The sequence below is a fragment of the Lutjanus erythropterus genome, chromosome 10 (assembly GCF_056507025.1).
Source record: "Lutjanus erythropterus isolate fLutEry1 chromosome 10, fLutEry1.hap2, whole genome shotgun sequence".
NCBI classification, from domain to species: domain Eukaryota; kingdom Metazoa; phylum Chordata; class Actinopteri; order Lutjaniformes; family Lutjanidae; genus Lutjanus; species Lutjanus erythropterus.
In genome coordinates, this window is record NC_139326.1 from 1,021,964 (window position 1) to 1,082,911 (window position 60,948).

Sequence of the window (60,948 nt, forward strand, 5' to 3'; positions counted from 1 at the left end):
GTTGGAGCTTATGTGTGTTTTTTAGAGGAAATAATCAAATCATTTTTGTCCAATTCTGACAGCCCTGATGTCCACCGTTTGATTATTCAGGCCTTTAATCCACACAGGAAGCTGTGGGTTGATAAAAATCTGGGTCACTGTGAAGAACCTCGACCTCCTCTGAATGATTTTTATTGATGTATTTGATTCTATCTTTGACTCACTTTTACTGTCTGCTGTTGGTTTTGGGGCTTCATCTGATTTCACAATAAAATGCTGCAAAATCTAAATATGATCAATCAAATATTGGCATTATCCACTTAGAATTAAACAGCACAAAACCGTCCAGCTGATCAAACTGTGCGCGAGCGTGTCTCATGTTCAATAGATGGAGCGTATTTAAATGAAAGGTTAATCTAAATCAGTGTGATGATGTCAGAGAGTGAAGACACACAAACATCAGATCATCTCAGAGGTCAGACATGTTTGAAAGTCAACTCTGAACCTGCTGCAGGATCCACATCAGGTGTCTTTATAGACGGCTTCAATGAGACTGTCTGAACTGATCTGTCACTAACACCCCCCCCCCCCCCCCGCTTTTACTGTCACTACACGCCGTTTGATCCGCAGTCTTTGTTGGAGCTCTGCAGTCTGACACCGACACATTTGGGTCTTTAAAAGGAAAAAAGAAACGAGTGTTTAAAAAATTATTCTCATCATCGTCATCATCAGAGACACGGCAGGTGGTCTCAGCCGCCTGTTGGTTCACACTCTCAGCACAGATTTCATGAATCCACTGCAGTCTTCTAAAAACCTTAGTCTCACTCAGAAAGCCCCCGAGCTCCACTCCAAAACCAGTGGGAACCCCTAAAAGACCAGTGACCTGAAAACCTTTGAGACTCCTGAAACAGATGTGGACTCCAGGAACCCTTTAAAAGACCCCTGGAAACATATCTAAGACACCGCAAATAACCTGGAAATCTCCAAATACAACACTGGTATACACTGAGGGACAATTCAAACCCCTACAAAGACCCCTTGAACCCAATTAAGACCCACTGAATCCCCTCAAACATACCTGGAAACCAACCAAAGACCCGGAAGACTTTTTAAACCAACTCAAAAGCTCTTTCAACACCCTAAAAGATTTTCAGCTCCCTGAAAGATCAATGTGTCCCACTCAAATGCCCTTTGGACGCCGCAAAATATCCTTGGATCCCTCTGAAAGACCCCAGAAGCCATATGCTCAATTAAAGGAACCCTGAAATCCCTTTAAAGATCCATGGAACCCTGCTCACAGTCTCTTGGAGTTCACTGAAAATATTGTGACACCCTGGAACTTCCAAATACACCACTGGTACACCATGAAGAACAACTGGAAGCCCCACAAAGACCCCCAAAGCCCCCTCAATTACCCGTAGAACACCCTGTAAGAGCCACTGAATCCGCTCAAAGACTTATGAGGCTCTGAAAGACCCTTTAAACTGAAAGCTCTGAGAACACTCAAATGTCCTTTGAGCACCCAAAAATATCACTGGATCCCTTTGAAAGACTCCTGAAACCAACTCAAAGGCCCTGGAAGCCACTTAGCCCACAAGCAGGAACCCTAGAACCCCACTCAAAGTCTCCTAGAGTTCAATTAAAATACTAAACCCACCAAAAGATGCAAAGCACCTCTTTAGAGACTGAGATTCCCATGAAGAACCACGGAAACCATATCAAAGGACCCTTAAAACACCTCAACCATCCCTGAAATCCTAAACAACTAATATTCCCTCAAAGGCACCTGGAACATCCAAATACACCACTGGGATACTCTGAAGGACCCTTGGAACCCCAGCAAAGACAGAAAAACTCTTCAGACACCCTGAAATCCAGTAAAAGACCAACTCCTGATACCATTTACACCATACAACAATAAGTAAATGTTCCTTAAATGTGGAACCTTGAGTGCCTCACAGACCATTGGAACCCCATCAAAACCCCTGAAACCCTCAGGAGTCTGGGAAAGACACAGGAATACCAACAAAAACTCTGGAAATCCTTGAAGTTGCCTGGAACCACCTGAAAGACCTCTGCAGACACCTCAGAACCTGGAGGCGCTCTGAGGATAAAAGGGTCTTACCTTGCTGTGGTATTTGCCCCGCCCCTTGTATGTGTCATCCATCATCAGACTGGACAGGATATCCTGCAGCTTCATCTCTGATAGGCTGAAACACAACAAGACCCGCCCCCACAGTCAAAACCAGGATGGTGACCAACAGAAAGGCTGGAACAGCAGCACCATCAGCGTGACGGTACTGAGACGGTACAACATGTGGTGGTAACTGTCAGAAAGTGATTGGCTGTGATGGCTGTCAGTCAACAGACCTGATGTTGTGATTGGCCAGCTCGTTGATGAAGGCGGTCTCAGCAGGAGTGAGGAAGATGAGACTGCTTCCTGTTGCTCCGATACGGGCCGTCCGGCCGACACGGTGAACGTATTCTGCTGCCGCTGTGGGAGGAGTGTACTGAAAACACACGCCGAGGTTACTGAGAGATTTTCAAACCACACCCACAGAGAATCGTACACTGTGATTGGCTGGTTACTGAGCAGGATTACTGGGCAAAAGGACCAGACTACAATCACCGGTCTTTATCACCAACATGGGACCAGTTCTGTTCTGGTTCATGCACCTAACTTTGACCCGTTTGGAGCTTTGGTTTGGAACCGAAAAGTAGTTTCTAAGGAAGAACTAAAAACAAAAACAACTTTTCTTTGAGAACCAAAGTGGGCGTGTCATGTTCTGCAGCTCATTGTGCAGCGCCCTCTAATGATGGTAATCCTTCATTGCAATGGTTCTGCTCAGAACTGATGGAAACGTGAGCTGGTTCTCTAGAGAACACATCGATTAACACACACAAATCGATTAAGTGATATTGGTATCAATAAATCCCTGGTTCTAGGTTGTGTTTGTCCATGTTTACGCTGCTGAGACGAGCTGTCAAATTGAAAGAGTTCAGGACGTCTGCTGCCGTCGTCAATAATTACCTGAACGATCCAGGTGACCTGAGGGAGGTCCAGACCTCTGGCTGCTACATCCTGAAACACACAGGTTTATTAGTTTTACTGCAGATACAATGTAACATACAGTGTAACGTGTTATGTTTGCTTTATTGATTGATAATAATATTTATTTATTGTGCATTTATTTAATGTATTCATTACTTTTATGTATATTTGATATTATTATATTTTACAGAGACATAGATACTGACTGTACAGAGCAGGACTCCACTCTGAGACACTGAGAACTGCTGGAAGACCTCTGAGCGCTCCTGGTGGAGAAAACAAACACACCCACAGCGACCGTCAGCTGATCACAGAAAAACACTCCAGCACTGATGAGCACGAGACGCGCTGATGATGATGGTCTCACCTCCTGCTTCATGTTACCATGGAGACGCAGGAAGCTGATCCGGGGCTTCTGATTGGCCGAGGGCCCGGAGAGGACGGAGGTGAGGATTGAGTTGAGGAACTCGACGACCTCGCAGCTCGAGACGAAGACGATGAGTTTGTTGTTCTGAGAAAACTGAAGGACAACGATGTTCTGTTCTGTCAGTGTTTTCACACAGGTTTTTTTTTCATTTTATTTTATTATATTTTTTAATTTTGATTTTATTGTGCAGCAGAGTTTGTTTCTGATGTACATTTATTCACATTATAGAAATCTTTATATTTCACCTTGCACTTGTCCAGTATGAACGCAGCCAGACACACCAGTCTGATCTTACTGGGAACCACCACCACAAACTGCTTCAGAGCCTCCGGCACAGCAAAGTTCTCTGATTGGTCGGTGGTGCCGGCATCAGAAGTCACGGTCGAGCTGGTGGTGAGGTCAGAGGAGGCGGAGCCGGACACGTGGATACTGACTGGATCGTTGAGACAAACGTCTGCTAACCGCGTCACACCTGAAACACAGCAGGTTGATTATTTTCTGGTTTCTTTCCTCTGAATATCTTTGAGTTGTGGACAAAACAAGACATTTGAGGACGACATCTTGGACTGTGATCAACATTTTATGGACCATTTTATGAACAACTAATTGATTATTGGAAAAATTATTGCGAGATTGATCACTAGTTGACAAACAGTTTGGACCTATTTTTACGTCCCGGGAACTTAATTTTCAACCTGCAGTGGAAACGTGGGTGTTTACCGTGTGTGAGTGTCGCAGACAGCAGAACGTTCTGTCTGCTCGGTCCTGTGGAGTTCAGGCTGTTTAATATGACGGTCAGATCCTTCTCAAAACCCAGATCCAACGTCCTGAAAACACACATCATCATCAAAGTTAATACATCGACAGTGAGCAGAAATATTAGGAGAAATTGTTAGCAGACGTTCAAATCTTTTAAAAGTTGCCTGTAATGTTTTGCAGGGAGAGGAGGAACGCTGACTGCTGCTGAAACCACAGTGACTCATCTATATATTTATAGATTTATAGATTTATAGATTTATATAGGACTGTGGATTGTTTTCTCCTTTGATTGTCAGAATCAGAAAATAGTTTGTGTTTTTGTAAAATGAACAGAACTGAGGTGGAGTTCCTCAGGGCTCAACTCCTGGTTCTCCTCTGTTTTATCTCAACGTGTTCCAACCAGCTCAGACCATAAAAAACAACCGGTTCTCTTTCTATAATGATACAGACGAGAGCTGCAAACTGAAAACTCTTCATTTAATCTATCATCGATAAAATTAACAGCCAATTAATCGATTCGTCACACTTACAGAATCTTAAACATGTTTCATTTACCAAACAGCCCCTCAATCAAAGTTTTATTTCCACGGCAACATGTTCCACATTCTCTGACAGCGTTACACACACCTTTAGAAGTAAAGCTGCTAACTAGAACCAAACAGACAGGAACATGCGACCCACCTGTCGGCCTCGTCCAGAACCAGCCAGCGAACGGCGCTGAAGGCGATGCTCAGGGTGTTTTTGATGTGATCCACCAGACGACCGGGAGTAGAAACCAGGATGTTGATGCCTTTACGGAGCCTGAGGACAGAGACAGAGAGGGGACGGTCTGAACAGCGTGTTCCACAGTGAGACAAACTGTCCTGATGTCTGTCCAGGTCTGCAGAGAGTCGCAACAAAAAAGATGACACCGTCCAGACTCACGAAAGGCCGAGTATCGCTCTCTAACTTCTAAACTAGATTCATTCTTGAGTTCTATGGAGGACGGAGGAGTGTGAGCAGCTGCAGACAGATACAATCCAACCGGCAACCCCGGAAGACAGAGGAGGAGGAGGAGGAGGAGGAGGAGGAGGAGGAGGAGGAGGAGGAGGAGGAGGAGGAGGAGGAGAGTACCTGGCCTTCTCTGCTTTCCTCTTCTCTCCTCCCATCAGGACACCTGGGACAATCCAGGTAAATGGCTACAGAGAGAGAGAAAGAGAGATGAGTCATTAACACTTCCTGCAGTTCCTTCACAGTAAAAGTCTTCTGTAAAACTTCACAGCTGACAGAACAGAACGTAAATGAAGTTCCTCAGGGCTCGAGTCTTGGTCCTCCTCTGTTTAATGTCAACATGTTATTATAAACTACAAAGACACCTTGTAGTTTATGATTAAAAAAAGGTTCAAAACTTTAAAAAAAATGATCAGTTAATTAATCCTGTCGCAATCTTGTCAAATGATAAACAAGTCCAAACAGGCGGAGTGAACAGACACACATCAATTAGTGATCAATCTAGCATAATAAGTTGAGCTCTTATTTTGTAAAGGTGTTACCTTCAGAAGCTTCTGGAAGGTCTGAAACGTCTGCTGGGCAAGCTGAAGGACAGAAGGGAAGTTAGCGTAGCTTAGCATAAAGACTGGTAGAGGCAGCTAGCCTGACTCTACTAACAAACACTTCTTAAGTTCACTGATTCAACACTTTAGATCTGGTTTGTTTAGTCAGAACTGGTTTGCAGAGGAGTTACATGATGCCAAATTGATTTGCTGTAGTCCATTAACTGATCAATAGATAATTCATTGAAACAGTTTTATTAATCAGTTGTTTTTCTTTGGGTATTGGACCGGTCAGACAAAACAAGACATTTGAAGACTTTTTCCAGACTATTGTCTGGCATTTTAAAGGTCAGCTTGATCAATACGGTGATCTGGTTATTAGATGAAACTGTACCTCTCTTGTGGGGACGATGACGACAGCCAGAGGACCGTCCGACCTGCTGACCTTTGGCTGGACCGCTTGAAGACTCTGGACCACGGGGACGGCGTAGGACAAAGTCTTTCCTGCAGAGACACCAGAATCAGTCTGGTTTCTTCTCATCTTGAACTCTGATCAACGTTTTCAGATATTTTATGAACCGAGCAACTAATCGATTAATGGAGAAAACGATCAATAGATTGATCTTTACAGGAAAGACTTGAAAAATAGTAGGTCAAAGGTCATAAAGTAGATCCAAACATTTGAACACAGATGCTCGTCACCCTTTTTTCCTTCCAAAAAAAAAAAAAAAAAAAAAAGGCAAGTTGACGATTAATTTCAGAATCAATTAATAATCAATTATCCATTAATTGATGCACTAATTTAGGCCCTTTTATCAATGATCTGTGCACTTCTAAACTTTATAATTTTGTAAAAAAAAAGCATATTTTGTCTGAAGTTTTGTAGCTCTAACCCTTTTTTTCACATCAGGGTCCAGATCCAAGTACACTCGACCCCAAAGTCCAGTTTGTTTGATTGGTGTGAAAACACAAATTGGCTTTGATGTTTGATGAAATATAAGAAAAGTTTCACTTGGTCCTACAATTTAATAACAAAAAATACCTAAAAACATTACAACATTAATTTTTAGAAAAGCTGCCATGAAATCAGGCATTTTAGCAACAATCCCAAAAAAACTTCCTGGAGGGACTGAATCAGAAACCAGCAGCATTTGTTCCATCATGTGAAGAGCTCAGAAATATAGTCTCAATAAACACAAATTAAAACGCAAGTCTGTATCCAGAACAACCCGAATCATACTGCAGGAACCAACTGCCAAACCGTTATCATAGAACTTTAATTCTCCTGTATTTCTCCCTATTTGTGAAAAACTTGCACCCCTTTTTTCTTGTTTGTTATCGCAGCCTGTTTCTGGCTCTGTAAATGGATGTATAAAACCTACGACTGTTTCCACGACGACAACAACGGCTCTTAGAAAAGAAGAATTCCTGTTTCTTCAGGAAAGTTTTAAAGGAAAGGGTTGTGTGTTTTGTAAAATCTGCCACGTCAATTTTCTTTTTAAGGCAGGACAAAAAATAACTGAATGAGAGAAAACTGATGAACATTAGTTGATGCCAGAGGAGAATTTTAAAGACATTTACAGACAGATTTTGACTTTAACAAATATTGAACCTCCTGAGATTTGAAATTTGCAGAAAAACATGTTGGGATTTCAATAAAAATGTGGTTGAGTGCGCAGAGTTATGAACTTTGTGATCCTCACCTGATCCAGTCTGAGATCGAACGACAGCGTCTCGTCCTGACAGAAGAACTGGAATAGTCTGTTTCTGAACACTGAACACACACACACACACACACACACACACACACACACACACACACACACACACACACATTAATTTGCTGAAAAAGCTGAAAAGAAGGTGTGTGTGTGTGTGTGTGTGTGTGTGTGTGTGTGTGTGTGTGTGTGTGTCTTTGATTGATGGAAACATGATCTCACCTGGTCACTGTGGAAACATTCAGGACTTTGTTCAGTGTCGCCACCTGGTGGACAGAAACCAGCCAATCAGAACACAGCGCAGCAGCCAAAACAAACAGTGGATGAACTGACTGACAGGTGACATCATCATCCAGCAGCTTCCTCTGCCTGCTTCAGTCATCCTGTAAACCTGCTCTGTATGAAGCACCTGACTGACGACACAACTACAAAACGGAAAAACGTCGAGGTCAACTCAGCTTCCGTTTGTAGCACGTCACGCCAAACGCACAAAGACGTCCGTCAGTTTCTGCCTTCATGTCGCCAGCTTCTATTCAAAATGAAGTGTAGCTGATAGTCTGAACATCACAGACAGATATCAGTGTTAGCTCGCACGCTAACTGCTAACATCAGAGCAACTGATGCAAAACGAAGACACACGTGTTTTGGAGTCAGCTGGCGAGCTTCGGTTCCACTAGTTTGTCTGATTTTAGATGGTTTACATTGATAATGAGGCTGCAAACTGTTTTGTCTTTCCTTAATTGATCAATGATAAAATTAACAATCAATTAATCAATTAATCAGACTTACAAAATCTTTAAATGTTGCATTTACCAGAGAACCCCTCAATCCAAGTTTTATTTCCACAGCAACAAGTTCCACACCTTTAAGAATAAAGCTGCTAACTAGAACCATATAGGGTTCATCAGCTTGCCCGCATAGAGAACCGTTTTTGGTTCCTTTTTACAAAAATTCACTTGGAACCCTTTCAAACAGTTTTACATAGAACCCAACATAAAGGGTTATATCTCGAGCCATCTGTGAAAGGTTTCACCTAGAACCCCCTATGACAGGTTCTGCAGAGAACCTTTTAATGATGCAAAAGTTCCACTTGGAGGGTCTATCTAGAACTACCTTTCTAAGGCTGCTACCAAGAATCTTATCTGGAACCAAACCAAACCCACCGAGAACTGTTTTATATTACAGTACGAATTCAATAAATTATATTAAGAGTGTGTGTGTGTGTGTGTGTGTGTGTGTGTGTGTTACCAGGTGTGGGTGCAGGTTCAGGTCTGAGAACGAGTCACTGGTGAAAATCTGCTCCTTTAACTGAGAGACAGCAGGTCTGAAGGAGAGGAGAAGAAGAAGAAGAAGAAGATGATGATGATGAGGATGATGTCAGCAGGTTAGGAGCCAATCAGAATGAACCAATCAGAGGCGAGCATTGCACCTGTTGATCTCTGGGATCTCTGGGTTGTGTTTGAACAGAGACGAGGTCTTGATGCTGCTCCTTCCTGTTTCCTTTGCTCTGTCCTTCTCCTTCTTCTTCTGTGGTTTCCTCCTGTCCACCTGCTCACAAACAACACGTCATAATGATCTATATTATTTTTATAATAACTAATACAATCATTGATAATCAGCAGGTCGTGACTCCTCCTCCTTGTTTTTATTGTGAATTGGACCCTTTGACCACCTGACCCTCACCTGGAGGGCCAAGAAGAAACCTGATTGGTCCACAGGTGAGAGTTTACCTGAGTGTCTGCAGGGGGAGGAGCTTCAGTCTGCTCCTCCTCCTCCTCTTCCTCTTCTGCTGTGTCAGTGAGCTGCAGTCGTCTCTGTTTGAAGGAGTTCTTCTTCTTCTCGTCCCCTGAGGAGCTGAGCCTCCTCTTCTCTGCTCGCTGCTGCTTCTTCTGCAGGTCGAACACAGAACAGGAACGTCTCTGTCTCACCACAATCATTCAGTTAAATGTTTTGTGAACCCAAATAAGTTAACAATACTTTCAAAAATGAGGCAATCGGTCGCCACAATAGATTTGAGTTGATAAACTTAAACGTTGGAGGTTATCAGAGCTTTAATATAGTCAGTGTTACATGTCCTCTCTTGTTACAATTAAATAAAATAGAATAAATATTTGATAAAGTCAACTCATATATCAATAATATAACTCAGAATTTTCATTCATAACTTTTTCTCTCATTGCAACAAGTTAACACACTATAAAAACAAAAAAGTTGAGAAAACTTAAACTTCAAGGCAACTAAATCCAATAGATTTGACTCAAAAGTTTTGAAAAAGTTTTACCAATAATGTTCTGTTGAGATCATTTTTAATCTAATTTTCAAGTATCCAAATAAAAACAAATCGGGTTCATAGTTCACTTTTTTGCACTTTTTTTGTGCAGAAAAACCCAGTTTGCTGCTCAGTTTTTTGGGTTTTAAAAATGATTACAACCACAGCTGTGTGTGTGTTTTGTGTTTATGTCCATTCAGGGCTCGCAGTGAGATGAAATCAAAGTGAATCTGTATATGTTGTTCTAATGATAATAACACTGTAATGAAGTGATAATAACCTCTCTGTGATGTCTAATACTCACTGTGATCCATCTCTGCTGACCGGTCAGATGTTCCCTCCTGGGTGATGAAGAGGAGGAGAAACTGCTGCTGATGTTCAGACACAGCTGGTCCTCTTCTGATGACATCGTCAACACACCTGACTCCCACACAGACAGGTTAGAGAACAGTCAGAGCAGCTCTTAAAGATCTTTAATGACTTCAGACTCACACCAAACTTCATTCAAAAAACAACGCAGCCACTTGTCACCAGGATATAAAGCAAACAGCTGCATGTGTGATCATTTGCAACAGTTTCACTGTAACAGTTCATAAACATTATGCTGCCTTTGTTTGTATGTATAATGTATTTTGCAGTAATGTCTCCAGTTTTTACCTGAAAAACGTGAGACAAGCTTTGACAGCCACCTAAAACTGCTCTTAAAAGCTGTAGTTAGAAGAATGTATTAAAGAACAACGATTATATAAAAAATCTATACATTTATCAAAACCTCGGACGTTAGATTTATTTAATTCATGCCGAACTGAAGAGTGACTCCTGCTGATCTGTTCAGGGTTGATATTTAACTTTATTACCTGTGTTTCACTGTCTGACAGGTGAGGAAACTTCAAATCGACCGATTTCTGAATGGAGTCCGGCGTGACGTTCACAAGGCTCAGTGTCTGCTATAGATAGCCTGTTTAGCATCGTTAGCTCTTATTTTAACACAGCGACGAAACACAAACGAGCGAAATGTGTCATTAGAAGAGTGATACTGTTACACACAGTGACAGGATCACTTCCACACAGTGAGACACACACAAACACGTGTGTGTGTTTATGTGTGTACGTGAGGCTCAGTTGTAACTCAACTGCTAGCCTGATGCTAACCTGCTAATGCTAACAGCAGCTGCTCCGGTGAACAGACGTCAGTTTGAACATGTGAAGAAGCGAACAGAGAACATCAGGAGAATCAAATCAAATCAAACTCACCTAAATCTCTCAGAGATCACCGACCACCCCGCGTGGGGAACTCTTCCTGGTACGTCACTGAAGCCCCGCCTCCTTCACAGCTGATGCAGTGGACATGCGCACTAACTTCTTATTTTGCATTTTTACAGATTCAGAATCAGATCCAGCTGCTAATAATAACCAGTTATAGAACAAATATGAGGACTTTTTCATGGCTGACACAGGAACAGACAGAACAACTGAGAAAATCCAATATAAAACATTAATATAACCTTCATATATAACCTGTATAAAACCTGTATAGATTGTTTTTATATTTGTTTGCTTTTGTTTTTGTCTTTTAAATGCAACTATTTATTGACTCGCTCTTAATGTTTTCTAAATCTCAAATGCTATTTTAATGTTCTTTTAACGTTTTATTTTAATGTATTTCTATGTTCCTGTGAAGCTTTATAAAGTGCCTCAATATAACCTAAAAATAATATATGTAAAACTTCTGTATAACCTATATAAAATCTTAATATAACCTATACTGACCCCTCACTTCTCATGACGGGTCACGAGTCATCAACAACTGCTATAAACAACACGTAACTACTCGGACTGTTGGGGAGTAACGAGTTACAAGTAACTAGAGTTCAAAATAAAATGTAAATGTAATCTGCTACAGTCACTGAGGAAGAAAATGTGTAATTAAATTATAGTTACTGATGAAATGTTGGTGATTACAGAGAGTTTAGACCTGAAGACTGGTTGTGGTTCTCCAGGTGGAGATCTGAACTCTGCTGAGTGACGTCATGAGGACTGGAGAACCCTCTGTAGAACTGACGAGGATCCAAATAAAGAATAAAGAACAGGTTCATCATTACAACCTCTGAGTGGTGCCCTCTAGTGGACGTACTGATGAACATCCGGGTTAATGTAAAGGCCTCCAGCTGTCAGGACACCAGCAGAGTCCCTGTTGGGTTCCTGTTGGGTTCCTGTTGGGCTCTGGTGCCTGGCTCAGAGGCTCTGGTCCAACAGGATGAACAGAGGGTTTGAGTCTCTGCAGGAGACGAGGACAATCTGTCCATCATCACATCAGCAGCTGTCACGTCCCATTTCCCTCCTGCTCCGCTTCCTGTAGTCGACAGGAAGACTTAAAATAGAGCCGTCAATCACCGAGCGAGTCCGGCACCGCTGGGACTCAGACCGGCGCTCAGGAGGATTAATTATAGTCATTTACCAAAAATCAGCACTTTGAAACGTCTGTGGAGCGTCTGTGTGACAGAGAAGGAGTTTTCAATCAGCAGCACGACGGAGAGTTCTGAAGTAAACCAGATATTTTAACATGAAGGCTGAAATAAACGTCCTAAACTGAGATAAACTGCTTTTAGATCACAGAGGCTGCTGACAGAGAGACATCAGCTGCTGTCACTCACACACACACACACACACACACACACACACACACACACACACACACACACACACACAGAGCATTCATTAATAGTATTCATAAAACAGTGAACATACTGCAGTCTGTCTCTCTGTCTGTCTGTCTGCCTGCCTGTCTGTGTGTCTCTCTGTCTGTCTGTCTGTCTGTCTCTCTGTGTGTCTGCCTGTCTGTGTGTCTCTCTGTCTGTCTGTCTGTCTGTCTCTCTGTGTGTCTGTCTGTCTGTGTGTCTCTCTGTCTGTCTGTGTTCTGTGTACTTGAACAGCAGTGACTCGTGACCTGACCTGTACTTGAACAGCAGTGACTCGTGACCTGACCTGTACCTGAACAGCAGTGACTCGTGACCTGACCTGTACTTGAACAGCAGTGACTCGTGACCTGACCTGTACTTGAATCTTTTGACTCGAGCTGCATGATTTGGTAAAAAAGTCATACTGTGATTACTTCGACTGAAACTGCGATATGTGATACGACTAGTGGGAATGATAATTTTTGCATTACAATAAAGCTGCTCTTAAACCGTAAATCTCAGTTTATATTGTGCTATTGTATAAAATATCAGTTTTTTATTTTATCTTTACTTTCAGCAGATAAACACAACCATTTACTGCTGCTACAAACCTTCAAGTAATCAATACCATTAATCAAACCAATCATTTCAGACAAACTGATCATCTTTTAGCAGTCAGTGTTTCTGCAGTTGTGACAAAATATTAAAAAATAAACACATTAACAGCTTGAATTAAACTAAACCTGTCTGCGCTCTCCAGGGGAAATATTACACCAAACTCCCTTTAAAAAAAATAAAATATTAACTAAATAATTCATCACGTCCATAAAAACACAACTGTAGAAACACGATGTAAAATGCAGTCTTCTTATCAATTTTGGATCAATATAATCCAGCAACACAGACTCATAATACCGTTAACAATCGATCACCTTCTATCATGTGTGTGTGTGTGCAGATGATTGATTGCAGAGTGTTTTTTTGGTGGGACACAAATCTTCAAAATTAGTTGTGTGACCAAAAAGCGGATCAGTGTTTCCAGATAAAAATTGTATTTCTGTAATATCTTTTCCCCTCTTTGTACAACACAGTATCAACACGTCAAAAGTCTATCATCATTTTGTGACGCTGAGTTCAGGTCAACCTGCACGTGTTACATCCCACATGTTGCACAACTGATGCCTTCCAGTGCTGTGGGAAATTTGAAACTCACACTCAACAGCTCAGTGATTTTGTAAATCAATGAGGCTGAAACTTAAACCTCCTCAGATAAACTGGAGTTTTTGCGTTTTAGAAACCTGCAAAAATTCTATTTCAAAAGTTCTTGAGTAAAATCAAACAGAAAGTGCCGACAGCTGAAAGATTCAAGTTTATCAAAAAAAGAAAAAAGATTAAAAAAAAAAAGACAATTGGTCAGCAAAACTTTATTTAAAAACTTAAGAGTCTGAGATGGGCTCAAAACTGAAAAATCTATTAATGTGAGTTTTTTTTTTTTTGAAAAAAAAAAATTATGATGAAAAAATTATTTGCAGTGGTTGTCATTTTTTTAAAGTTTGAGAAACTCTGTTCTACAGTATCTAGTCCCTGTCTGAAAATGTTGGACATTAAAAAATAATAAAAGTGACTTCATGTTTGACATCTGTCATAAATGTTTCTGAATGATTTTAAAATATTTTCTGTTTTTTTTCAGATGTGTGAAAAGTCTGAAAACATTTGAACTCTGAGACGAGAACATGTTCTAAAGAGGAAGTCTGCCCGAGGCGACGTTTCCTCACACACACACACACACGCACACACACACACACACACACACACACACACACACACACACACAGATGAACAGGAGATGACTCTGTGTGTGTGTGTGTGTGTGTGTGTGAGGGTCAGACTGTGGCTGCAGGTTTCTGACTGTCAGATCTGATAAACTGAACACAGAGTTGAGCACTTCATTACCCATAAGCCCTCTGTGGTGAGGATGTATGTAACATGGAAACAAAGGCAGTGCTGCAAAGTAACCAAGTACATTTACTCAAGTACTTTATTGCACAGATCTGTTAAAGTCTTGATTCTGAGTCAGACTGTTGCCATGGTAACAGCTCTGATCATAGACGCTGGAGAAGAAATAAAATCATTGTTAAATCATTTTAAAATGAATATTACTGATTTTTGGTGCTTAATTTTGGCGTCCTGCATCTTTTCAGGGTTTATTTTACAATAATGACCCGCTCACTGTACATTATTATCTTATTAACTTTTTGATTAGTTAGTTAACTTTTTGGGTAAAGAAATAAAATAAATCTTACATTTGCTGAGCCAGATTCTAGACAAAGTCAATGATTAATGATTAATCAATTTAATTGCCAAATAAGGATTAAACAGATTAAACATGTAGTAGTGTAGAAGTGGCATTAATTGTGCTTCTGTGTCTTGACATTATTTTGTCTGGTGGATTCACTCACTGGATAAGAAAACTTAAATTAGTTTGTTGGCATTTTCAACTACTGGTGAAGGAAAATGCACAAAATTCGCAACCCAATAGGATTTAATTTGGCACGTGTCTGTAGAATTTTATCACAAAACATCATTTTGGTTGATAACATCATAACAACACCTGATTTAAGGTGATGAAGAGGTGAAATAATCATTTTGTGTTGTAACATTTTGATATGTTCAAATCTGATGTTGAGGACCTCAGAACAGACAAAGTCTCCACAGGCTGGGAACCAGTACTCAATATGACCCACATAGATTCATGACACCATCAGAGAGAAGACGTCATATTGGTTCCTTGTAGTAGCTTTCAGTACAGTTTGAGGTACTTGTACTTCTTTTCAATATTCCCTTTTTTCCCACCTCTGCTCCACTAAAAATCTTGAGCTTTTGCTTTACTTATCTGACAGTTTTTATCTGCAAAGCCACACATAAGTAAATAATATATAATAATAACATACGATATAACTACTGATACTTAAAAAAAAACCTAAATACTTGTTGTACTTCTGTATAAAAGTGTGTGAGGAATCAAACACACATTTGTGCTGCATCCTTTTTGTTTGAAACTGTCTCACAGAGTTATAAATATAAATGATCAATGTTAAAGTGGTGAAATGATAAATGACTCTTTCAAAGGAAAGGACTGAAAATATGATGAAACAAACATTTAATCTCTTTTCAGACAAACCAAGAACATGTTTTAAAAACTGATGAAGGAAAGTTTAAAGTTAAGTACTGCAGTTCCTCCTGCTCCTGTCTCCTACACCTGTGTCCAGATGTGTCCAGGTGTGTCCAGGTGTGTCCAGGTGTGTCCTCCTGTCTGTTAGTTAGCTGTCAGTTTGCTCTCCAAAGCCACAAACACTGAGTGAGGATCCTGATCAGCATCAATATGAACTGCATCTGGATACACACACTGTGCACACACACACACACACACACACACACACACACACACACACACACACACACACACAGTGAGGGTGATGTCAGCAAATGTCACTCAAACAGGAGGAAATAGTTAATTTGTTGGGGACTATTTTCAGCAGTGTGTGTGTGTGTGTGTGTGTGTGTGTGTGTGTGTGTGTGTGTGTGTGTGTGTGTACCTGCAGGGCTTCAGCATGTCTCCTGTACTGACTCAGTGTGTATCTCACAGCATCTGGGTTGTCCTCAGGTCTGGTCTGAAGTCTGTTCTGAACCTCAGAGCTCGGAGCCGGTCGAGTCACAGCATGGAACCTGCAGGAGGAAGTGACATCACAGGAGGAAATGTATGATGAGCGTGTAGCAGTGGAGCATTCTGGTGGTGCTGGACCTGGTCAAAATGGTTGCACTGACCGCTCCCCACTGACTGGGTCTGTAGCCCTGAGAGTGATTCTCTCCAGACAAACATCATCAGTCAACTCCAGGATGAAGACTCTGTGAGGAGACAGAGCACCGGTTATTACAGTGTTATTAAGACGTTATTCAGAGGTTATTAAGACGTTATTACATCATTATTAAGATGTTATTCAGAGGTTATTAAGACGTTATTACAACATTATTAAGACGTTATTCAGAGGTTATTACGACATCATTCAGAGGTTATTACGACATCATTCAGGGGTTATTAAGATGTTATTCAGAGGTTATTCAGAGGTTATTACGACGTTATTCAGACCAGACCAAACAAGTACGTTTAGTATGTAAATAAATAAGTATGTCTGTGAGTGAGTATGTGTGAGAGGGGTTACAGTGTAGGTAGTAGTAATAGTATGAGTAGTACTTGTTGGGTATGTACTGGGCCTCCTGCAGACTCTTGGCTTGTTGAAGGTCACGGGGGAAGCCGTGGAGGATCCAGCCTCTGCTGCTGCAGTCCAGTCGGCTCAGACGTTCCTCCACAACCCGCAGCACCAGGGAGTCTGGAACTAAACCAGGAGGTTCACCAATAATCAGTAATCGATCAGTTATAAGAAGCTTTTGGCAAATCAGAAAATGTCTGCTAGTGCAACCCAGCAGGGACTGAAAGCACTGGTAAACATCTGTACAGACCTGAGCATCAAGTGAGCTGATTGGTTGGTTAAACCGTGTGTGTGTGTGTGTGTGTGTGTGTGTGGTTACTTGGCCTCCCAGCATCCAGGTACGGTTGGATCTCTTTTCCCAGGGCTGAATCACCGGCTGCTACAGACCTCAGCAGCTGACCACAGCACACTGACAGATAGATATTTTTGTGTGAAATCCACAGTTTTGGTGTGACACTAGTCTGTAACCCTCACCTGCATTGTCTGCTAGCTTTATAATTGTCTCTTCCTTAGTCCCGCCCCTTTTCACTCTGTCCTCCACTGACTGTTGAGTGACCTTAGATCCTCAACCAACTTTATCTTTTTCTGTTTCCTGTAATTAAATCTACTCTGTGCTGAAGTTGTCTGTGTTAAAATGTAGAACACAGTTTGAAGATGGTTCAATGTTACTGGAGAACCTAGAAAAGACACATCTTTTAGTAAGTGAAAGTTAGCAAAACGCTGGGCAACTAGCTAACTTGTTTACATCAACTGTTAACTCCCTTGTTACATCTAACAGCTAATGTTAGCAAAAGGCTAGATGACTATCTAACTATTCTACATCAATTGTTAGCTAGCTCATCACATCTGATAGCTAATGTTTGTTTGTTTGTGTGTGTGTGTGTGTGTGTGTGTGTGTGTGTGTGTGTGTGTGTGTGTGTGTGTGTGTGTGTGTGTGTGTGTGTACCATCCACCATCTTGTATTTCCCTGACAGCATTCGGGCCTGGTGACTCTTTCCCGACCCCGGTGGACCCAACAGGATAATTCTGGGAGTCATGCGGCGATAACGTGTCTGAACGAAGGCCAGCGCTGACACACAAACATACACACACAGTGTGGGAACTTTCAAGTGAGAAGTGAAGTTGTGAACATAAATCAGGAGATCTTCATATTAGAGAAGTATAAAGAATAAACTAAAGGATCTCAAACTGAACCTTGAAGGACTCGTAAATATTAAACTACAGTATTCTGTATGTACGTGTAGTGATGTGTCATCATGAACTACTCCAACTACTAACACTTTGGTCAGATACTGTAACGTTTGTTTAAACAAATAAAAACTGAAAAATAAATGTTTGACACCAGTGGACTCATGTCTGTCCACGTAAATTAAGTCTCATGTAAAAATACATACATGACCAATGACTGATCATTTATGTGATTAGGGTGTGTGTGTGTGTGTGTGTGTGTGTGTGTGTGTGTGTGTGTGTGTGTGTGTGTGTGTGTGTGTGTACCTTGTTGGATGATGTCAGTGAGTGGCTGGTCAGCGTTGATGACCCTCAGGACGTGCTGATAACCTAAGGTCAGTCCTGTGACCTCACAGCGGTAACGATGAAGATCAGCCAATGGTTGCTTCTCTGACAGGCTCTGCGGCTTCACCAGACGCTGAGCGACGGCGGGGTCGTCCGGCCAGATGAAGGTCTCGTGGTACACATCTACAGACAGCAAGTGATGTCATGAGTAATCACCCTTTAGCAGGTACTGTGTGTCTCTTTGCGGACTCCTCTGATTGGACGGGTTGAACTGGACTCATTTACTGCACCAGTGTTGGACCAGTTACAATCCTGTTATTAGATTATAATTATTACAGCTCGTGTTGAGCCTCAGCTGCCTGTACTGGTGTTTTTTTGTCTTTGTTTTTGTTCCTTGTCTTTTTAGAGCTCTTGAGCTGCTAAAACACAATAGAACCAGTGTTAAGTTTGTCCATTCTGGGCTTTTGTAGAAACATAGCAGTTCAATATGGAGACCTCCATGAAGCGGAGCTGCTCCCTCTGTAAATATAAAGGGCTCATTCTAAGATGAATAACACAAAACGAAAACAATGATTCTTATTTTCAAATAACTGTACACTCATGAAAACATACTGACAAATATTATATTACTTTCTTGACATATTCTGACAATAAATTCTCCCCAAAACAAAAAAAGACATAACAAGACAAAAAAAAAAAAAGATCTAACAAAAAGAAAGACACACTGGACCTTTAACTTGACAGTTAAATGGGTCCAACAGTCTCTGATGTTAGAAGACAAAGCTTGTCTTGAACTACATGTAGAGAGAAACGTCTTCATGTGAACTCACTTCCTGTCAGCGGGTCCACCAGTTTCCCCTGAATCCTCTTCAACAGCACATCATGAGGAGCCTCCAACATCACTGCGCACACACACACACACACACACACACACACACACACACACACACACACACACACACACACACACATATAGATATATATAAATACATATATATGTAGTATATACATGAATTGTGGGTTGATATTTTGTTTTCTCACCAACGTGGTCAGGAAGGACTCCAGCCTCTGCGAGGCTCCGGGCCTGAAGACGAGTCTGAGGGAATCCCTCCAACACCCAGCCCTGTAACACACACACACACACACACACACACACACACACACACACACACAGAGCACACACACACACACACACACACACACACACACACACACACACACACACACACACACACACACACAGAGCTCACATAGCTGCCATTACACTGGTAGCTCAGTTAGCTGTGAAGCTGACTCTGCTCAGACTTGGAGTTTGTAGCATCAGGGTAATATTAGCATAAAAAGTTTGGCTGGGAGGAGCTTTTCAAGCCTGAGAGTCTGCTGACAGGAACGCTAATTAAATAATCAGACAGGCTAATGGCAGTGGGGGGTGGAGGGGAGAGAAAAGAGAGAGAGAAAAGATGATGTCTGTTCTTGCCAGGTAACATTTTTGTGATCCAGTAGCCAATAATGCCCTGACCAGCACCAGATAAAAATCAATGGTTAGCTTAAAACATTAGCTTCAGAACCACAATTCTGTACTGAATATGAAGTCCCTCAGCAACTGTTCACATCCCCTGAATTTGCATGTTTATTTTGATGACCTTTTGAGAGAACAGACTTCTTCAAACATCTTGGACTTTGTATTGAATGAATGAATGTTGATTTTATTTTAAAATGTGTGTTTGACTGTTTGAGTTCACTTTACTGTTCAATTCTTTTACGTCAGGTCATTAAAAGACGAATTTCACAGTTAACTATCATCATCATCATCATTATTATTATTATTAAGTTGAGGTAAGAGAGAATTTCAGACTGATGAATTTGAATAATGAGGCTGCATGTGTTATAAACTGCATTTTATTGTGTTAACAGTTTAAAAGCTGTTATAGTGAGACATAACTCAGTGTTCATGAACTTAAAGCTGCTCATTAAACTCCATTTCCTGACTGAACTCATTATTACATCTGTGTGTGTGTGTGTGCGTGTGTGTGTGTGTGAGGGTGACAGCAGCTGTCTGACAGTCACATCAAGTCTAAATAAAACCAGCATGTTTAATGCACAGAGCTGCTTCAGTCTCACTCTCACTGTTCTGCAGCATTAATCCCTCTGTGCTGCCTGCCAGGCTGAATAAAGACAACTGACAGCAGCACTGACAAACACACACACACACACACACTAACACACACACACACACACACACACACACTCACAGGCTGTGTGTGTGTGTGTGTGTGTGTGTGTGTGTGTGTGTGTGTGTGTGTGTGTGTGTGTGTGTTAGTGTGTGTGTGTGTGTGTGCAGGATGAAGTGCTGTCTGATTTTGTCTTCACTGGCTGTTAACAGATGATCAGACTGGGTGATCAGTTGTTGTGCTAAAGATATTGATTATCCTGTCAACAGTTTCCCAGCCATCTCGTCAGTATCACATCTATCAATACATCTATAGACATGCTAACATCGATACAAGCTTATCCAATGGGTGAACATCAATGCTGGCTTCTTCAGCAGGCTAACGTATTAGCTTCTCAAGTAGAGATGCACCAGTTCCAGTTTTCTTGGCTGATTCCAATTTCCCATTTTTAAGGGTCTGACCTGCCGATACCAATTTTGGCCAACTCTGATTTTTAGTCTTTCTAAGAACCATAATTGGCAGCATTCACAAATATTGTTGCAACTTTTCTTGTAAAAATATAAAATTGGATGTTCATAATAAAACACTAAGTATTAACAATTACAGCCAGACCTTATATTATGTTAACATTATGTACTAGAGGGAACATGATCTTGTGAGATCTCATGGAATCTTGTGGGATTTCGCGGGATGCAGTTTCATGTGATGTCATGTGGAAGCAGACGTAAACAAACGCGGTGCAGCTGATTGCTGTAGTAAATCTTTACTGTAGGAAAAACAGAATGAAAAGTTAAACAAGTCTGAATGAGAAAATGTTCGAGGAGACGCATCAACAGGTTGTTTATTCTTCAGCCAGAACAGGAAGTGAGATTTTAACTGTCTGCTGTTGGCTAACATTAGCATGAAGGACTAGAAAGTTTAGCGCTGTTCTGCGACATCGTTGGCTGCTCAGCTGTTGCATCTCCTTGTAGACTGTCTGTCTTCTCTTTATCCTGTTCTTGAAATGACTGACACTGACTTCATGCAGGCGTGTCTGAGTGTGTGTGGCTGTGATCAGTGCTTTTGTGGGTGTTATGTTAGGTCGGTGTGTGCGACATGAATGACGTGACCATAGTGCAGAACATGTGTGTGAATATGACAGGCACAGAATTGGATATATGATGCTGATCGGCCGGTCACCGATCAGGGCCGGTCATGCTGAAAACCATCTGGTTCTCTGACCAGTCAAGCGGTGCATCTCTATTCTCGAGATTAACGCTCGCTTCTCCAACAGGCTAACATCAGGTAGCTTCTCCAATCAGCTAGCATCAATGTTGACTCTAAAACAGACTAACATCAAAGTTAGTGTCTCCAACAGGCCAATATCAACATTAGCTTCTCTAACATCACCTGTACTATTGAAGAACCAGTATGTTTTAGCTAGAAACAATCTTTTGCAACTCAATCATCGCCATGACAACTGAATCAGAGAGGAAGACCCGCGGATGTGGCTGGAAACTTTGGAAACAAAGTAAGTGGAGCTGGTTTTGAGAATCTTTTGTCTCACAGTCGTGATGATGAAGATAACTGAGATGATAAATTAAACTGTCAGACAGACAGGTAGAGAGAGAGAGAGACAGGTCAAGTATTTAATGTGACAGGAGGAGGCGGGGTCCTGATGGGAGCTGTCAATCACCCTCCTCTCCTCCATTTACACTGACAGACAGAAGATAAACACATCTCTCTCTCTCTGTCACACACACACACACACACACACACACACACACACACACACACACACAAAGTTACAGAGTCCCTGGTGTGTGTGTGTGATGAGTTTAGCCTGCGGCCAAAAACAGCCATTAGCAGATGAAAGTAGCTGCTGATCTCCCACACACACACACACACACACACACACACACACACACACACACACACACTAAACACTGATGCTAAATGCTAAACGTTGAAGCTAAATGCTGGAAGCTGAAAAAAGCAGCTGTTTGTAGAGTTTAGAGAAAAAAACTAAATCTGAACGCTGAGTTACTGCTGATCACACACACTGAACACACACTGTAACACACTGAATACACACTATAACACACTGAACACACACTATAACACACTGAACACACTGAACACACACTATAACACACTGAACACACTGAACACACACTATAACACACTGAACACACACTATAAATGAGGGATGATGTACAGTGAGTAGGTTTTTGACGTGAAATAAATCCTGAGCATCTAATTTTCAAGGACGCCCCTTGATGGAGGCTGTCCTTTCAATAAATTCAAATTCAAATATAAAACCGGAACCTCTGTAATGACCAATAAAACCTGCTCAAGGCACACCAGAAACATCTGAATGAACTCCTCACTGACCACTAGAACATCTTAAAGGACCTCTAGAACCTTTTTTAGGTTCTTATGTTGCTACACTCAGGTTGTCTTTAGTTGTCTGTGTATTTTTATTGTCTAACAGGAGCAGTCAGTGTGCAGGTTTTTGAACGGAGGGCAGACGATCAATGAGGCAGATTAGTGCAGTTGTGAGCTTCAGTTTGTGCTGCTGTTGTCATCGTTGTTGTTGTTGCTGTGTGAGTGTTGCTGACAGCGGCTTCGCTCTCTTTAATTCTCTTAACGTGATCAGAGAGACGCTCTCGGTGTCCTGATGAACGCTGACAGCCAACAGGACGTGATGCTAATGAGGAGCAGCAGAGAGGACGAGCCCGAGTGAAAACAACACGCGTGATGTGACAGCAGCGCCGCCTTTGATCAGCCAATCTCTGGGGAAACATGCCAAACACGCTGCTCGGCCTGCTGGGAATCGTAGTACGACACAATGACGACCAGAGCGCTAATTATTATCATCACAGCAGCACATCAGAGACGGAGACAATCAGAGAGACAGACAGACAGGTGATCAGCTGATCTTATTGGGTGTAGCTCAGTCCAGTCTGACAAACAGACCTGAAGGTTCATCACAGAGACGTTACATCACGTAAACAGGAGTCGTACGTTAACATCTCAATATCAGTTTAAGTGTACACTGTTAGAACATTTACACCACTTCACCTTTCTGTCAGACAGACTTTTCTGACAGGAAACCACCTCTATATAAGACAAATATCACTCTGGACAAACAAACCAAACTCAACTGACAGTTTTATCTCAGAGAACACAGGAGCTGTTGATCTGCTGCTGCCTCCATCTGTTAGTGTGTTTGTGTTACTGACGATCCCTTTAAAACACTGAAGTCACACAGTAACGCAGATCGAGTTTGTTTCCAACTTGTTTGACTTGTTTATAAAATTGTCAGGCCAGATGTTAATGAAACATCTGGCCTCCTCCGGTCCTCATGTTCTCATCCAGAACAGACTGAAATCACCTCTTTTCACCAGGACCAAGTCCATCTTTTTGGTTCAAACTAACGATTAACTAACTAAACTTAATCTAACAATGAATCAATGATCAACTAATTGGCCATTAAGAATTTGATCATTCATGTAAAATTTAATTGATCTTCTATCAAATAAACATGTAGCTCTTTATATGTCCAGACCGTGGTGTAATTTTGGTCCAGATCAAACTGAAAAGTCTGGAAGTTTGGGCCAGACGAGGTCCCACAGACTGATGTCGGTGTGAACAGTCCTACCCTGTTGAAACAGTCGGTCTCCTTCAGTCTCTGTTTGATCCGTTCAACCAGCACCTCAGCAGAAGGCACCTGAACACACACACACACACACACACACACACACACACACACACACACACACACACACACAGATTACAGATCAGCTGACCAACACTGGACCAAACAGTTCTAAAAGAAAGGGAACACTTCCCTCAGCATCATGTCTTCAAGAGTCACAGCAGGAAATGATTTTGGTTGATGTGTGTGCGGAGCCTCGGCGTCTCGCTCTGCTTCCTGACATACAGGAAATGAACCTGACATTTAAGGTAGAGTCAGTAGGATTTGGTCAAGCTGTTCCTAAACGCACCAGGATGTCAAATACAGACGTTTAGTGTTGGTCAAATGTCCTGAGCAGCACAATAATGAGAAGAAAGAAGTAGATCCAGTCAGAGAGCTGCAGAGTCTCTGCAGAAACACACACATCATCATCATCAGACTGATGATGTTCACATGAATATTTACATTATTTTCTTTAGAGAATTGTTGCAGACTACACCTTTAATGAGCTGCTCCAAACACACAAACAGCCACAGCCTCTGTGTGTGTGTGTGTACCTGCTGTGTGTGTGTGTATTGGCGTGCATGTGCGCTCATCTCTGATGGGTCCTGCAGTAAACTGTCAGCGGACACACAGACATGGACAGCTGTCAGCTCAGCGCTCAGTCTTTTGGCCTGAAGGACGACAAAAACAACCACAGAAGAAGAAGATGTGAAGACATGAACTGTGACCCTCAGTGGTTCAGTGGACTGTAACTTTATCAGGGGATGTTCAGCTTTTAAAGAGAAGAATTCAAGTTTTCAAACAGGATGTTACATCATATCACATACAGTCACTTTATTTATTTTAACCAGCTGTTCATGTTTAAATCATGATTATTTAACGCTCGAGTCGGGGAGAAACAGAGGCGTTATATTGAACTATGAATGCTAATTATTGGAATATTTTTGTTTGTTTTATTTCTTGTAGAGGTTATTATATGTAAATAGAAATGCAGTTTTGTTGTTTGAACATGGGGTGGAGCACGAGGTCAGAAACACAGGTAAGATAAGGTGAAGGTGGTGAGCAGCAGGTGTGTGAACAGGGCAAGCAAACAGTTTTTTGTGTGGCAGCATGGAAGTTTTTGGACAGTGTGTTGGAACTGAAACTGTTGGATACTTGCCTGTGATGGACACTAAACCTCTTTAATGGAAACCTGTCAGAGAAGAATAATCAACATATAATAGTTTACCTGTGTGAAGGTGAGCACAGGTGAAAATAAATGGGTCACCGCACCCAAAGATATCGGACACTGGTTTACTGTTGTTGCTAAGAACACACGTCCAAACACGTCCCCGTCCATCCCTCAGTGGCTTTAAATGTAGCGTTCATTTTTTTTATTGACAGATTCTACAATTATGATGATGGGACTGAAAGGATTTTTGGTTTCCATGAATGACTGTGTCGATGAAACAGCAAATTATGTTGAAAATCAAACATTTTTCAAGGAGTTCATTTGAATTCAAGAATAATCCCAAACTTGAAAACATTCCAACTTTCAAAACTACAGTATTGTATTTAAGTACTTACTTTAAAATGCAGTGGAGTGGAAGTAGAAAGGAGCATGAAAAGAAATCTTTAGAGGCACATATTGTACTTTTCACTCCACAGATGACATTTTTGTTCCATCCTCGGTCTGGAGGATGAAGTTTTCCTTCATGGTTTGAGATTTCAGACACAGACGTGTGCGTCTGCTTTCACTTCTGTCTCCACTAAATTATCTCATGTCTCATTTTCACAGTTTGACCTCTGACACCTGAGTCTGTGCAGCGGTGAGCACTGCTCCCACAAGTGTTTCATTGGTTCCTCTGATCCGAGGTCAGCCTCTTCTTCATTGGTGCCGTTTACACTGAGAAACATGATGTTAAAGTTAGCTGACTGATGAGACTCACCACTGTGTGTTTCCCAACACCAGGAGGACCGAGCAGCAGGACCTTGGGAACTGACAGACAGACAGACAGACAGACAGATGGACAGACAGGCAGGCAGACAGATAGACCATATTGCCATTTCAGTAAATTTTTTTGATTAATTGTTCAGCCATTTAACTTCCTGTTTATATGATACAAGACATAAGCTGCTCACAGACAGACACCATAAAGTCAGAGTGGGAAAAAAACATACGATCTAAAATCAGACACTGATAAAAAATACATGTAATATATTCACAAGTCTCTGCTGCAGCCAATTTACTTCACAGCTGCTTTCTTTGTTCCAAAATACAAGTTTATTGATCGATCATCTCTTCTTTGTGCAGATAAAAGCAGTTTGAATAATCCTGTGGGGAAACGTCACCAAATGAAACTAAACTAAAACTACAGATAAAACTAAATGTTTGGTGTTCAGATGCATCAGGTCCAACTGGGACACACACAGAACATCAAATGGAAATGATCTAAATCTGTTACACAATGGGATTTGATATATCATATTGTTAACTTTGGTTTGAGGTTTGAAGAAATGTATATAAAACAAATATAGACGCTATAATTCAACTTCAGAAAAGAGAAAAATAAATGAAGCTGATTATCATGAATCTACTAACCTGCACCTTCAAGATATTATTTATTTAAAATATGAGTTTGGAATACAAACCTTCCTGTTTGGATTCTTCTGTGGTACTATTAGTTTTCTACAGTAAGAAAAGGACACGATCATTTAAGAAGGTTGTGCATCTTTGAGAGTCGTAAAGTGAGAATCCCTGTAAAACACAGACGTGTTTCAGAGTTCAAATCTGACGAGCTGAAAGTGTGCAGCTCTCTGCTGAGCTTCAAAAAAGCCTTGAATTGGAAAATAATTCAGGATTATACTGTAAAATAATGAAGGATTATAATTTAAAGGAAATGTTTTTTTTCCCTCTTTCTCTCTTTTGCATTGTTTTTTGTATTATCGTTATTCTGGATCATCTCATCTTCATGGATTGTACAGGATAAACAAAAAAGGCTTCTGGCTTCAGTCTGTTCTTTTTTCAGTTGCTGGCTGTGGATCTTACTGTGTGAAAAAATTAATTTTAACCAAAATAAATTCTGCGTTCATTCAAACTAAAACAGGCACAACAGCACTGCCCTCTAGAGGAAACAGGCAGGAACTTCTCAGAGTGTAGAACTGAGAAAAGTTTCCTTGTTATGTCAGTTTTATATCTTTATATCAGCTTATTGTTTCTACATATTAATCCTGACCTCTGATTTGACCTTTGACCTTATTTGGAAGTTCCTGTATTTTTACCAAAAATTATTGAGTCATACCAAAGCAAAAAGAAACGTCCATTTAATCTGATCACTTTAGCTTGAAAAAGCAGAATAATAACAAATATGATTAAATCCTCAGTCTGATAATGATGTGAAATCAAATTACACATTTTACTGATATTATTTACATTATTGTTATTATCATTATTTAATTACAACATTCATTCTTATATTATGATAAGGTGATGTTCCAACTGACTTTTAAATTTAATTATTTCAGTGGTTTTGGGATGTTTTGAGCATTTGAAGCTGCTGATATTTATATTCTGATAAAATATCATTTTAAATACAAAAGGCAATATGCAACAGAAAAGCGTGAGCTCCACCTGTTTTCACCACGTTTGGATCTATTTTTCAACTAGTGATCAATCTGGTAATAATTTCTCCACTAATCAATCAGTTGCTTGGTTCATAAAATGTCTGAAAATGTTGATCAAAGTTCAAGATGATGTTCTCAAATATTAAATATCATCAGACCTTTTCTAATAAAACATGACACTGATTAATTAATTGTAATGCAATTTTACACCTGGGAGTCTGAGGTGAGTCTGACAGTTCTGACTCGGTGCTCTTTAATATTTTTCCATGTCTTTTTTTGCTTCATTTATTTATCTTTTATATGCAGGAAGAGTTTTTCTCACATGCTTTCTGACACTGCTGGTTTAAATGGAAAATTCTGGCAGCTTTTTTTCCAAAATAAAAAAACTTTTGAAACAAATATAAATTAATTTAATCTGAATTTTGGACACATGCACACATAACAGGGCAGATTCAAGGGGCACATGGGACATAAATATAGACATATATATAGTACAGAACTTATTTTGGTGCTAAAGAAATAATAAAATTAACTGTATGAGTGTTATTACATGTCATAGTCTAATGAACACCTCTATTAAACTGAACTCAGGTCAGACAGGTCCTGGAGTCACAGCTCCATCTAGTGGCTGCACAAATATGTCATTCATCACTTTTTCATTTGGTGTTTATTGGTTATTATGGGATGTAAAACACAAGTTTGTGCTCTGAGTTGCATTCAGGTGACTTACTGTCTATTTTGTCCCTCTTCAGCAGAGCGATCATGTAACTGATCGGATCTTCAGGCTGATTGATCACCAGACTGGTCAGCATGCTCTGAAACACACACACACACACACACACACACACACACACACACACACACACAATCTTTGATGTGTATCTGCGTGTTTGAACTGTGTAAATATGCAAAATGCTTCTTTATTACCTTCATCAGGTTGAAGATGTCGTGTTCTTCAGCGTAGGTGACCATCTGAGGAGGAACCCTCACAGGATTCTCAGTGTCATCCATCAGGACAAAGACGATGAAGACGATGAAGAGCACAAACAATGAGGATGTTTAGTTTCCCTGAGGACCACAAATGCATCCCATTCAGAAAATTCAGCAGCAGCTACAAGCCAGTATTAGCTATGTTCACGTTAAAGTTTTTAGAAGCTAATGTTTTTATTTTTGGAGTTTTAGTACTGTGAAACAGACATTAAATATAAAAATGACACATTTAGAGATAAATCTATCTCTTAGGATATTTATTTTCCCTGTGGACCATGAAAGCATCATATTTTGAAGATCCAACAGCAGCAGCGGAGAGAAAACAGACTGAAGTCTGAGGGAAACCTTCAGGTTCTCTGATGTTTCCTGAAAGATCCTGAAACTGGTCTGAGATCAGTCTGTTCTGGTCTCAGCTATTTTTCAAATGACATGATGCGTAATTAATGAATTAGGAATCAAAGATTAAGTTAATTGGCAATGTTTTTGATAATCAACTATATTAATAAAAAATGCAATTAATTTGATGTTTTTTTAATTCTTACATCATTATTCTTATTTTCATTGGAAAACATGTTAAAGGTCTGATTTTTGCGGCGATCTGTACCAAACGATGTAGAACTGCGATGATTTGTTGATTTATTGATTAGCTGTCATCTACTGAATTAGTTACTTGATCATCATTTTCATAAACGATTAATCAGTTTGGATGTTTTTTTTTTTTCTTAAATAAAACTGTCCATATTTTCTCATTTCAGCTTCTTAAATTTGAATATTTTCTGGTTTCTTTATTCCTCTCTGACAGAAAACTGATTATTTTTGAGATTTGGACAAAACAAGACATTTGAAGACGTCATCTTGGACTCTGAGAGACATTTTCCGACACTTTACAACAACTAATCGATTAGTGTAAAAAGTCAGAGCCAGACTGATCACGAGTTGAAAAGTAAATATAAAGATACTGATCGACACAATAAGATTCAGCCACAGAAACATGATGAAAGTCAAACCAGCGGCTCGTCTGATGGAGTGAAACATGTCAGACGGTACAGAAACAGTTAACTAACTAACGTTACTTTGCTTCTTACTTTTATAAAGTTACTTTCCGTGTTTCTGTTGATTTCTGAATTAAACTAAACACAAACACGCGTTACATGTTAAAATATCGTTTCTAAGACCAGAAACTCTTCGTGTTAAATGAAAGTAAAAACCTCACCTGCAGTAGTTTAACGAGTCGGTTGCCAAGAAGGGTGTGTTTGTTGCTAAGGAAAACGTCATCAGCACGCGTCCGCAAACTGGACTGGAAGAGGTCGCGCGGACGTTTTCAGTATTAAAATAGAGAGCAAAAACATGTTGTTTGTTTATCGTCAAGAACCACAAATACGAAAAGGTTTTGATAATAATAAAATGTTATAATTATATGTTACGTTATAATTGTCTTTTCTGTAGTATTATATTTAAATTATTATTGTTATTTAATATGTTTCATCTACAATAATAATAATAATAATAATAATAATAATAATAGTAATAATAATAATAATACAATTTAAGATTTGGTTCTGTTCTGCTGTATATTGATATGCTCAGTTGGGACAATAACCATTAATCAATGATCAATTAAACGGTTAAGAATTTGATCGATCACATAAAATTTAATTGATCTACGATCAGCTCTTTATGTTTCATAGGCTACACTCTTAGAAACAAGGCTTCCAAAAAGGTAGAACGCTTGTTGGGTTTAATGTAGAACTCAGAAACTAGAACTTAGAAAGTAAAAGTTCTAACAGGAACCAAAGTGGTTCTCCTATGGGGACAAGCTGAAAAACCCTATATGGTTCTAGTTAGCAGCTTTATTTCTAAGGGTGTATGTAACACTGTCAGAGAATGTGGAACATGTTCCTGTGGAAATAAAACTTTGATTGAGGGGTTGTTTGGTAAAAACAACATTTTAAAGATTTAAGGTCTGATTAACTGATTAATTGATTGTTAATTTTACCAATGATCGACTAAGGAGAGCGCTGACAGTTTCCGACCCTAATTCTCAGTAGTTTTTCAGCCATAGAGGTAGAGGGAGGGTTAGATGGTTTAGGGAGGATTCTCAATATGAAAATGTCATGAGAAATGTCTGATAACGTTCATGTGTTGACAAAATGTTGGGCATAAAAATATCAAAAAATAAAAGAAAGACTGCGGTCTCTTGTCGAGGTTCTGATGACGTGACGGTTCTTGATTCTGGTTAAAACCAGAGAAGGATCGGGGTTGAACCTGCAGCTCTGGTCAGACACAAACTTGAGACAGACCTGCAGAGGTTTCACACGTCTTTATTTCTAGTGTTCACAGTTTCATATTCGTCTCTTCAGGTTTGTGACACTCAGGTACAGGTGGTTCAGATGTTTCCTGACAGAAGAAAACTGAGCAATGAGTTCATGTCCAACAGCAAGAAAGAAAAAACACCCAGATGATCAACAGAGGTCGATAGATTCAGGTTCAATCAGCTGGATTCAGTCCTGCTGAGGACAACAGGACATCTTTGGTCCGTAAACTGAAACCAAACCTCATCAGGTTTTGGTTTAAAGGTTCAGTCTGATATTTTTGGAAATTATTCTTTTTCTTTTTGAGAGTGAGGAGCTCAGTCAAATATGAATACTGTTAGCCTGTTAGCTTAGCAAAAAGACTGACAGCAGCACTTTGAAATTGTTGACCGATTCTGCAAAGCCAGGCCGAACTCGTCCTCGACTCGTCTCTGTAGTGAACATACAGAAATCAAACTCCTGAGCTATGAACCTGAGGAGACATTTTTATCTCATATCAGTTTACATGCAGCTAATCATCCAATCAGAACAAATAATTAAGGCTAAAGACTGCAGCTGTCACCACAGACCGATTTATTTTCAACAAAGCTAGCACTCTGCTGAGGCTCCATGTCAGAAGATAACAGGAGAAAAACACCTCATAATCCCACCATTAAGGCTCTTATATGAACACAGTGAACTTGGTGTCAACAACTCATCTGAAAAATCACTCAGAATTCCATGAAGTACACGAGGAAGAAAATTTGTGGGAGCTGAAAGGCTGAACGTTGGGTTTAAACTTCAGAAATTGCTCCACTAGAGGGGAGACGTCTGATGGCTGATGCAGGTCATTTGAAACATAGAGGATCGAGAACAGAACCCTGAGGAACCCCACAGCTCTGACCTCTGAGCCTGCTGGGTGTGGGAGTTAGCAGCTGTTTGCTAACATGTTGGCCACACTAGGCTTACTTCATAAGATGATATTATGTCAGACATGGTGTTGTTGTGCAGCTTGTTCTGCTGCCCCTAGTGGACAAAAAAAATAATAATTAGCAATAATTATAACAGTCGAATCAATTAGATTCCTGAGGAAGGCATACTGCACAAGTCAGATATGAGTTAGTGTTTGGACGCTGGTGTGCTTGAAAGATAAGCGACAGCTGCTGAAGAAGAGAGAAAAAAAAAAGATTTTTGGGCAACAGTAAGGCAGTTTCACATTACAGCTAACGCTGTATGATTAGCACAGCTGCTGTTAGCTTCTTTGTAAATTCATTAACACTAAAAAACTGAGATTTCCCTCCATTTTCTTCCCTTATTTTTGGCTTTAATAAGTCGTTTCCTGAACTCCGAGTCTCTCCACACACAAAACCAACCATCAATCGATCTTTTAAAATCAGGACCTTCAGTCACAGCAGAGAAGAAAAAAAAAATAACGCAGTTATGTTCATTCATAATATATTCACATGCAAAACTTGTTTTCAGAGGTAAAATCTATTTTGATTACTCTCCCAAAAATGCATCTTGCTTGCTAGCTAACAAGCTAATGTAAGCTGTGTTAATGCTAAAGTAGCCAGAAGCTAATGTTTTTATCTTTGGTGTCTTTGTAATGTGGAACCGATATTAAATATTAAACTCTTCAAAAGAAGAAAACATTTAGAGATAAATCTAAATCTGAGCTTATTTATGGAGTAAATTAAATGTATTCATGACATGAATTATCTGTTTGTTTGTTGCTTTTAGCTGCTCTGACATGGTAATTTGTTTTTCAGTTCAGTTTGTACTGATGTTATTTAGTTTAACATCTTATTGTTTAATATTATTCATAGTGTTGATTCACATGTTGGAAACAAGAGTTGTTGCTTCAGCTTTTATTGTGTTTTGTATATTCATTGCCACATCAAATCAAATATTAGCTAACATGCAGGCCAGCAGTACAGGTACTTAGTAGTTCACTCAAGTCCACTGATATTAAACTTGTAATGTTAGCAATTTTTGTCAAACTAGCTAACAATAAATTGCTTCTTTCTTTTTTGTCAAACTAACTTATATTAAGCTGAAGAAACTCTTGGCTAAAAAAATGTTAGCTTATGAGCTAATTGTAGCATCATTAATGATAAAAGTTCATTAAAAGCTTGCTGTTGTCTACATGGAGGAAGGAATCTCTGTTGTATTTTGTCTAATTTGATATTTAGCTGCTCTACTGGAGCAATAACTCAGACTGAATTTCTCAAATGAAGCTTGTAGCATGGTTAGCTCAGCAGTTAGCTGTTTGCAGCTCCAGTTGCTCAACACTGCATCACAAAGTGTCAAGAAGCACAAATTAATTTCACTTAGTTTTGAGTAAATGTTTGTAGTTATTTTCTTGCTCTTTACAGCAGGTTTTGGACGATGCTGCTGTGTATTAACAGAAATCATTATTTTTCATATTAATGGTGACTGAAGGTTCTGATGTGTTAAAGGGACAAAGTCTGACAGACAGACGGTGGTTTCCTGTCTGATGGCAGCAGGTTGACCGTGTTTACTGTGATACAACCACACTTCAAACACTCTGAACTGTCTCTTTAATACAAAGATCAGATGGTGATTGGCTGTCAGCATGGTTAGCCAGTTAGCATTAGCCAGCTAGTCTCCGTTCCTCCGTCAGTACTCGGGCATCGTCTCGTCATAGTCCATGATGCTCAGCTCGTGTCTCCTCTGGCGGACGACGAGCGTCAGGTCAGCAGGGGGCACTGCAGCTCCAGGAACAGAGAGGATGCTGGGAGCTGAGGCGTGGCTCGGAGGCTCCGTCTGAGGACTTCCTGCGAGGAGCGTGGCCTCCTCCGCCTCCTGACCCAGAGGAGGGCTCTCTGGCTGCTCATCATCCTCCTCTTCCTCTGGCTCCTCCCCTTCCTTCGGCTCCTCCTCCTCCTGGCTGTGATTGGTTGGTCTGAACAGCTGCCGCGCTCGCTGCTCCAGGAAGGAGCCGACGGCCAGGGGGGAGTCGATGGGCGAGAGGGAGATTGGGGAGGATGAGCAGGAGGGGAGGTGCAGGGGGGAGGTGGAGAGCGCGTCCACACCGCCGTTTATTATCCCCACAGAAGAAGAAGAGGAGGGGCGGGGCATCACGCTGCCCTGAGGAGCTGGTAGAGAGACACTGCCACTGTTTGACCTGAGAGAGAGAGAAAGAGATGATATCATCACATTGTGATTGGTTCAGAAAGCTGTGACATCATCGGTGAGAGAGGTGTACCTGCTGCAGACGTCCTGAGGGCGGCTGTGTGTGTGTGTGTCGGCCGTGTGTGTGTCCAGTTGGATCTGACTGTACAGGTGAAGCATCTCAGTCTGAAGAGTCTGAGTGAGTCTCTTCAGAGCGACACAGCGACTGTCACAGGCCGACAGCTCACACCTGAAACACACAAAAATTTTGACTTTCTATTTTGTGGCTCTTGTGGAGAAAACGCCACGGCTTTTGTCCACAGGAGGTGAGAACATCGACAAAATATCACAATTCCTTGTAAACACTTTAAGTCTTGAAAAATAATAAAAGAAGCAGGCCTTAAAATCACAGTTGTGTTCAATCTTATCTCAGACCTCCCATATTAACTTCCTAACTAGAGCTTTGAACTTGACCCATTAGGCCTGTATCCATGACAACGGCTGTCTCCCCTCACTTGTCTAGCTACAGTTTGTTACTCCAAGCAACATGTGAGTTCAGATACCTGATCCCACAAGTGCTTTTACACACTAGTGGTGGGTGGTGACATCACTGGTGCCTCGCCTCGCCCACGACAGATTTTACCCCACCGTCATTAGCGTGCTAAACGTTTTAGCATATTAAAATTAGCCTGTCCCGCTTTACTGTGGCAGGTATCAGACGACGCACTGGAGATCAATATTCTTCATGAAGATGAGACATTTTGTACGTGAACAGAAGTAAGACATTTATATTAATGAGCTTTAGAATGAACAGAACCTGCAGCTGCTGAGTTGATCAGCTGTGTGCTTCACTGACACATTTCACACACTTCCTGTTTCTGGACTCTGACCTGCTCTGGGCCTTGGTGTCCTCCAGGAGTTTCTTCTGATCCTGGATCAGCTGGTCCTTCTTGGTCAGCTGGTTCTCCAGCTCTGCTATCCTGTGATTGGCTGCTTCCAGCTTCTGTCTCTGCTGGACGTCGCTGTCCTTCAGACGCTGGTACTCCTTACTCACACTGCACTGCAGCATGGACGCCTCCTGAACAGCACACACACACACACACACACACACACACACACACACAGACACACACACACACACACACACACACACACACACAGACACACACACACACACACACACACACACACACACACACACATACACACACACACACACACACACACACACATACACACACATACAGACACACACACACACACACACACACACACACACACACACACACACACACACACACACATACACACACACACACACACACACACACACACACACACACACACAGACACACACACACACACACACACACACACACACACACACACACACATACACACACACACACACACATACACACACACACACACACACACACACACACACACACACACACATACACACACACACACATACAACAAATCCAGGTCTGGAACAGTGTGGTCCCTGAACGCCACATGCTGTTGTTTTTAAGTTGGTGGTGTGACAGTGTGTCAGCTTGTTGTGGATCGATCTGTTGTTCATCAGATAATAATCAGATCATTGAAAAGTTTGATTAAAATGACAAAACAATTGGTTTAGGCTTGATGAGATTCACTGAAACGTTCAGTATAATCTGACGACTGGAACGACTGAATCATTGACAGTTTTTGTGACCTAAAACTGGACTGAAGTTTTTTTTTTATTTACTGAAATAGGACTAAAAATGCTCAACCTTTTAGTCAACTAAAACTGGACTGAAGAAACAGAGTGAGGCTGACTAAATATGACAGAAACAAGGACAGACCTACTTAACTCAACTTCAGCTGGTGTTAAATGCAGAAAATCCAAATTCATTCTATTTTCAAATCTCAGTTTGTATTATAATTTGTTTACTTTTTCTCTGATCAGTAAAATTTAGAAAATGTACCAGTGCTTTTATTTTTCTTATATAGATATACATTTGACACTAAGATTAAATAAAATATAGTTGAACATGAACTATTTTGTGTGTGTGTGTGTGTGTGTGTGTGTGTGTGTGTGTGCGTGTGCGTGTGCGTGTGTGCGTTTGTGTGTGTGTGTGTGCTCACGGTCCACTGGTGTGTCTCTCCTCCCTCCAGCTGTTCAGTCAGTCCTCTGTTTGTCTCTCTGAGCAGGACGAGCTGCTGGTTCAACAGGAACATCTGCTGCTGCAGCTGCTCACTGCTGCACAGCTGAACACACACACACACACACACACACACACACACACGAGAACACACACAAGAACACTAAAGAACACTAAAGAACACTAAAGAACAATAAAGAACACTTAAACCTGCAGAGGCAGTGAGATTAATTACCCTTAACAGGGTTAATGAACTCGTCTGAGGACCTGAATGTAACACATGTTCATTTATATGTTTGAGTCTCTGCAGGTTTAAATAAAGTAAGAAAATAAAAATAAAATAAATACTTCCATCAGCTCGCCTCACCTTGAGTGACAACTGGGTCAGCTGATGCTCTGCATTATAAGCCTTGTTATTGGCTTTCTGAAGCTCCGCCTCCAGATCCTTCAACCTGCTCTGACACTCCTGAAGCTCGCTCTGAAACAGCCAATCACAACACAGGAAGTTTTAAAACAGCCAATCACAACACAGGAAGTTTTAAAAAAGCCAATCACAACATGGGTTGTTCTCAAAGAGCCAATTACAGCACAGGAATAATACGGCTCTTTATGCGATGATGTGTTGTTGTTTGTTGGTGTGTGTTTGTGTGTGTGTGTGTGTGTGTGTGTGTGTGTGTGTGTGTGTGTGTCATCACCTTCAGTCTCTGGTTGTCTCTCTGCTCCTCCTGGTGTTGCAGCAGCAGTTGTTGGATGTGTGTGTGCAGCTGTGTGGTGTGTGTGTGTGTGTCCTGCTGCAGCTGTGTGTATCGTCTCTGTTCTTCCTCCAGACTCGTCTTCAGAGAGCGAATCTCTTCGTCTTGAGCGCTCAGCTGACCCTTCTGAAACAAACATACACACACACATCATAACCATCAGAGGAAAGTTCAGAGGTCACCACAGTCAGCAGGAGGCGTCTGTCCTGTCCTGTCTCTGGACTGAACTGCTGGACAGACTGACAGCTGCTGGTGTCCAAAGACCTCGTCACCATCTCACTGATGCGTTTAATGACCCTTCATCTGTTCTTTATACAACAAATGTTGCTGCAGTTTTCATCAGTTCTCTTCTCCTGCACCACAGAAGGAGGTGATGTTGTGTCCTAATGTCCAAAATGCGCAGACAGGGATGCAATGCAACATGTCTATCGACGACATATTTCTGTGTTAAGAAAAAAACAAACAAACAAAAAAACACAAGAGCTACTTGACAATAACTAAAATAAACACCTCACTGTACTAAAGGTGATGCGATTCTGCAGTGAAGCCTTGTGGGTGTTTTTACGCTGCACATTTAAATGAATTATTAAAATCATGATCCCGTAAGTTAAAAGTGATGCAGTTAAAAAATTCAGTGCCAGTAAATATCAGCAGGTTTAAAATGTAGATGTCAGCTGTATCATCTCCATATTTTGATTATAACATGATGCTGAATGTAAGAAAGCAAACAAACAAAGGGAGGAAGAAAACAAAGAGCAGCGACAGACGGAATAAATGAAAGATTACATAAAAAGAGAAAAACAGGAAGGAAGGGAGGATGACAGAGAGAAGAAAACAAGAATAGCAAGAATGGAAAAGAGAAAAGACGAACGGAGAGAAAAGACAGGTGTGTTACCATGGCGACACTGTGCTCCTCGAGCGCGGTGGCATTGATGACTCTCCGCAGCAGGCGGCGGTTCCTGATGGCGTGTTGTTGTCGTTTGAATCGTTCGTACTGCAGCTGACTGTGGACCAGCAACAGCTGACTCCTCAGAGACTGAAGCTCCTCCCCCTGGGCAGGGCCTAACACACACACACACACACACACACACACACACACACACACACACACACACACACACACACACACAGTACCTGTAACACCTGTGGGGATCACTGATCTCATGTCTGAAGGTGATGCCTTTAAAGCCCTGCAGGAGTCTGGAGTTTACAGTGTTGAAGAGCAGATTTATGACTTTAAAGCTGCTACAGTGAACTTGTATGTTGTGTTGGTTTTGAGGCTCCCTGTGGACCAAAGCGGAAGTGTTTACACTCTAATAACCACAAAATACAAAAAGAAAAACATCAAAAGTAAAATTAAGTCTCCTCCTGCGTTTTTTAAACTGACTGACTGTAACTTTGTGTGTGAAAATGTGAATGGGGGCTGTTTCATTAAGAATAACTTTATAGAAGCAGACTAGCTTCTCCCTTCACAAACACTGGTTGTGACCCACTTATTTGGATCACAAAACAAGGAAATGACTGTAGAGGAAATTCTGCAAATTTAAGATTTATATTTGCAGCACAGCTTTTATAAAACATTAAAACTCAGGACTATAATTGTAATAGTTGAGTTGAGATGTTTCAGTCCTGACACTGCTTTGAGAAAAATGATGAGAGATTAGTCTGGTTAGTCTGGTTAGTGCTCAACCAGTTAGAGAAATCTCACTTCCATTCATGAACATGCTGCTCAGAAAATATGATCTAAAAAATTTGATTTACAAGCAGGTTTATCAGAGTTCCTCCTCTGTATGAGAGCTCTTCAGGACGCCTCATTTTCCTCAGTTTCTCTGGTCCAAATATGAGAACATTTGTAGAGCTGCAACGATTAATCAATCATTGAATTAATTGGCAACTATTTTGCTGATTAATTGTTTTTTGTAAGAAAAAAAGACTAAATTCTCTGATTTCAGTTTCTTAAATGTGAATATTTTCTGGTTTCTTTCCTCTCTGACAGTAAACTAAATATCTTTGAGTTGTGGACAAAACAAGACATTTGAGGACTTTAGGACTTTGATCAACATGTTATAACATTTTATTACATTTTATGGACCAAACAACCAATCGATTAATAAAGAAAATGATCGACAGGATAATCAATAATGAAAATAAAAGTTAGAGGGAATGTTTAAGAAAGAGCTCAGTAGGTCGTGTGGAGCTTAAACAGAATATTTAAATTATATTGTGTCTCGCACTTTCACAATATTTTCTTGAACAAACGTTCTAATTTTATTTGTCAAGAATCTAATCAGCAGATTAACTGATAATGTAAACAACTGTTGGGGGACTTTTGATGGTTTTAATTGAGACAATAAGGATATTTTAGCTGGAAGGTAAAGTATTAGAATATATTGTAAGAATCAGTGTCACTCAGCTGAGAAACGATGCTCACAGTAAACATTTCGATAATGAAGTGTTGAGCTCACAGCTCAGCGACATCTAGTGTCAGATTTACACCAAATTTGGTTGTCAGATGGAAACTCTGTTGGAACTAAAATATGATTTTAAATATTCAAAAATGTTTGACAGAAGAAGAAAAGAACCTGATTTATTAATACTGAATATGTTGAAATTTGAGGAACATAATCGTGAGAAAACATGAAAAATATCTGACATCAGAAATCCGAGGAGTTAATTTGTCATGAAGCCGCACAAAGTCTTCATCAAAGAGAAACGACTCACAAAAACACCAGAATCAACAAGTCAAACCCTCCACATTCATTTCCTTTATCATATCAATAAGGCAATTAATCAATCAATAATCAATTAATGGTGTTAATATTATGAATGTGAGTGTGTCATCAGTGTTAGTTTCAGGTACCTTTGGTTTTCATGCTCTGCTGTTTACCTCCAAAATGACTCCGATCCACCGACTTACTGACTGTTGACAACCTGTGACACACACACACACACACACACACACACACACACACACACACACACACACACACACACACACACACACACACACACACAATCATCATCAGACTGTGATGTACAAACTGTTTTGTTCCTCTAAAGAACAGAAAACTTAAGTGTTGAACGGAAAAAGGAAATTAAATTGGACCCTTTAAACATTTTTATGGCTAAATAAAAAATATGTTTCATTGTAATTTGAGTGAACTGAACCTTTAAGGTCTCGTGTCACGGCTCTGATATGACCTCACACCTACATCACATCTGTTCCTCTCTGCTCTTGTTTTTATTTTCCCCACACAGAACCTCACGTTAGCTACCTGACAGGTGTTAGCTCGCTCCAGCAGACCTGTTCCTGACCAGCAGAGCATCAGGGGGGCGGGGCTAAAACGCCTCATCAGTAAACCATCACATGTAAACTGTCAATAAAAACAATAACACACTGACCACTGCTGTTTCCTCTTTTTTTGGTTACTGGTCTCCATGGTAACAGTCTCACCTCCGGCTGAGGCCTTCGTGGGCGTCGTGACCGTGGATGATCAGCTGGTCCAAAACCTCCAGAGGAGAGACGGAGGTCTGCTCCTCCTCCCTGTCCTCCCTCTCTCCTCCTACTCCCTCCTTCAGCTCTCCTGCTGCTCTGTCCAGCGCCTCCTACAGGCCATGACAGGAACAACATCAAAGAATTAATACAAAGAAAGGACTGATCAATAGCAGCCTGCACCTTCTGGGCTCAAACTAACAATTATTTTTACTACATTAAGTAATTTAGCAGAACTTTACTGTCAGATTTCAGACTGAAACAAAGAAAACTGAGATGGTTTGAGCATTTTTGAAGCTTTAGAACATTCAGTACAGATAATCTAGTTGTTTTTTGGCATTTATGCAACATTTTTAAACATTTACTAGAACAAATAAAAATTTATTTGTTGAGAAACTAATTGGCAGAATAATCTGTTGAAGGAGGGTTTATGGTTTTAAGTTAGTCAGCTAACACGATGTTATTTTACCTGCGTCTTCTTCCCGATGAAGAGCGTGGCGGCGCGGGGCAGAGCGAGCTCAAACAGAGGTTCGTATGAAGGGGCGGGGCTTTGCTCTATGTGGGCGAAGCCTCCCTCTTCCGTTGAGGGGTGAGGGGGTGTGAAGCAGAGTGAGATGGAGCAGGGGGGAGAGCGGAGGGCTGAACCTGACGATGCCTCATCACGACTGGGAGTGGAGGTGAGGAGGAGGGGCTGAGAGGAGGAGGAGGAGGAGGAGGAAGGCTGCTGGGACCCGACGTCTGCAGAGACACAAAGGGTCAGCGGTCAAAGGTTACAACCACGACCTCCAGAAACCTAAATCTGATCAGCTGATCTTCACCTTCACTGTTGTTGTTGATGACATCACTCTGGCCCCTCCCCTCCTTCTCTGTGATTGGCTGAAAGGACGACCCCACCGGCTCTGTGAGCATCTTCACCTGTGAGGACGACAGAGAGACTCTTTCACAATAAAAGTCTTCCTGTGTAGAGAACAGAGCTGAACGTCCAGCTGCAGTCGTGTTCTGATCTCACCTGGTTCATGTTGTTGTCAGCGGTAAGACCGCCATTTTGGTTCTCGTCAGTCAGCGGGGTCGCCGGGACGGTGGCTGAGGAGGGACATTTCACACCTGGAGTGAAGTGTAAAAGAGTTATTGATCAGGAGTGCCACAGGTTACCGACGTGTCTCGTAGTGTCTCACCTGAGATGGAGGTGGTCCTGCTCAGTGGGTGGGAGGAGCCTGTAGCAGTAGGTTCAGGAGGAGGCGTGGACAAACCACACTGAGAGGAGGGGCTCCACGTGACATCATCAGCCTGCACACAGACACAGGTTTGTTTCAACCATTTACTGGCTGTATGGAGTCATGTGACCAAACTGTTGCCTGTTAAATTTGCCGGTTGTAAAAAAAAAAAAACCCCAGATGTCTGACGTACCGATTCAGAAAATATCTCCGATATGTACGGCCTACAGTTTCCCACAATGCAAAGTGCTAGGATGGACTTATTTTTTCAATTTCGTTTTGTATTTAATTCATATTAACAGCAGTACAAACAAACAAATGGACAACAGAAAGCGAAAATGACAAAAACAAAAATGCATTTACATTTTACATGATGACAGAATTCATGTCACATGCAACAAATAACGTAAAGGACAATGTACAGAGAGCAGGTCGCTGTCGTGAAATAAATCCTGACAGGATGACGCAGCAGACTGAATCATCGTGTGCAGCCCTACCTGTATGTAGGAGCTGTTGAGTGTCAGCTGATTCAGACTCAGGTGTCCAGATGTTGGAGGGCAGAATGAACTTCCTGTCAAATATCACATGAGATATCCATTAATTAAAAAAAAAACAAAAACTCAACACCAGAATCTCACTAAAAATAATCAAAACTATACATCCAAATAAACACAAGCACATCACATGTCATCACACATCAACAGAAAGAAAAAGATGAAGCTCTAAAATCTGTGTTAACATATTCTGCTCCATGATGCATTCACTGACCTGAGCTGGTGATGGTGTCCGAGGTGAAGGGGGAGGACAGAGGGGGGGGTCTGGGTGAGGAGGAGGAGGAGGGTGAGGGAGGAGGGTCTCTGAGGGAGGAGTACACCTCCTCCTCACAGGACGACTCGAGAGGATCCAGAGATACTCTGGAGCACTCGATCATGATGTCATGGACTTCATAACACCTCCACCTGGGAGACACAGGAAGTGTTTTATTTTGAAAGTTCCTGTTGTACACTGAGAGTAGATCCTGTTTATCAGCTTCTTCTTCTATAGGAGCTGGCTCAGGTGTCTGTGTGTTACCTGTGAACTCACCTGGTTGGGTCCAGCTCGTAGTCCTGAGTCCCTGTGACGAGCTCTGGGTGAACCCTGACATGTTCCAGCATCGGCTGACGCACAGACAGAAACACAGACAGAGAGACACTGTTAAAGACTAAAGAGCTGAAGAGAGAGAACTCCAGCTCCCGACTAAGTTTTAGGACAACTGACCCAACAATCTTATCAAATTTTCAGGTGGAATTTGCGACCCACCTGCCAGTTTTGGTGAATTTGGTCTTACAGTTTTTGCTGCATGAACACTTTTAGTGGAGAAAGATATAAAGGAAGAAAGAATAATCAGAACAAAAACAATCGGGGTCCACAGTGAGCGACGCTGATTGGACCACGAATGATTCAAACTGGTAGTCAGGACATAAACCAGGCGAGCCTCGATGTTCAGTCACATTCAAGATCCATTAAAACAGATCAACGATGTGTTGGCTGATCAGTATCGGCTGATATTTGCTTTGTTGACTACAATCATGTTTAACCCAGGAGTGACCTGCTGATGCACTCGACTCTGTGTTTGATTATAACACACTGTGTCGTTCCTTGATTGAATCCACAGGTCGTTCTTCATTGCAGCAAAAAACACTTTATTTCCTTCACGCAATGAACGATGTCCATTTTGTTTCAAAAAGACCAGAACATTCAGCGTACGGCGTGACAAACATTTTAGCGCCGTAGCGGTCAAAAACTCTTTGTCCTTCCGGGTCAAACACCTGACAACAACAGTAACCCTGCTGCCTTTACACCTGAGCATGACGAAAGAACAGCGACACCCCTGTTCAAGACAATGAACTACAAGTGAAACCTTTGAATATTTCACCAACATATTTGGCTCCTACGTCGTTCACCTACGACACACGTTTATCTGTTGTTCCACATCAGTTTTGTGCAGGATAAATGTTGTGTTGTTATTTTCAGTCAGACTCAGACAACAGCTGCTGATTCAGAGAAGAAGAAACTGACTGAACAGTGTGATGAAGGGCTGAATGGCTTTTTTATAACGAAGATTTCTTTGTGTCTTTGCACAAACGAGAAATAAACAACAGAGGCGTCAGTATCAGCTCAGAGTTTCTCATTAACATGAGATCAGCTCCAGACTCTCTGCTGTGCTTCTGCTTCACTTCATGTTATGTGAGGAATGCAGCAGCTGCTGTTTACAGACACTATTTCTGTCTGTCTGTCTGTAACAGAGTCTGACACCAGTACAGACGTGTGAACGGGTCTAATACTGCTGATAGTTAATCAATCACTGATCAATCAGTCATCTATTACACTCTCAACAACACTGTAGATCAAAATACTCACAACGTTCTCATTCAGTTTGTTGTTGATTTCCTCCAAGTTTCCAAACTACAGTTCCCATGATGCTTTGAGGGATGCAAACAGGAAGTATACTGTTGCCATGGAGTCAGTGAGATAGCTGAGAGCTTTGGTTTCTACTGGTCTGTACTAGTCTGCACTGGTCCATACTGGTCTGTACTGGTCTGTACTGGTCTGTACTGTTCTGCAATGGTCCGTGCTGATCTGTACTGGTCTGTACTGGTCTGCAATGGTCCGTGCTGATCTGTACTGGTCCGTACTGATCTGTACTGGTCCGTACTGATCTGTACTGGTCTGTACTGGTCTGCACTGGTCCGTACTGATCTGTACTGGTCTGTACTGACCTTGACAACCTCCTGGAATGTGTCCAGGTTCTCCTTCATGCTGTAGTGCAGTCTGAGGTAGGAGATGAAGTTACAGGGGAACATCCCGTACAGACGGTGGAACAGAGAGTACACACTTGCGTGAAGGTGGACGAGGTGGACCACCGGGACGTGACCTGCAGGGGACAAACAGGCATCCAATCAGAAGAGATAAACAGTCAGTCAGAACAAGGTGGGTCACAGTCACACATGCATGATATAAACACGGTTAATCTTCTCTCATTCACTTCTGGTGCAACACAAATTTTCATCTTTGCTTTGTTGAACTCTGGTGACCTTTGACCCATGTGACCCCTCCCAGCTGGCTCCACCCACATTCAGCACAACAGGACACACGTTTCCCCCCTCGACAGGCTCGCCTACGTTCACATGTGTGACCTCACCGGGGTTTTTGTAGCTCCAGGAGGCGAGGCGTCCGAACACGTCGAAGAAGTCGTAAATGTGTTGTTTCCCAGCCTGAGGGATCATGGGTAACAGAGTGATGAGGACCAGGACCCCAGTGATCAGGACCACGACGTCAGTGTCCGTCTGAGGAGACAAATTCATATGTAAAAAAACAGAAGAATCAAGAGCCACATGATAATTCTCAAAATTAACTCATTATCTTTATATGATCTAATTATTTTTTCTTTGTACACTTTGTTAAACTGAAAAATATTTGAAGAGCCCTTTAAATCATTCTGCAGACAGTTTCACACCAATAACTGATATCTTTCTTTAAAGCAGTCAGCAGTAGTAAACAGGGAGAGATGTACTTCACCTTCTTTAAAGGCAGCGGTTGCACTTGTAGTTTGCTTTAGCGTGTAAATAATTGCATTTGTCAGACAAACGTGAAGTTTATTTTGTGTTTTTTCATTAAACCACTTCAAGCAACTCTGTAGTGAAGAAGATCACTGTCTGCTCAGCGTGTTCACTTTAAAAACTCTGGACCTGCTCTGCATGTTGGACAGCAACGTGTTTCCTCAGATTGTACTGTATGGTACTGGAACCTGGAGGGAGTGACTGGAAAATGTTGGCCCCTTTTCTGTTCGTTCAGTTGAGAATATATGAATCAAATCTGACAAAAAGATCTCCACCCCCTAATTTAACATGTGCATCATGTTTACTTAATGTTTAAAATTTTGATGCAGTGTGAATCGTTTTATCATCGAATCGTAGCCCTCTGAATCGGAATCGAATCAAGTCGTGAGGTACCCGGAGATTCCCTCCCCTAGAACTGATCAACCCTCCTTCTATGATCCTCGTCCACTGAAATAAAACAAACTGTTTTCACAAGTTTCCTGTTAATACTCGGCTTTTTGTCCTGCACTCAATGAATCTTGTCTGGAACTCATCTAAATCTTTAAGTTTTAATAATCCTGACATGTCATGAAGTCATGTCAACTCATACGAATACAGCCTGTGTAAACTTGTGACCAGTGGTTAAATTACCTGAAACCAGTCACATTGTACGTGTGTGTCACAGTGCGCTCTGGTAATTAAACAAACAGCAGTAAACCTCTGAATTTATCCAGTTATTTTATCAATTTTACAGCAAAAATACCCACTTAACTTCACTATGGGGCTTATAGTAATCATCAGATAACGTTTGGTTGTAACAATGGAGGAACTGGATCCAAGTAAATATGTACCAGTCCCAGTCTGAGAGCTTCCTGATCCTGTTCCTGCAGGATCCAGCAAAAAAAATATGTTCTGGCATGTTAGATTAGCATTTAACGTTTTGTTCTGTTGTGTGTATTATCACATCACCTGTGTGAGAATATCACACTACTTCATTACTCTTTCTTTTAATAGATTCAGAATATTCCTGCAAATGCAGTGTTTAAGTCCCAGTTCCTAAATCGTTTTCCTAATTATTCTATAAATAAAAATAAAAAAATACAAACCAAGGCTTCATAATCTACAGACCCACTGAATAAACATGTTTCAAAAACATCCCCGCCTCTAATTTTTTCACAAATTACACACTGGGTATTACTACAGTATTAGTATCAGCAATATTAATACAGTGTCATCATCAGTACCTTGAGGCAGCGCAGCAGCGACGGCAGCAGCGGCGAGCGGCTGATGTGATGAACCCAGGGAGGCTGTTTTCTGATCAGGTGACCCAGCAGGGTCAGAGCAGCCAATCTGGATCCAGGTCTGCTCAGAGACTCATGGAGCTTCTCCAGCAGGGGCTGAGGAAGGGAGACAGAGTCAATAATGTCATCAATAATGATCAATATACTGTGTGATGTCATCATGTTAATAAATCAATTAGTTATTTTTAGTGTGTGTGTGTGTGTGAGAGAGAGAGAGAGAGAGAGAGAGAGAGAGAGAGAGAGAGAGAGAGAGAGAGAGAGAGAGACCTGACCTTGTGATGAGTCTCTCTGATGGAGGACAGGAGGAGAACTGCCTGATAGGAGGATGAGTCCAGGTAATAATCCACCAGCGAGGAGAGAACAGCACCTCCTCTGTCTGACAAGAGAACTACAGGTCACACTGAGGGACTGAACTCAAGTCTACAAGTCCTCCAAACAGATGGAGACAGGCAGGTAGAGACAGACAGGTAGAGACAGACAGGTAGAGACAGGCAGGTGGACTCACCTGTACTCAGCTGCTGGTTGACTGCTGCTCTCACTTGCTCCGCCTCCTGCAGCTCTGAACTGTCCAGTGAGAGGAGGAGCTCACTGATACTCACCTGCTCCCTGGACATCATGAACACCTGGAGACATTTGATTAATCTATTATTAAATCAATCACAATCAGTTTTGATAATTGATTATCCTTTGAGTCATTTTTTTTAAATTAAAAAAATGTCCAAAGTCTCTGATTTCAGCTTTTTAAATGTGATTATTTTCTGGTTTCTTTCCTGCTCTCTGACAGTAAACTGAATATCTTTGGACATTTTATGGATCAAACAACTAATTGATTAATGAGAAAATAATCAACAGATTAATTGATAATGAAAGTGACAGAGAAGTTTGCAAGATTGGGACAGGATTAATGAATCACATAATTAAAATAGAAATGTGAATATTCTGGTGTTTCTGCAGAAAATAACCCGCAGATTCATCAATTATAGAGGATTCAGTTGAGTTCAGAGTCTGTTTGTCTTCAGTCAGAGATGAAAAAAAAATCAAAGGAAAAAAGTAACAACTTCAAAAATTAGTTCTAATCAATTTTATACATTAAAGGCATCCTTTGTCATGTGGACAAACATCTTCCCTAGAATGTGTTTTATTTTTGAAAAAAAATAGTGGTTTGAAAATACAGAAACTGCAAAAAGTTGCAGAGAAACCACCGTAACTTCAGTTACTGTATCTGCAAGAAAATCAAGAACTACTCAATCAACTAATCAACTACTTTTCGACTAGTGATCAATCAAGTAACAATTATTCCACTAATCAATCAGTTGTTTGGTCCATAAACTGTAATAAAATGTTATAAAATGTTGATCAAAGTCCAAATGTCTTGTTTTGTCCACAACTCAAAGATATTCAGTTTACTGTCAGAGAGGAAAGAAACCAGAAAATATTCACATTTAAGAAGCTGAAATCAGAGAATTTGGACTTTTTCATTTAAAAAGAAAAAGAGGAAAAAGAAGGAAGAGATTCAAACCAATTAACCGTTTTTTTAACAGTTGTCAGTTAATGAACTAATTACTGCAACTTTGGTGTATTTTGTATATTTTGATGATAAAACTGCAGAGTCTGAAGACTGAGTCGGAATACAGTAACTGTAACTGTAATGGAGTATTTTACTCTGGTATAACTACCTGTACTACAGCAGTACTGTGTACTTTGAGTGAATTCTGTTATATATATAAAGTCGCTCAGTGATGATGTCACTGCTGTGGAATAATGACATCAATGAAACGTTACAGTTATTTTAAGTTATAGACAAAGTTCAGACTGAAGCTAACAGTTAGCATGATAATTACAACAGCTAAATGCGGGCTGCTAAGCTAACATGCTAACAGCTGAGCTGTCAGTCTGTGTGTTTTGGAGTGTTAGCAGGTGAGCTAATAACTAACAGCTGACAGCGTTATGTTCCCGCCCGCAACGCTTCTGTCCGGTAACTTCCGGTGTCACAAATAAACAGACAAACAGACGGTTTGTAAAAAAATAAACATTCAAACTAAAGTTTGTGAGCGTAGTTTAACTGTGTTACCTTCAGACCTGTTGATCCGAGCAGGGCGCAGCCATATTGAGCAACACTAAGCCCCGCCCACCCTTCTGCTGTCGATCAACGTCAAGAGGGCTTCAGGGCCGCAGGAAAAGATGGGAGAAAAGACAGTCCACAGAGAACACGTGTTCAAGTGTGATATCAGCGTCGCTCTTTCATTCTTCTTCTTCTTCTCCACTAAAAGCGTTTATGCAGCAAAAACTACAAGACAAAAATTCACCAAAATCAGCAGGTGGTTTTCAAATCCATCCACTACTCAGGCAATAAAGAAAAAGAAAGAAAGAAAATTTACGGTTCTGTAATTATCTTGAAAACAGTTTGGTGTAAACTCAAAATTTTACTATTCTTATTTCTTTTACTGTGTCTTATTGCTTTTTCTATGTTTTAGTGTCTTTGCTTGTGTCTTGTTTTACTTCAGCCTTAGTTAACTCCTGTTTGGCCCTCTGCTGTTATTTTTCCTTGGTATCCTGCTCTTGTGCTCTTTTACTTTGTCTATCAAAGCACTTTGTAAACTCTGTTTTTAAAGGTGCTATATGAATAAAGTTATTATTATTATTATTATTATTATTATTATTATTATTATTATTATTATTATTATTATTATTATTATTTGCATCTTTTCTCAATGAATCTTCTGCTGTTTAGGTATTACAGCAGTCTGTCACATACCTGACATACACAAACGCTGTTCACATTCATCACCAAATCAATGAAACGTCAAGAAATTAAATCATTTTAGGATGAAAGTGGAGTGAACATGGCATCTGTTTCTTTCATTTAAAGATGAAACTTTAGATATAAATCTCAGCTGCTGCATAAACTTTTCTCACCAATAAAATCTGGTAAAAACCAGGAGGTTCTCTGGTGCAAAGTCTCTGTGCCAAAATAAAGTAATAAGACACCTGAAGAGATCAGTGTGTGTGTGTGTGTGCGTGTGTGTGTGTGTGTGTGTGTGTGTGCATGTGTGTGAGCAGCAACAGCTGTGTGTGTTCTCAGTCCAATGATAAAAAGAAGTTGAGCAACTGTCACCTTAAACCTTGAAGTCATGGAGTTCTGTAACTGAACAAGAACAAAACAGAACAAACAGAACAACACACTGATGTTTTTCTGCAGAACAAAGAACATGTGATTGCAGAACATCTTCAGGGTGTTAATCTGTATTTATATTTTCACTCTGTTATTAAAGTGAGAGAACATTTCTCACTCATTATTGAGAACTGAGACAAATTTTGATTTTGATTCTTGAGTTCTGCTGCAAAATATATTCAAGCTGTTGTAAAGTTCCAACCCGGTGATTAAATGTTCTATGAAATGTGGACGTCGACTCTGTCAGAGGGAAAATCTGACGCTGTTCTGTTGTTACATTGAAGACACTTTATTACTGCAGTTTCCACCAAACGAGAGAAAACGTAGCTGAGAGGCTGCTGCACGCCTGTTCAGACCAACGTGAGGAAACACATCGATCGATAACAGAAAAACAGACTGAATGTGCCCCAGAACGTTTTATCTAAAATGTTGGACTGCTCCTTTAAAGCTGAGGTGTTGGAGATAAGAGGTTTCCATCAGAGTATAAATACCTGCAGGAGGTCAGTGTGACAGACAGGCAGGTGAGCAGACAGACAGACAGACAGACAGACAGGATGCTGTTGGTGCTTCTGTTCAGCATCTGGTCGAGTTCAGCTTCAGCTGCAAAGGTCAGTTCATTGATTATTAATTATTTATTAGTTATCAGAGTATAAATATGATGTTTTCATTGTGTCATTAAATGTTCAATGTTCAGACTCAAACCATCTCAGCTCTGTCTGACTTCCTGTCTGCTGCTTGTTGGTTCCTTTTTACACTGTAAAACCAAATTATTAAAAACTTAAACTCAGAATTTTCAATTAATAGGAACTTTGAACATCAAGTAATACTTTTAAATTTAAAATCTGTCAGTTCTGTGCTGTAAAAAAGTTGAGAAAATCTATTTCAAGTCAACTGTATTCAACAGATTTCTGATTTTTGATTTAAGCTCAAATTCTCAAAACTCAGTTTTGACATAAACTGAACAAAGTTTTGCCGACGTTTCATCTTTTGTTGAGATAATTCACTTTTCTTCTTAAAAAAATCAATTCTTGTGACTTTTATAAACCACCCCAAATATTGTATATTAAAAATAGTTCACAGTGAGCTATGAACCTGATTTGTCTTTATTTGGATGCCTGAAAATTAAATTAAAAAAATTATTTCAACAAAATATTATTAGCTGCCAAAACTTGTTCAACTTGAGTTCGACTTTTAAACTCAAATCTATTGAATTAAGTTGCCTTGAAATTTTGAGTTTTGTCAACTTTTTTGTTTTTACAGTGTGTTAACTTGGTGTGAATGAAAATATCAATCATTTTAATTTAACTACAACCAAAGAGTAAATCTAACATCACAAGTATATTTAAACTCTGATAATCTAAAGTATTGCTAAATTATTTGGCTTTACATTGTAACTAATAATGTTTTGTTGACATAATTTACTTTTCTTCTTTAGATAAACTTGATTTTTTTTAGTTTTAGAAAATCAACTGCATTTCAAACACTGTAAACTCTTAGAAGTGAAAGTGAATAATGGTTAATAATTCAATATTTTCACTTGCAACTCATTTTCAAGCAGCCAAATAAAAACGAATCAGATTCATAATTCACTGTGAACAATTTTTGAAATACAGAGATTCCAAATTTTTAATATGAAGTATAAAAATATTTCATGTTCAAAGTTCCTATTAATAGAAAATTATGAACTTAAGTTTTACTTTTTGATGATCTGTTACAGTTAATTAATGTGAGAATTTGGTTTTAACCTCTGTGTGTGTGTGTGTAGCTGGGCGTGGTGCAGACAGAGGGGGGGCAGGTGGAGGGACAGAGTCACAGGATGGGGCTCTTCAGGTCCGTCGACGTCTTTCAAGGGATCCCCTTCGCTGACGTTCCTGGAAAGTGGGAGAAACCAAAACCTCACCCTGGATGGAGCGGTAAATCGACTCATCATTAAAGATTAAATTAACACTTATTATTAATGTCTCACCTGGTCACTGTGATGTTCAGGTGTACTCCAGGACACAGTGACATCACTGAAACGCTGCTGCTCACACTGATCTTAAAGGGTCATTCTGGTTTATTGATGTGGTCATGTGACTCGTGCTGTAGGGATTTGGGACGAGCTGTTGGAGCCTCTTCCAGCTTTCAAAGTAAACCTCATGTTCACCTGAATAAGTTTTAACACCTGTCTGTGGGTCTGAAAGTAAACGAGCTGCAGTTGGATCTGCATCACCCTTCATATTCACACGTTCATGTTGTATCCTGTCGGCCTGCAGCTCAGGAGACGAGGACAAACTGAGCGCGACTCAAAGAGACACAACATCAGGATTTATCCTTTAACAAACATCCAATCACAGATCATTGCTGCATAAATCCAGAGATTTAAAATGAAACCCACTGAAATCGCTTGCATCACTTTCACCCTCCTTTCTGATTCCACCTGTGGATATTTAGAATAATCTCTGATGTTGGTCAGGTGCTCCTCACCTGTTTCCTTATTTTTCTTCTGCTCTGTTTTTCTTTTTTTCCACATCAACTTTAATGTCTTTTCTTTTTGACATGAGACACAGTCTGTTTCTCCGGGGACACAACATGCACCTCTTCACTTACTGCAGCTCTAGAAATGATTATTATGAGTCACAGTGTGTCTTTTCTGTCTTCTTCCTCAGACTCAGGCAAATAAAAACTTTCACATCAGTTCACCCCTGCACACTAAAGAAATGCCTGATTCTGCCTGAGTGTAATGTTAGAATGACTTCACCACTTCCTCCATGATACTTTTGTTTGCACTGTTAGCCTAGCTTAGCATAAAGACTGGAAGAAAAAGGAAACCGCTAGCTTCTGTCAGATTCTTCCTGACTCCATACTGACAACATAATCTCAACCAGAGTAAACATGATTTCAAACTGAAGAGTTTATCTCGTTAATAATCTGAATGTTGATGAGAATAAAACAGAACACAAACACATTCATGTTGTTGTTTGTTGTTGTTTGTTGTTTGTTGTTTTCAGGAGTTCTGAAGGCGACTAAATCTCCAGAGCGCTGCCTGCAGGTGACGCTGCTGCAGACAAAAACCCGGGGCAGCGAGAACTGTCTGTATCTGAACATCTTTGTTCCACAGGGACGCAAATGTAGGTAACACACACACACACACACACACACACACACACACACACACACACACACACACACACACACACACACCAGTTAAAATTTATGAAAAGTCATCAAAAAGTTTTTTTTAACTCTTATTTTTTCAGTTTTCTGAGACTTTTGTGCAGCAGTTTTCACCTCTATCCACATTTTTTTAAATAATCTTTTTTAAATTATGTTTTGATAACGCAGGGAAACACTGACAGAAAGACACATAAAATCATGTTATTGATCCTGGACACACATCCCACCTCACTCCTGTAACAGAACAAACAGATAAAATCAACAAAACTAACAAATGAAAAACCAAGTATAGTCATAAATTAATAACTCATAGGCATGTAATATAAGCAATAAAAGAAAAAAACAAAGAACATATAAACAGAGAGTAACATTACATGATACATTTTGTATGTATGTTATACTCAAAAAAGAGGAAGAGAAAGGAAGGAAGAAAAGAAAAAAGGAAGGAAGTGCTGACTAAAGTTAAAATGAAAAAAAATTAATAACATAAATAAACAAATTTCCCTTTTTTATTTGCAGATGTTCTTATATATGCACAAGAGAGAAATTTATATGTAAAAAAGAAAATTAAACAAAATTACAAATAGATGGAAAATTAAAAAAAAAGGGAAGAGGACACATGTAATAACATCTTTATTGTCCAGAACAGGACTGAGAAATAAATCAATATAATATTGGCTCATGATAGATTTAGGATATTATTATATTGTGACATGACATCGGTGTTGTGTTTTCCTGTACTGATGTTATTTTCTGAATTTACCAGAATGTTCCAGCTGTTCTATCATCTGCATTTACCCACTTAGTCATCATATCCACATTTCTGATGATTATTGATCAAATAAAGAAAAGACAAATGAAAGAAAAAGTCCAAATTCTCTGATTTCAGCTTCTTAACTGTGAATAAATGTGAATTCTTTGCTCCTCTCTGACAGTAAACTCAATATCTTTGGGTTGTGGACAAAACAAGACATCCTTGGAGTTTTTGGACATTTTCTTTGGACCAAACAACTAATTGATTAGTGGGAAAATTATTGTTTGGACCTATTTTTCAACTGTCAGACTGTTGCTCTGACTGACTAACAGAAACCCTCTCTGTCTGTCTGTCCGTCAGTGTCGACCAACCTCCCGGTGATGGTGTACCTGTTCGGGGGAGCCTTCCTGTTGGGGGCGTCCAACGACGCGGCGATCCTCGGGGACTCTCTGTACGACGGGAAGGAGATGGCCGACAGAGGCGACGTCATCGTGGTGACGGTGAACTACAGAGTCGGTACGCTGGGATTCCTGAGCACCGGAGATTCACGACTGCCAGGTGTGTGACCACAACAACAACCCTCACTGTCACTATTGATCTGTTATCGATTATTTATCAGTGCACAAAACAACAAAAACACAAAACAGGTCAAGTCAGCTGACACGTGTCCACCTGTTGCAGTTCAGGTCAGTATCTCGGGGTCAGACCAGGACTGAAGTTGTGTTTTGGTGCCTGCTGGTGATTTCCCAGCATGCAGAGCTGCGGTGTGTTTGCTGTCTTATCAGTATTTTGGAAGATAAACTGCCTGTTAGCTCAGCTGCTGAATGTTCCTCCGGCCAGAGGAGATCATGTTCAGGACAGATGACGGGGAGGTGGTTCAGGTGTGGTTTTGATCAGTACCTTGTCCCGTCTCCTCAGTGTGGAGACAAGTAACAGACTTGTGGACCTTTTCCAATGAAGGAACTCTTCAGGGAACCAAGAAAGTTCTCTGCAAATTTAAGAACTTTACCTGCATTTTATTTAAAAGAACCGGAGCCTAACTTTTGTTTTCTGATGTCTGAGGGCTTTTTCACACTTGAAGGTCTAAATCAAGGTGTGAAGGTCCACACGTCGGGCCGCAGGTTCACGTCCACACGTCGGGCCGCAGGTCGACGTCCACACGTCGGGCCGCAGGTCGACGTCCACACGTCGGGCCGCAGGTCGACGTCCACACGTCGGGCCGCAGGTTCACGTCCACACGCCGGGCCGCAGGTCGACGTCCACACGTCGGGCCGCAGGTCGACGTCCACACGTCGGGCCGCAGGTCGACGTCCACACGTCAGCACTGAATGTGGTGACATTGCTTTAGTTTAATGATGATATGTCAGTTTATTGTAGGGCTGGGTATTGTTAAGAACCTCACGATTCGATTCGATTTCGATTTTTTTAGGTTTCGATTCGATTCGATATTGATTTAAATTTTTCAATATCGATTCAGTAAGAAGTAGAAATACACAAATAATTAAGAGTACCTGTTGGCAATTATTAAATATTTATTTTCATGCCCATAACACATGTGGTACGTTACTTCACATCTTTGGGCAATAAAACATCTGAAAATAAAACATTAGCAGCACCATAATAGCTCACTTGTGCATATAAACCTCTGTCTTCACCTCTGCGTACAGCTTCGGGATGGCGACCTCTGTCATGTGTTTTCGTGTTGGTACAGCGTATCGTGGTTCAAGTGTGTGTACCATCTTCTTAAAACCTTCATTTTCCACGACACTGTACGGTCGAAGGTCCTTGCAAATGAAGACGGCAACAGACTCTGTTATCTTCTGTGCGCGGACAGAGCTTGGCGGTAGTTTGCAGACATATTGTTGTTGTTTGGTCGCGTGCAGCCTCCGTCCTTAAAACGCGAATCACACGAAGATGTTGCGCACAGCGCCCCCAATGGCCAGGAGGTGAATCGATTCAGAGGGTTTGCTTAATCGATATTGAATTAGGAGGCGGATAATTTCGATGCATCAATTTTTCGATATTTTTACCCACCCCTAGTTTATTGTGACCCAGACCACATACAAACTGGTTTTACTTTTCTACATCCAAATACCCGTCATCTGTCCCACTTGCCTGATAATAATGTTCAGCCAGTAGTGAGGGGGCAGAGACTGCTGGGAATAAACGACAAAGTAATAGATTTGCGTGTCTCACTTTCCCCTGATTGTCTGAATAACTCACAAGATTTGTCGATAATTAATAACTGATCAAAAGTGTTGTCAGGGACACGTCCCTCCTGTCCCTACACAATTCTACAGCCTTGGTACTTAATGAACAGGGCAACTCGTCTCCTGATGACCTCAGTCACAGACAGGAAACAGTAAACAGGTGTTTCTTTGACCTCTCAGGTAACTATGGCCTGTGGGATCAGCATGCTGCCATCTCCTGGGTCCGCAGGAACATCGAGGCATTCGGAGGAAATCCCGACAACATCACCATCTTCGGCCAATCAGCTGGGGCCGCCAGCGTCAGCTACCAGGTCAGAGATTCAAACGCTGCTGCTGACTTCTTTAAACTTTTGGTTGTTTGGTGTCCTCACAGATATGTGAGAGGCTGAGATTTTCAGGAGGTGTCTGTCTGTTTGTCCTCTCAGATGCTGTCTCCCTACAATAAAGGGTTATTCCGCAGAGCGATCTCTCAGTGTGGTGTGGCTCTCAGTCCCTGGGCTCTGCAGAAGAACCCCATGGCTCTCACCAAGAAGGTCCACAAAACATTTTGCTGTTCTGTCAAATGTAGATGAAAAATAAAAAAGTAAAGTTGGATCAATCTGATTTTTGGGTGTTGTTTTTTTGTTTATGCAGATCGCTCGAAAAGTTGGCTGCTGGAGAAGCAACGAGGACGAGATGATAGCATGTCTGAAGATGAGTGACCCAGTCGGTTTGACCATGGCGGGAAAGATCGATGTGCTGCTGATTCTGGGGAAAGGTCAGAACAGCTAGAACCACCAAAAACATGTCTGCACGAAATGAAACATGACTCATAACTGTCTTCTGCTGTCACTGAGATGTGGACCAGCAGAGGGCAGAAGTTAGACCCCAAACCAACAAACAAGAGAAGCCTTTTACGACTCCATCGACTCACCACATGTTAGAGCTGGTCGTAAGGTGTTGGCGTCTCATTCTTATGGCTCCACTGAACACATAGAGAATGTGGACTTGCAAAGCTAGCTAAGTTACGGTTTGTGAGTGCATGAAGGTGGACAGTTCTCTGTCTCAGTCTGTCTGTCCTCCCTGCAGGTGTGGTCATGGACCTCCTTGAACTCGCTCCGGTGGTCGATGGTGATTTTATCCCTAATGATCCCAGTCAGCTGTTTCACAACGCCGCTCAGTTTGATTACATGGCTGGAGTGAACAGCATGGATGGACACATCTTCGCTGGAGTCGACGTTCCTTCGATCAACATAAGAAATGCCACCTCTGTGTGAGTAATGAAATGAATGTTTACTTATAAAGTACAACCAAAGTTGATCAAAGTGCTGCACAATGAAATATCAGCAGTTAAGAAATATAACATGGTAAACAGCAAGATACCAGCAGAGATAAGTATCATCCCATGCACAAGTAAATAAGTAGAGGAACATATAAAAATATAAAACACAGGAGACATTTTGGGCCACAACAATTCCAAAAGACGGCCCACGAAATCCTGATAAGTTACACACTGAGTGCTTCATGCAAAAGTTAAAAAACAACCAAACACAAATTCTGAAACTGAAAACAACTTCAAAATCTTTGCGGGCTGAAATACCAAAAAGCTATGTAGCTACATAATTAAGTATTAAAGGATTCATTTGACATTTAGTGAAATCATCTGTAGACTAAACATGAAGCTACAGAAAGCAAACATTTAGTTTAGCTTAGCATAAAGACTGGAAATTGGGGAAACACAAAAATCAAAATCCACCTACCTGCAGCTCTGAGGCCGGAGCTCGACTGTGGGCCGCAGAGAGGCCAGATGTTGGCAGCTGGAGTCAGAACAGAGTTGTTGAGTTGATTCTTCTGCATCACAAGTAAAGAACCAGGCGGCTGCATTCAGATTCATTTGTTCTGTGAAGAAAATGACATAAAGAAGTTGTGGCAAAGACACTCTTCTGATGTCCTGATTTTGTAACTCGGTCATGTTCGTCCTCAGGGAGCAGGTGAGGGGTCTGCTGGTCGGTCTGACTAAAGAGAAAGGGAACGCAGCCGTCGACTCAGCCTACAGCGTCTACTCAGCTCACTGGGGTTCAGCTCCAGATCCAGCGGTGGTGAAGAAGACGGTGGCTGACATTGAGACGGACTTCCTGTTCCTGGTTCCCACTCAGATCGCCCTGCAGCTCCATGCCAACAACTCCAGGTCTGCTCTGATTGGTCCAAACACCACGTTTACCATTTGTTAATTTTGCCGTCTTCTTGGCTGCACAGCAGATTTTATAGTTCATGCCAACGTTAACATAGAAGAGCAGCGGTCTGGACTAACCGCTTGTAAAACTCTGTTTGGGACTAGGGACTAATAGCAACTAATGATTATTTTCACTATTGATCTGTCAATTATTAGTTGTCTGATCAATAAAATGCTAGAAAATGGTGACAATTTCAGTCAGTGTTTCTCAGAACTTAAAAAATTAATCAAAACAATTGATTGATTAAACAATCCCATGTTGAAATCAGCAGGAGAGCTAGTTAGCTGTTAGCAGCTAACAGAGCTAACAAAGCTAATGGCTAATGTAGCTAAGTACACAGCAGGACATAGAACATGAACTGCAGTTTAATGTGACATCACAGCTTTACAGCCAATAAAAGTATTAAAGTACTACAGCTGAGTTCAATTTGGAGGTAAAAGTACTCACAGTTCATATTTAAATTGACCAGAATGCATCTCTCTCTCTGCTGCTGTTGTTTGTCCCTTAGGGGAGCCCATACCTACTCTTATCTGTTCAACATGGAGACTCGTATACCAGGATTCCCTCGCTGGGTGGAGGCGGAGCACGCCGAGGACCTGCAGTACCTGTTCGGGAAACCCTTCTCCACCCCGCTGGTCTACTTTCCCCGACACCGAGACCTGTCCAAGTACATGATCGCGTACTGGACCAACTTCGCCAGGACCGGGTAAACTCCCAGTATGCAAGCGCATAAACTGGTTCAAACAGGTTTGAACTGGTTTTAACAAGTGTGAATTGGGTTAAATTGTCTTCAACTAGTTACAAGTAAGTTATCTGAACTGGTTTTGCACTAGTTTGACCAGCTTTTTGCACTGGTCTGAACTGGTTTAATTTGGTTTACACTGGTCTGAACTCCTGAATGGACTGATAAACTGCAGGTTTGAATTCATGTGAACAAGTGTGAACTGGTTTAAAATAGGTACAAACTGGTTTAAAATGGCTTGAACTAGTTATAAGTTATCAGAACTTTTTTTTTTCACTGGTCTAAACTAGTTTGCGCTGGTGGGAACTGGCTTAAATTGGTTTGCACTAGTCTGAATTGGTTTAAACTGGTCTGGACTATTTAAATTGGTTTGAACTGATTTAAACTGGTCTGAATGGATGAATGGGCTGATGGACCGGTGAAAACAGATGTGAACTGGGTTAAACTGGTATAATCTCTCCCTCTCCTCCTGTCCAGTGATCCCAGTAACGGCGAAAGTAAAGTCCCAGTTCCTTGGCCTGCCTTCACCAAATACCACCAACCGTACCTGACCATTAACCACAAGATCACCAAGTCCTCCATCAGGTAACACACTATCATCTACTGTACTCTACTGAGTTCTACTGTGATGTCATCTACTGTGACTCTGTTCTTCCGTTTTCCCAAAAACCTCAATGATCATTTTCAACTTGTTTTATAATCAGTACTTTTATTTAAAATGACTGAAGCACCCTGACTCTTCTGTAGTCCACTGTGTTCTACTAATGCATGCTATTATAATCACAATCTGTTGTCTGTGTAGTACTTCTGCTTCACTGTATTTTTACTGTGTTCTACTGCACTCTACTATATGCTGTTTAAGTCAGCTCTGTTTTGTCTCTACTCTGTTTTGTTTTCTTCTGCCGCTCTGCAAAATCAATGATGCTGTATATTATTATCATACTGCATTTTAAAAAAACAGGTTTGCACTGGTCAAAGGTGGTTTAAACTGGTTTACACTGGTCTGACTTGGGTTAAACTGGTCTGGACCAGTTTAAACTAGTCTGAACAGCATCAGAGTTTTTTTGTACATTTTTTTTCTTAAATTGTTTTCCTCTGCAAAAAATCTATTCTCTTTTATTTATTTATTTAATTTTTATCAATGCTGCTGTATGTCATCATCAAAGTACATTTTATTCTCCACTTTAAATTCTGATCTTGATTCTTCTTTGTCGTCGTCTCTTCAGCTACGACCTGAGATCAGAATACGTCAACTACTGGACCAAAACCTACAGCACCCTGCCGTCAGTCAGGAGGGAGGAAGAAGAAGAAGAAGAATAAGAAGATGGAGGGATGAAGAGAGGAGAGAAGGACAAAAACAGTCCAATCTAAACTGCTGAGAGGCTCCAGTGATGTCTTTTCATTATTAAATTTTCTTCCCTTCAGTTGTAATTTTGAACATTTTAATCACAGTATTGTAATTATTAATGAATTGATTACTGACAGCAGAAAGAGTATTAATCTGAAGAAAAAACAAACCCACAGTCTGTGTTGTCTTCTTCTCTGGTGGAATAAATGAAGCTGATCGCTGCATTCTGAGGCTTTTATTTCTGAGGTGGAGAGTAACTAAGTATATTTACTCTAGTACTGTAGGTATAATTTTAAGGTATCTGCTGTGTGTCTATTTTTTTCTACTGCACTACATTTTTCTCAGCTCGACTGATGAAGGATGTTTGAGACCTGCTTTGGAGGAGAAAATTTTGACATTTCTCTGCTCACATTTACTCTCTGTAGGCCAATATGTGTACATGAATGTTCTCTTGATGTAATCCATTACTTGTTCAGTCCATAAAATATCATAAATTGGTGAAAAATGTTGATCAGTGTCCAAGATGACAGTCCGTGTCGACTGTGTTTTCAGGAAGTTCTGAGTTTAAACCAAATGATCCTTTCCTAAACCTCACAAAGGCCTTTATTTTGAAACTGTAACCGGATGTTGTATATATGAGCAGTGAACAGCTAATCGATTGATTAATCCCGTCACAACCATGTCAGTTGAAAAGTAGGTCCAAAAATATGTCCAAACATGTGAAGCACATGGACAAAAGAGTTTAGACCAGTGTTTTCCTTCTTAACACAATAAAATCTTTAGCTAGCTAGTTTGCTAATGT

At 40.8% G+C, this 60,948-nt stretch overlaps 4 protein-coding genes across 4 annotated transcripts in view; 1 reads left to right on the forward strand and 3 right to left on the reverse strand.

Annotated features, from left to right (window-relative positions):
• Window positions 1–11,108, reverse strand: part of ddx31 (DEAD (Asp-Glu-Ala-Asp) box polypeptide 31) — a 16,030-nt gene extending 4,922 nt beyond the window's left edge. The window contains exons 1-18 of the mRNA XM_084727768.1: window positions 10,991–11,108; window positions 10,041–10,156; window positions 9,198–9,353; window positions 8,897–9,015; window positions 8,716–8,791; window positions 7,690–7,733; window positions 7,453–7,523; window positions 6,144–6,253; window positions 5,750–5,791; window positions 5,331–5,395; window positions 4,899–5,018; window positions 4,179–4,285; window positions 3,704–3,930; window positions 3,399–3,551; window positions 3,238–3,297; window positions 3,011–3,061; window positions 2,350–2,489; window positions 2,105–2,189 (exon numbers count right to left, since the gene is read on the reverse strand). Coding sequence (XP_084583894.1) covers window positions 2,105–2,189; window positions 2,350–2,489; window positions 3,011–3,061; window positions 3,238–3,297; window positions 3,399–3,551; window positions 3,704–3,930; window positions 4,179–4,285; window positions 4,899–5,018; window positions 5,331–5,395; window positions 5,750–5,791; window positions 6,144–6,253; window positions 7,453–7,523; window positions 7,690–7,733; window positions 8,716–8,791; window positions 8,897–9,015; window positions 9,198–9,353; window positions 10,041–10,145 — 1,731 coding nt within the window. The 5' untranslated portion in view covers window positions 10,146–10,156; window positions 10,991–11,108. The remainder of the gene's footprint in view (window positions 1–2,104; window positions 2,190–2,349; window positions 2,490–3,010; window positions 3,062–3,237; window positions 3,298–3,398; window positions 3,552–3,703; window positions 3,931–4,178; window positions 4,286–4,898; window positions 5,019–5,330; window positions 5,396–5,749; window positions 5,792–6,143; window positions 6,254–7,452; window positions 7,524–7,689; window positions 7,734–8,715; window positions 8,792–8,896; window positions 9,016–9,197; window positions 9,354–10,040; window positions 10,157–10,990) is intronic.
• A 4,354-nt stretch (window positions 11,109–15,462) lies between these two features.
• On the reverse strand, window positions 15,463–28,931 carry ak8 (adenylate kinase 8). The gene is made up of 14 exons (XM_084729399.1): window positions 28,578–28,931; window positions 28,381–28,465; window positions 25,976–26,025; window positions 24,602–24,718; window positions 24,009–24,077; window positions 19,236–19,317; window positions 19,025–19,096; window positions 18,177–18,377; window positions 17,629–17,751; window positions 17,002–17,091; window positions 16,667–16,808; window positions 16,240–16,320; window positions 16,011–16,140; window positions 15,463–15,820 (listed from the first exon to the last, which is right to left on the reverse strand). Exons 1-14 carry the CDS (start codon window positions 28,659–28,661, stop codon window positions 15,731–15,733), a joined length of 1,416 nt encoding a protein of 471 aa, XP_084585525.1. The 5' UTR covers window positions 28,662–28,931; the 3' UTR covers window positions 15,463–15,730.
• Window positions 28,932–33,416: 4,485 nt separating this feature from the next.
• Window positions 33,417–48,773, reverse strand: tsc1a (TSC complex subunit 1a). The gene is made up of 22 exons (XM_084727769.1): window positions 48,623–48,773; window positions 47,057–47,174; window positions 46,824–46,927; window positions 46,495–46,647; window positions 44,854–44,998; window positions 44,432–44,586; window positions 42,756–42,829; window positions 42,441–42,631; window positions 42,170–42,243; window positions 41,634–41,745; window positions 41,468–41,562; window positions 41,277–41,373; window positions 40,928–41,196; window positions 40,420–40,571; window positions 39,826–39,896; window positions 37,861–38,027; window positions 36,909–37,091; window positions 36,581–36,691; window positions 36,197–36,319; window positions 34,957–35,144; window positions 34,161–34,316; window positions 33,417–34,079 (listed from the first exon to the last, which is right to left on the reverse strand). Exons 2-22 carry the CDS (start codon window positions 47,166–47,168, stop codon window positions 33,572–33,574), a joined length of 3,240 nt encoding a protein of 1,079 aa, XP_084583895.1. The 5' UTR covers window positions 47,169–47,174; window positions 48,623–48,773; the 3' UTR covers window positions 33,417–33,571.
• A 1,445-nt stretch (window positions 48,774–50,218) lies between these two features.
• LOC146319742 (bile salt-activated lipase-like) lies at window positions 50,219–60,370 on the forward strand. Its single transcript, XM_084727771.1, has 12 exons — window positions 50,219–50,331; window positions 51,489–51,636; window positions 52,714–52,833; window positions 53,994–54,191; window positions 56,024–56,154; window positions 56,269–56,376; window positions 56,477–56,600; window positions 56,912–57,095; window positions 57,807–58,010; window positions 58,565–58,762; window positions 59,276–59,383; window positions 60,025–60,370. The coding sequence occupies exons 1-12, from the start codon at window positions 50,278–50,280 to the stop codon at window positions 60,116–60,118; spliced, it is 1,671 nt and encodes a 556-aa protein (XP_084583897.1). The 5' UTR covers window positions 50,219–50,277; the 3' UTR covers window positions 60,119–60,370.
• The last annotated feature ends 578 nt before the right edge of the window (window positions 60,371–60,948 follow it).

Bases quoted from the DNA above. Each gene is read 5' to 3' on its own strand.
- ak8 (XM_084729399.1), bottom strand. From the start codon at position 28,661: ATGGATGACACTGAGAATCCTGTGAGGGTTCCTCCTCAGATGGTCACC. The intron at 24,078-24,601 runs GTACACACACAC...GTGTGTGTTCAG, and splicing joins AATACACACACACACAGCAG to GTGCCTTCTGCTGAGGTGCT. The intron at 16,321-16,666 runs GTACTACTCATA...GTCTCCTCACAG, and splicing joins GCCCAGTACATACCCAACAA to AGTCTTCATCCTGGAGTTGA.
- tsc1a (XM_084727769.1), bottom strand. From the start codon at position 47,168: ATGATGTCCAGGGAGCAGGTGAGTATCAGTGAGCTCCTCCTCTCACTG. The intron at 44,999-46,494 runs GTACTGATGATG...TTGTCTCCTCAG, and splicing joins CGCTGCTGCGCTGCCTCAAG to ACGGACACTGACGTCGTGGT. The intron at 37,092-37,860 runs GTAACACACCTG...TGTTTGTTTCAG, and splicing joins AGGAGCACAGTGTCGCCATG to AAGGGTCAGCTGAGCGCTCA.
- LOC146319742 (XM_084727771.1), top strand. From the start codon at position 50,278: ATGCTGTTGGTGCTTCTGTTCAGCATCTGGTCGAGTTCAGCTTCAGCT. The intron at 56,377-56,476 runs GTCCACAAAACA...TTGTTTATGCAG, and splicing joins CCATGGCTCTCACCAAGAAG to ATCGCTCGAAAAGTTGGCTG. The intron at 59,384-60,024 runs GTAACACACTAT...TCGTCTCTTCAG, and splicing joins ATCACCAAGTCCTCCATCAG to CTACGACCTGAGATCAGAAT.